This window comes from Myxine glutinosa, chromosome 8 (assembly GCF_964187855.1).
Source record: "Myxine glutinosa chromosome 8, kmMyxGlut1.1, whole genome shotgun sequence".
Lineage (NCBI taxonomy): Eukaryota > Metazoa > Chordata > Myxini > Myxiniformes > Myxinidae > Myxine > Myxine glutinosa.
In genome coordinates this window covers 146,207,377-146,279,465 of record NC_136268.1, presented here as the reverse complement: position 1 = coordinate 146,279,465, position 72,089 = coordinate 146,207,377, and the positions used below count along the sequence as shown (strand labels likewise).

General features: G+C 47.1%; 1 long non-coding RNA gene across 1 annotated transcript; it reads right to left on the bottom strand.

Moving 5' to 3' along the window:
* Positions 1 to 30,711: 30,711 nt before the first annotated feature.
* On the bottom strand, positions 30,712 to 67,341 carry LOC144893172 (uncharacterized). Its single transcript, XR_013624234.1, has 2 exons — positions 67,209 to 67,341; positions 30,712 to 31,868 (listed from the first exon to the last, which is right to left on the bottom strand). It is a non-coding gene; the product is annotated as an uncharacterized LOC144893172 (long non-coding RNA).
* Between the last annotated feature and the right edge of the window lie 4,748 nt (positions 67,342 to 72,089).

Here is a 72,089-nt window from a genome sequence, read left to right as displayed (position 1 = left end):
GTTATGAAAGATTGTTCTTTTGAGTGTTTCACTTCATTTTACATCCTCGTTAAGATTTACAGATAGACATGGTGACAGACAGTGGACACCATGCACATTTTCGAAACAAACAACCAATCATATGGCTGGCTGTCTGGTGAGCTAGAAGGAGTAAAACTTCACTCTTGTGGCCTCTGTGGAAGCTCTAGGCTCAATGGGACAATAAAACGAATGCATTTGCCAAGCTAACATCATGTTTTAGCCATTGCTTCCTGACCTTTACACAAGCCTGTGATAACGCTTGTGCTCTTTGGAAGGAGTTGGGAGGATCTGGCGTTCGCTCTCACCAGTTCACACTGGGCAAGCATGGAGAAGATGCCGAACACCCCTCGACGTTATTTGAGGGAGGCCTTTGCCCTACAGTGGACTTGATTAGCCTGGTTTAGTTAGGTTTTCCAGTTGATCTACATTGCAGACCATCTTTATTAAAACTTGTCTGCCATGGTAGATTGAACAGCTATGTGCAGGTTGGACAGCTATGTGACTTGCCATTCTTACAGCACTACATTATACAGCAGTAAGTTGGCCAGCACTAATAGTTTTATGAAAATTGCGTAGATTGACAGCATTGTAAGATGTCGGAATATCTCATAGGTAGCCTACTTGCCAAAGGAACTTTCTAGTTTGGGTTTGATTGCCAACCCGACTATAAACGGACTCCATGGTGTTTTGTAGGCGGGGTGTTGCATCATCGAGTGTTACCTTCCTTTGGCTGGAGGTTAAGGGCCATATCTGCCAGCAGTTGCTGCTGACGGATGTTAAATGATCTTGCGGTGTCTTTTACAAAACAAGTTAACGTGGTCTGACACCATGGCCAAATTTCACTCCCTGGCCAAATTCCAAATTCCAAATTGCTACCCTGACTGTTACCCTTGTAGAGGCAAAGGCAACCCGGTGCATTGCTTTCTATGAGATAGTTTTGGCAGCCCATACTCTGGAATAGGCATGGTATTAAGAAAAGAATAGCGATGCAAAATGCAGTCAAAAAGGAGGACACTGCAACATTTAACGGCAGATAGAAGAAAAAGACAAAGTAAGCGAAGGTTGCTATGTTTTGCTCCTGTTACTTATAAATTGTTAAATTCAGTCCATGCAACTTTGTTTGTAACTATATGTGAAAGAAATTTGCAATAACCAGGTTCAGAAGGACCACTACCATATGGCATACCCAGTGCATTGCTTTTCATGAGATGGTAACGTGAAGGTAATAGATATGGGGCTATCGAATAATAGACAGGGCAGTGCCAGGCAGCTATCGGTAAAGCAAACAGGGTTTGATGTTGTATTCATAGGGGGATAGATTATCAATCCAAATAGGTGACGCAGGGCTACGAGATTGATTCTGTGCCTAGCTAGACTCAGCTATGAGGAGTGGCTGAAGGAGACATAGTTTTATACATTAGAAAGGAGGCGGTTACGATGGAATATGACGGAGAGGTTTAAGATGATGAAGGGAATAGACAAAATAATTATAGTGTGGCGGACACGAAAGCCCACTGGCGTGGTGACATCATTCCGCGCACCAAGTGGGCGGCGGCCACGCCCGAGAGAGAGGCGTGACCTCAAGATATACACGGGGCGCGCAGCCCGGAGCAGCTCAGTGCTGCAGTTTGAGTACTTTCAATAAAGACTCTTTTATGAACCGCGTTGTCCGCTTGCTCCTTGCGTAAGCATTAGCGCGCGCAGCATCGCACTTCATATGGTGACCTCGACGTTGGATCTGCCGTAGCGATCCTTCCGAACACGACGCCATTGCAATGGCAAACAACAACGCAATGTCGATTAAACTTCCCGAATTTTGGGAGGCCCAGGCCGAAGTCTGGTTCGTCCAAGCCGAAGCCCAATTTCAGCTTCGGCGCCTCACCGGCGACAACACGCGCTACTGCCACGTCGTCGCCTCCCTCGGGCCCGGCACGGCCGCTCGAGTTGTGTCCGTCCTTCGCCACCCACCAGACGGCCACAAGTACGAGGCACTCAAGGGGCTACTCCTAGCCACGTTCGGCCTCACGGACGACGCACGGGCCGACCACCTCCTGGATCTCCCCGAGCTCGGCGACACGTGCCCGTCGGTCCGAATGGACCATATGCTGTCACTGTTGGGCGACGAAGCCCCCGGTTCTCTATTCCAGGCACTTTTCCATCGCCAACTTCCAGCGCAGGTTCGCCTCGCGTTGGCCGGGACCGTGCTAACGGAACCCCGAGCATTGGCAGCCGAAGCGGACAGGTACTTCGCGGCTTCGGATACGCGGGCGAGAGTCGGTGCGGCCGTCACGGACCTCGAGGCTGATGCTGCTGATGATGCTGATCCACAGCATCAGCTTACACAGCATACGCACTACGCAGCATGCTGATACGCACCTCGTGACCACCGCCACGCCCCGCCCACCGCCGCGGCGAAAACCGCCACCGCGGGGAAAACCGCCAACTCCACCGGCCTGACGGAGCCAGCCGCACTCCTCCAGCTCCACCACCTGGTGCTGGTTCCACGCCAAGTTCGGCCACAAGGCTCGGCAGTGTCATCTGCCATGCTCCTTCAACAGGTCGGGAAACGCCCGGGCCGGCGCTCAAGAGTGGCGATGAGCGCCGGCCGTTCGAGCAGCCTGCTGTTCATAACGGACACCTTATCCGGGCGCCGTTACCTGTGCGACACGGGAGCGCAGGTGAGTGTCATTCCCGCCGGTACGTCAGACAAGAACGCCGCGGGTGGGGGCCCCGCGCTGCTTGCCGCGAACGGGACGCCCATCCGTACGTACGGAAAATGCTGCCTCTCTGCGGTTCGGAGGGCAGGTTTTCCGATGGACGTTCGTCACCGCCGACGTGCCCATGGCACTGCTTGGCGCGGACTTCCTGTGCGCTAATGGGCTCCTGGTCGACGTAAAGCGCAGACGTCTTGTCCAGGCCGAGACGTTCAGCTCGCTCGCTTGTGCGCTGCCCAGCTCGTCGAGCAGCTCAACGAGCGGCTCGCCGAGCGGCTTGCCAAGCGGCTTGCCGAACGGTTCGGTTCCGGCCACGTTGATCTGTACGCTTCCGGCAGCGGACGAATTCACCCGCCTCCTTGCCGGCTTCCCGGCCCTCACGCGGCCCACCTTCTCGGCGGGGGCCGTCAAGCACGGGGTGGCCCACCACATCCCCACCGTCGGGCCACCGGTCTATGCCCGGGCACGCCACCTCAAGCCGACGAAGCTGGCGGTGGCAAAAGCGGGGTTCGCTACCCTGGAGCGACTCGGCATCGTTCGGCGCTCGGAGAGTGCTTGGGCGTCGCCGCTGCACATCGTGCCGAAGCCCCGCGGGGGATGGCGACCGTGCGGGGACTATCGCCGTCTCAATGACGCCACCACTCCCGACCGCTACCCCGTCCCCCACATTCAGGACTTTTCCGCCCGTTTGGCGGGCATGTCCTTCTTCTCGAAGGTGGACCTCATACGCGGCTACCATCAGGTCCCCGTTAGGCCGGAGGACGTCCCGAAGACGGCGGTCATCACGCCATTTGGACTCTTCGAGTTCCTGCGGATGCCCTTCGGTCTGAAGAATGTGGCTCAGGCGTTCCAGCGACTGATGGACAGCGTCCTGCGCGACTTGGATTTTGTCTACATCTACCTGGACGATATCCTCGTCGCCAGCGCGTCCCGCGAAGAGTACCTACGCCACCTCCGCACGCTCTTCGAACGCCTGGGCCAGCATGGCCTGATTGTGAACCCCACAAAGTGCCGGTTCAGCGTCGCCGTAATCGATTTTCTGGGGCACCGTGTCACCAGGCACGGAGCCGTCCCCCTGCCGGCCAAGGTGGAGGCGGTGAAGGGGTTTCCGCGCCCCTGCACGATCAGAGGGCTGCAGGAGTTCCTGGGCATGGTGAACTTTTACCATCGGTTCCTGCCCCGTATCGCCCAGCTCCTGCGCCCCTGCACGAAGCTCTCCGAGGTAAGCCGGGCAAAGGCGACGTTACCTGGACCGAGCAGATGGACACGGCGTTCACGGGCGTGAAGCTCACCTTGGCTAATGCCACCATGCTCGCGCACCCGGCGCCCGATGCACCGATCGCCCTCACCACCGACGCCTCGGACTACGCGGTGGGCGCGGTGCACGAGCAATGGGTGCGTGGAGCTTGGCAACCGCTGGCGTTCTTTAGCCGGCAGCTTCGCCCGCCCGAACGCCGTTACAGTACTTTCGACCGCGAGTTGCTCGGGCTTCACTTGGCGGTCAGGCACTTCCGCCATCTGCTCGAGGGCCGTGCGTTCACGGCCTTCGTCGACCACAAGCCGCTGATCTTCGCGATGGGCAAGGTCACCGAGCCGTGGTCGGCCCGGCAGCAGCGTCACCTCTCGGCTGTGTCCGAGTACACGACGGACATCCGGCACATCGCGGGGAAGGACAACCCGGTGGCGGATTGCCTTTCCCGGGCCGTCGCCCACGCAGTCCACCTCGGCATCGACTATGCCCGGATGGCAGCGGACCAGGCCGCTGACCCCGACGTCCAGGCCTTGCGGACCGCCGTCACGGGCCTCCGCGTCACCGAGGTGCCGTTCGACGGCACGGGCGCGGCCCTCTTGTGCGACGTCTCCCTCGGGCGGCCTCGCCCCATCGTGCCCGTGGGCTGGCAGCGCCAGGTGTTTGACGCCATCCACGGCCTGTCCCACCCAGGCGCGACGGCCTCCCAAAGGTTGATCGCCGACAAGTTCGTCTGGCATGGCCTCCGGAAGGCCGTCCGCGGCTGGGCCAGGACGTGCCTCGCGTGCCAGCGCGCCAAGGTGCACCGGCACACCCAGGCCCCGTTGGCCCCGTTCACGGTGCCGGAACGCCGGTTTGACCAGGTCCACGTGGACCTGGTGGGACCTCTGCCTCCCTCGCGGGGTTTCACCCACGTCCTCACCATGGTGGACCGCACCACCCGGTGGCCGGAGGCCGTGTGCCCTTGGCGTCGACGACGGCGGTGGACGTCGCGCAGGCTTTCATCGCCACCTGGGTCGCCCGGTTCGGCGCCCCCTCAGACAGCTCGTCCGACCGCGGCCCCCAGTTCACCTCGGAGCTCTGGGGGGCGGTCGCGCAGGGGCTCGGGGTCCGGCTGCACCGAACCACGGCCTACCACCCACAGGCTAACGGCCTGTGTGAGCGATTTCACCGCTCATTGAAGGCCGTGCTCCGGGCCACCCTCCGCGACGGCGGCTGGGTCGACAGGCTCCCCTGGGTCCTGCTGGGCCTCCGGACGGCGCCCAAGGAGGACCTGCGCGCATCCGCGGCGGAGTTGGTCTTCGGGCAACCACTGCGGGTGCCGGGCGAGTTCCTCCCCGACTCCACGGCACAATGGTCCGCGGCACAGCAGCGCTCCGCTCTGCAAGAGACCGCCCAGAGGTTCGCCCCGGTGCCAACGGCATGCCACGGGCACCCACCGACGCACGTCGCCCCGGAGCTTCGCACGGCGGAGTACGTCTTCATCCGCCACGATGCCCACCGGACACCACTGCGGCCCCCGTACGACGGGCCTTTCTGTGTGCTGGAGACCGGGGCGAAGCACTTCACCCTGGACATCGGCGGTACTCCTGACCGCGTTTCTGTAGACCGCCTCAAGCCGGCCCACCTCGACGTGGACCATCCACCGCCAGTAGCCCGACCCCCGCGTCGGGGCCACCCCCCTGTGGGCGGACCCCCGGCACCGCCCAGCCCCGCCGCCACCCGGTCCTGCACCCATCCCAGGGGCAGCCAGAGGCATCCCACCTGGCATCCCTGCACCCCGGACGCCGCCGATCGCCAGGGGGCGGTTCGGCCGGGTCATCCGTTTGCCCCGCAAACTGGCCCTCCAGGTGCGCGGGAATTCTGGGGGGGCGCGTGTGGCGGACACGAAAGCCCACTGGCGTGGTGACATCATTCTGCGCACCAAGTGGGCGGCGGCCACGCCCGAGAGAGAGGCGTGGCCTCAAGATATACACGGGGTGCGCAGCCCGGAGCAGCTCAGTGCTGCAGTTTGAGTACTTTCAATAAAGACTCTTTTATGAACCGCGTTGTCCACTTGCTCCTTGCGTAAGCATTAGCACGTGCAGCATCGCGCTTCAATAGAATAATTACTCAGCACAGTAGGCAGTTACAGCACTAGGGGCCATAGCCTGAGAGTAAAGAAGAGGGGAGTTAAGACAGGCGTCTTTCACTCAGAAAGTAGTTAATGCATGGAATGGCCTCCCTGGAAAGGTAGTGGCAGCAGAAACAGTAGATAAGTTTAAATTGAATTAGATAGGTACCTAGAGGGCTAGAGGCATTGGAGATAGAGGGTAGAGGGATATATATTGGCAGGACGTTTATGTAGTTCGAGTATAGATCCGTGATTGGGTGCATTGGTGCGGAGTGCCATGTCTGTGGGGGTCTCGTCAAGGGGTGCTTTGTGGTTGATGTTGCGTGTTTCTCACCCAAGAATAGTATCCTCCCCCCTCCTCCTTCACACCCTCCCACCCACACCACAAAAAAAAAAAAAAAAAAAAAATACAATTAAAATAAATATATTGTCGCGGATCCCGGGTTCGTCGATGTACTAAGGGGGGTTTATGCCCTGCTCCCCCTCAAACTCCGGGTCCACTGAGGCTGCCGTCCACAACTACTAAACTCGTGATTGACAGATTGCTAAGCAATTCCGATCGCCAATCTCCCAGCCACGCGCCGAAGAGTTTGCTGGTCAAATATTCCCAAATACCTTCAAGACACGTGACCGGAGAAACCGGGGATCGAACCCTCGCTTTCACACACCTTATTCAATTGCATGCCGAGCAGATTTGCACGGTGTGGAAAGCGGCGTTACCTTACGTGATTTATGGACCTGAATCAAGCCAAATTCGGTCTCGGATGATGCTAGGCCAATGGAGAAAAGATGTATCCGAACAGGTTGGAAAGTAATCAGATGTACAGCCTTTTATTTTGAAGGCACAGAGAATAGACAAAAGATACAGCTTATCAAGTCTTACCTACTATAAACCCGAATGGCCACCTTCACTCTCACACTCACACAGGGGAAGACACGCTGGTTATTGGCGTACCGATGTATGTGCTGGGATTGCCTCAAAGTGGCCGCGGCTGTGCGCCGTGCGCCGTTCGATGTGCAGTCTGGATGTGGTAATGTCCGACGAACTTCAGCACCAGTTGGACAAGCTTGCAGGTCAGCCGGATCAGAGCTAGAGATCGGCTAAGAAGCAATGGGGGTCGACGAAACACCAAGGCCAAACACGTGTCGTGGGAGAAACGAAACTCAAGAGAAGAGGTGTATCCTCGACGAAGGACAAAAGCAAGAGAATCTTGTCGGCGAGGCGAAAGGCAAGTGAGGTCGTGTCGAGGACGCAGCCAAAAAGCAAGAGGAGTGTCCTCAGCGCTGCAAAATCCAAGAGGCCCTCGTGGTCGATGGGCGGGGGTATTTACCTGACCCCAAAAACTCCCCGAATGTTCCACAGCCTCCCATTCGCTGAGGTTGGTCACGTGCTGGCCTTCAATCCTTCCTCCTCCTTGGAAGGTTTTAGTCCTCCTTCCCCCTTTCATTCAGGGCTCTGTCTTTGGCCAAGCCTTCCTGCACATCTAAATGGCGTCCTTTAACATCACAAAGGTTTGACATCCTGACTACTCAACGCATATTTGGTCTTTATTACTACACAATGGAAAACGACTAATCTTTACATTCAATAAGAAATAACTAACTACTGCAGGCTACATGTTGTCATGCAATTAACTATAGGGGGTTTGCCTTTATGGCAAAACCGCAACAATATTTTCCCATTTTTATTTTATCACCATTGGGATATATATTCCTGAGCATGCCACAATATATCATCCCCACTCATCCCCTCAATGGAATTAGGTCAAATGAGAGATATCCTGTATTAGGTTTGGACACACAGAATCTGGAGGAGACAGATGGAAAGCAGAGGTGCAAGCCCACAGGCAAGTCCAGCACTGCTGGATTTTGTGGAGCTAATATAACACGAGCGAGTTCATAGAACACCTTACCCCAGACACAGTGTTAAGTGTATAATTCAATTTAAATAAAATAATTAGTTCAACGGTCGTATTTAAAAAAAAAACTGGAACTATAGCACTGTTCATGCAGTCTTATACACCACATTATATAACATGTCCATGTCCTGCAAACCTGGAGGTTGTTGGACGCGATAAGAAGACGATTTGTGTTCGACAGTGTTCACATATATCATTGAATTGAAATAAAGTAAAGATTGTAAAGGTCGTATAAAAAAAATTAATTTCGGAAGTTTACCACCGTTGACAGTTGCTATTACACCATCTTATTTAACACATTACATTGCTTCTTCATGCCCTTTGTCCCTGTCCTTTATGCCGTCCTTAAGACAGTAATTTTCCTGCTTGGAATGATTTTCAATTTTATTTGACTGCCCGACAGATACAGAGTAAAAACTTATCACACTCCTCCATGTGCATGTGCGATCGGGATGAATTCAGAAACAAAGTACTGCTGAACTGCAGGTTTGTTTACCGATTCACGTTCCGATTTGTGTTCAAAATATAACATTCAATTTAAATCAAGCTATTCATCGATCATAAACTGACGTTTATGGAAGGTCGGATGGGTGGACGGGCAGAGGAACGGACAAACAGAAGTGAACAAAATGCGCTTTTTCGAAAAAGTGGCTGGCTGGACAAAATGGCTGGATAAAATCACAGACTGGTTAAACAAGTGGAACATGTCCTTCAATCCTGACAAATCTCACACTCTTACTATGTCTCTCCGAAAAAACCGACTGGAAAACCCTCCCATCTACTTTGTCAACAATCCTCTCCAAGAAGATCTGTCACTCAAGCTTTTGGGTCTCACTATCTGCCATGATCTTTCTTGGGAAAACCACATTTCCAAGCTGGCCTCCAAAGCCAGTCGCTGACTGCACATCCTCCGTCTGCCAAGTCCTTCCTTGGCACACGTGAGGTCCTCACCACATACAAGGCATCATCTGCAGCTCAATGGAATGCTGCTCTCCCCTCTGGGCCGGTGCTCCTGCCTCACACCGAGCTCGGCTTCACGCTGTTGAAACCAAAGCTTTCAGAATCATTGGAATCTCCCACGATGAAGCCGATTGTGAGGGCCTTTCACTCACTCACCTGTCTGTGCTCTGTCCCCCAAATACTCCTACAGGTCGCACAAGATCTGCTAGCAACCCTCTTCTGGTGAAATTGCCAAAATCAAGACTCTCTGCTCACCTTCACTCTTTCATTCCTCTTTTCTCCCGTCTCTGGAACAAACTCCCTCAATCTATTCAATCCCACTCCTCCCTCCAGGTCTTTAAAACAGCTGTTCACCACCACCTCTTATCTTCCCCCATCCAAAACCTTGATCTTTTCTACCCCTGTTAATTCACCACAGATCCACCTTTCTGAAATACCGATTTCTTTCCTGGAAGTCCTTGCAGTGTCCATGTGTTTTTTTTTTACCTCTCCCACCCCCAACCCCCCTTCCCATGCCTCCTCCCCCCAAGCCCTCTCCCTCCCACAGATCTCCCTGCTCTCAAATGTTGTACTCGTGTGCTTCCCCCTCTCTCCCCATCTTGTCTCCCGCTCCCTTTATTTAGTCTTATGTGTCTGTTTTTTTTTGTCATTAATGTTCGCTCTTACATGAGCCTCGATCTTGTATACAAAAAGAAAAAAAAAGAAAAAACTAAAAAGAACAAAAACAAAAAAAATTCCATCGACTTTCCAATATCAAAAAGTACCCAATCACATTTCAAAATGTATGGAAATTATTTAAGGTGTGACACGGAATCCAGGTATGTATCTTCACTTGGCTGGCTACGTATTCTCTTAATCCAATTGATAATTATTTACCGACCTTGAAATTCTTCGCAAATCTACGTGACTGTTGGACTCTCTTTTTGGATCATGACCATCACACTGGGACGATATCTGCGGAAATTGTGTAAAATATTAAATAACTGCGTGGAATAACATCCTTCACAATGATCTGAGTAAGGCAGTGATAATTACTGGGTATAGATTTTGTAATTAAGTCACCAGGCAGGAATTAGGGTATAAAAGGAATGATACATCAGTGGACAATAAAAGTCATGAAAGAAAAAATAGAAATGAAACCCAAACACTATATGTTCCACTGTACTTAACATCACGTTGTAAACATTCAAAACAATAAAGCTTGCAGTACACACCAATATTTGTTTCAAGAAAAGCTTTTCACCATACAGTGATATAGCTGGGACTTATAAATATACCAATCAGCACACGTTTTTTTCCACCGACCAAAGAAAACAAATTGTTCGTCCGAACAAAGGGAGGTCGAGACCGTTTATTCCTGGGACCTGAAACACCCTGCAACCCAAGCCTGCAGAAAACTGACTTTTTGGAATCCCAGCTACATTTTACATCCAATCATCATGGAAGTTTGTATGAAGCTAGTTTTTACCATTGCCCACATTTTTTATTTCATTTCGTCAACTTGGTTGTGGGATGGCTTTGGAGATCATAAAATACAACTTGATGAGTCTATCCTTGGTGTTGGGATAAGATGTGCATAGAGCAACATTGCACAAGTGCAACTACATATTGACACTTGCCACAAGAGATGGTACGAGCCCAAATTTTCTGAGCCCGAACCGAAAAAAAAATACCGGTGAAAAGCAAGAATCGCGAATCAATTGCCCGCAATTTTAAACTAATTCCAGGGAAACTATTTACTGTGAAGAAACACGAGGTTGGGCTCAAAATGTTTGAAAGTTTTTCGCAGATCAAGCTCCAGAAAATTAGGCCTGCAACATCTTTAGTCCCTATCATATGCGGTGTGTCAGCGGTGTGGCACAATGACTGCCGGTGTGACACAATAGACGACATAGATGATAATGAGCATGAAAATATTATCCTGAACTTTGTGTTGACCGGAACTTTCAGTCGTGCCCTTTTTCATCTCATTCACACAAGGGCCTCGGCCAACATTCCACAACACGGTGTAAGATTTTTTTTTTTTTTTTTTTTTCCTAGTATACAAGGTCGAGGCTCGTGTAAGAGCTAACATTGATCACAAAAAAGACAAACTGACACATAAAACATATGATAAAGGGAACGAGAGAACAAGATGGAGAGCAGGGACATCGGGAGATCTGTGGGAGGGAGAGGGCTTGGAGGGAGGAGGCATGGGAAAGGGGGGGGGGGGGTGGAAGCGGTAAAAAAAAACACGTTGACTGCTAAGACTTCCAGGAAATAAGTTGGTATTTAAAAAAAGTGGATCTAGGGTGAATTAACGGGGGTAGAAAAGATCAACGTTTTGGATGGGGGAAGATAAGAGATGGTGGTGCACGCCACTTCATCGTACTGTTATTATTACTACGACAACTACATCTTTACAGTACCAATTATTCCCACCTTCTTGTGGGATTGGTCAGGAAACCATTTTGGTCCAAGTCTTTTCACAAACCGAATGGCCAAGTATGACTGGAGGTAATTTGCCCAGGATGTGTAATTTGTTCAGAGTACCGGCAACAACTCACCTACTCTTCGTGAAAGACATTGTGGGATATTTAATGTTCACCTATGACGAGCGAGTGTAATCCAAAGTAAGGTTTATTTTAAAAGTGAAACACAAAACGTGGCTCGGAACGACACGACATGGTAATGGCACACACCAATGCAACATGGGAAGAAAGGAAGGGCTATTCTTATTTCTCCCCTTTTCACTCAGCTTCTTCTTCTTTTTTTTGTATACAAGATCGAGGCTCGTGTAAGAGCTTTACCAATTATACATCCTCGGAGAGAACATCCACAAAAGTCGCTCCATCTACAAATTGCTCATACTTGCGAGACGTTTCTACATCCAGAAGTAATTGAAAATCTTTACCCTGACACTGTAATCAACAATAATGACATCTTCCACTGCACAAGTCGTTTGTTACTGTCTTTCGGTGGAACCAAATACTGTGGCCTAAAACACCTGAGCTTGGATTTCCATTCCATGTAGCGTTTCTATCTCTTCTGAGACCTTCACAATTCCACCTGGGCAAATTTAAGTGTCCGGCATCTGGCATCTGGCATCTGGTTAAGCAGATCCTCGGCCTCGTGTCAGGTGTGCTTATATCTTTATTTATTAGACATCCTCCAGATGTAAATGAACACGACTTTTACTCTGTGTGCGTTGCACATCACGTGCAGCGAATTTTACCTCCCTGCACCTTGTATTTATTGTTATTTTAAAAAAACGCTTCTGTACACCGCCCTTGAGGCCTGGTATGCAAGCCACCGTCTACATTTCCAAAAGAAGAGACATAATTACTCTTTTATGGAAAATGTTTTTTGAGTTTGTTTTATCCTAAAAAATAGACCGTAGTGAACACACATTCGTGTTAAATGATTGGCCTTTAAAACCAACACTTATGAAGGGGGACAGACATCTGTACAAACACACAATCTGACATTGTGTTTTATTTGGTAGATGCTTGTTTGTACACAACTTGGGCTGACAGCCTTCTCCTGATTTTCCTTTTGAAAATGTATTCTTCTACTTTGGTATGCAGCACATGGATGCAGGTAGGATTACTTGCTGGGGCCTTGACTGTGCCACTGATGCAGTGCCCACTATTGGTTAGAGGAGGAATTTGAATTTGTTCAGGGTGCTGTCGATAGGTTATCTACTTTTCGCAGGACACTGTGGGATTTTTTACATCCACCAACGAAAGCCAGCAGTTAGGACACCAAGTTTAATATCGACCCGAGGAAGTGTGCACACAATGATGCCTCACCCTGTATGCAAAATACCAGGGGGGCACAGTTTTGAGCTGGGTCAATATTCATATCAAGGCCAGACTGATCAGAGGCGAGTGTGCATACCTGTTATCCTGCCAGCACTTTCGAAAATTATTTATTGATTTATGAATTTCCTTGTTTGTTTTGCTTCCTTATGAATTCAATACTGTATATATTTTGTGGTAGTCGATATAGTTCCCGGAGGGAGAAGCCATGGTGTCGCGCTTTTTGAAGAATATTCCTTCCATTATCTGATTTATTTAATTATTTAATTACTAGGTGTACCAGAAAGTTATGTCATTTTACAAAGCTGTGACACAGATGAAAAAACGACATAACTTTCCAGTACATGTAATATTTAATTTTTCAAATTCAATCATTTAATTTTTCCCCAGTTTTCACTTAGTGTTCAATTTTAAATGATTTATTTATTTGCTTTTTGAAATGTTTTTTTCATTATTTTCAAATTTCAATTGTTTAATTTTCAATATTTCTAATTTTCAATATTCAATTATTTATATACTAGCAGAAGTACCCGGCATTGCCGGGCGGGGGAGGGGAGTGGAGGGGGAAGGGGAGGGGAGGGGAATGGGGGGGAGGGGAGGAGAGGGGGGTAGGGGTGAAGAGGGGGGGGAGGGGAGAAGAGGGGGGAAGGGGAGGAGAGGGGGGATGGGGGGGAGGGATGGGGAGGGGGAGGGGGAGTGGGAGGGGGAGAGGGGGAGGGGGAGGGTGGGAGTGGGAGAGGGGGAGGAGCGAGGGTGGGAGGGGGGAGGGGGAGGGGGGGATATATAGATCCAAATTTATATATATATAGATTTTACATTTTTCCATTATTTAATTTTTTATTATTTCATTTCTCCCTTACTTAATTTCAATAGTATAATGATCCCTTTGAAAAAAAAAAGTTTGTTTTCATTATGAGGCAGAATTTCAAGTGCTACCATTGGCAAATATTAGAGGTTGGCTATACCGGGAACCATCATCGATCTCCAATCACAGCCCTATAATTGTAGCAATACATTTGTATGTACTGATTTCTAAACACATCATGCATTTATTACCCTCGTCGGAGGGTATGGCTTATGGGTCCGTTTGTTATTACTTGCAAAATCGAAGATTTTTCAAGCATAATGGTCGGTCGACTTTGTTATGCTGTCTGTTTTTTACTTGAACAATCTTCGATTGGTAGGTCTGGTGCATTATTCTGTCTGTCTGTTTGTTTGTCTGTCAATTGCCTTCAGTTCACAATTCTAAACCGATCGTCACGAAACTTTACCAAGTTGGTAGAGGTAGTCACAACTGAGAAGCCAATTGATTTTGAGGTCAAAGGTCATCTTGAGGTTGAATTTCTAAAATCGTCATTGTACATCCGATGGACTTGTAAATTAAACAGCAATTGCATAGTGCCTCAGTGAATAATTGGAAACCAACTATTTTTGAAGTCAAAAGGTCAAAGGTCAACTCAAGGTCAAACTTCTAATATCATCAATTTTCATCCTATTAACTTAAAAATTAAACAGCACCATTGAATACATGGTGTATCACTTAACCGCTCTAGCAGGGAAAATGGCCTTAAAATGCCTGTTGTTGTGTTGTTTTGTATCACTGAACTGGGCAAACAAATATTTTTAAGGTCCAAAGGTCAACTCAAGGGTAAACTTCTAAAATAATCAATTTTCATTGGAAAAAAAAAAACATTTTCATCCAAATGACCCGAGATAAAATTAAGATCGTCAATTTTAATGTTAAAGAAATGGACAATTTGATATCTCCATGGCTTTTATGGGGCTGAGGTGGATTTTACCAAGTATCGTCTCTGTACAACGTCTTTCTTATTTGTTTGTGTGTCTGCATGTCCACATATAATGTGATAACACAGGCCACAAATAACACTTGGTGGTCGACAGTATTACACGTTATCTTCTTTAAATGAAGTACCTCTATAAAAACTCTGCATAATTAGAATGACAGTACGTCTAGAAAGTATGTACAATATTAGAATGCGAGTACTGTTATGTGTTCCTCCCCAAACCCCAGTTAAGGTGCACCTCAGTCTCGAGAGGGAACGCGGCAGAAAGATTTGTTATTTTGAGTGTTCTAATAAACCATGGTAAAACCACACCAATGCGATTGTAGAACAAAACAAGTAATTGTATTAGGAACTCTCACAAACACAATACTAACACTATGGAAGAAAGTACAATGAATCTTTCACTTGCATCAAATGAACAATACATATGATGGTACCATCATTCCCCAATGCTCTCAAAGCAATGAACTCACGACACGCCAAACGTGAGTGGAATGTAACATTCCCCAAAGTGCGTGCACGGATCCCCATGCTGGTTGAAGCCGTGCAGAACGACGAGAACAGGCAGGTATCAGCACGGCGGCGGACGAGGAGTTACAAGGTGAGAGGTCGATATGGGAATTGAGCCGATAAGGGAACCAACGGCAATCAACATGATGAGGTCGATATGGAAATCCCAATGACAAAACAAGATGCACCAAGCGGACAGTCTCTTCGAAGACAAAATGGCGTATCAGCCTGTAATGGAGATGCTTGATTTTTCTCCAACAATAACTCACGCTTGGTAATAAAACTTGAGACCAGGTTTAATTGCAATCGCAATATAGGACGATGTCGCGGGCAATCCCTTTCACGGGAAGCCTCGACTCATTCGCGACCAATATCAAGAAAGTCAGCTCACAGCCTCGATGCAATTCACGGCTGTATATATCTCTCATGGCCGTCTCTTCCTCCTCTCCCAAGCTCCTCCTCTCTTCTTCCTGCTTCTTTGCCGCGTTTTTTCTTTTTCCTCCAGAAACATTTATTTTTACATTTTACTAAAGTCATCAAAATTTCACACGAAAATCTTAATAACAATATTACCTGAAACTAAAAATTCTACAAGGATATAATAACAACAAAGGCGGAAGTGACGGATCCGTAACAGTACGCATATAAAGTATGTATAATTATAATGTGAGTACATCTATAAAGTATGTATAATTATAATGTGAGTACGTCTATAAAGTATGTGCAATTGGAATGTGAGTACATCTATAAAGTATGTATAATTATAATGTATAATGTAATGGATATAATGGATCCTAGGCTCAAATCTCATACACTGTGGCAATTTGTCGATTGTCTACCTATTTCCATGAGATTTATACAAAACTAAATGGATGTGTCCTGATGTCATGGTGTTGTCTGTGATATATGCACAGGCTCCTTCACGAGCCAAACATCACTGTTAAGAACAATAAGATAAAACAATTACAGAATCTTTATCTCCAGCTATCATCTTCATGAAATTGCAGACACCACATCATACGTGGATATTACATGAGAACCTGCAACTAAAACCTGATTGAACTTGCAATTTACTAACGATGAAGCAATGATGTATGCAAGAATGAAATAATAAATGAAGAAGAAGCAAATTCCCACAAAATGTTGTATATAGTACTAGCAGGAGTGCCCAGCATTGCCATTGATGTTCTCATCCTGTTGGCATTTTGAAGAAATCATTTTTTTTGATATTTTTTTGTAGGTGCCTACACCACTACCTACACCCAAAATGGAAAATTTACATTTAATATTATATTACACACATACACACTAATCAGGGATAATTAAATATTGCCTTTCATATAGATAAATCACTGGTAATTCCCTGTTTGTCGTTAAAGGCGGCAAAAAGGGTTGGCGTCAGGAAGGGCATCCGGCCGTAAAACATTGCTTCAAAAAGGGGACCGAAAAACAACAACAACCACGGTTCCCGAAAAAGGCCAACCCCCGCTTTGCGGGGAAAAATGGCCTCTAAAGGTGGTTTTTTTAAAATATAGATACAAAGGCTCAGACACTAAAAGTGATTTAAAAAAAAACAAAAAAAAAACGAACTTTTGTTTTTTCAAAATTTTTAATTTTGTTTTTGCCTAACTCCACGTTTGTAACTCCACGGCACTCACTGATGAACCTCTGAAAGTTTGATGAAGATCTGTTCAGCCATCTCTGAGAAAAATGGTGACACAGACAGACAAATAGTATCGTACACTGTACATTGTAAGATGACACATGGGTTGGCAGCCGGCACGATAGCCTTTAAGTGTCATCCTGGTTTTCCATGCGGGGCAATGCATGAATATGTGCACCATCGAGAATGGCCTGCTTGGCATTTGAAATGGTGGATGAGTGGGATTGGCCAGGGCAGGTCATTGGCCCAAGTCTTTCACAACCATGCTGGTCAGGCATGATGTTTGACTGAAGATGGCAGGAAATTGTAATTTGTTCCAGATGGCTCACTTTTCACTAAGACCACAGTGAGATATTTAATCCACCAAATAATGCTGGCAGAAGGCATGCCCTGTTTAATGTCCATCGGACAGACTGTACACATTGATGCCTCCCCATTCATGCGAAAAAAAAACGGAGAGATTTTGTAACCAGGTCCAGATTCAAACTCAGACGAGATATCTGAAAGCACTACCTGTGCATCACCTGCCATCATGTCAGAACAGAAAAGGGCCACGATGACAAAGACCACATGCAAGGATCCAAAGAGCGTGACCGTTTACGAGTTCTCCACAAACACATGTGCAGTGGCTGAATAGTGAACAAGGGTGGGAAGGAATTAGCCGAAGACTAGATCAAACTACCCTGCCTTCACAATACAAGGCAAATCCATCTCGTAAATTCATGATGACACAAGTACAATGGCTCTGGTGCAAAGTAATACATCATAGCATACGAAAAAAAACGTGTTTTAATATCTCCACACATGCAACTGTAAACAAATGTAGCAGGTTTAAGTGAGCAAGCTGAAAGGATCATTTTAATCTGATTTGTTTCCTAATGCAATTCGACCGTTTAATTTGCATGCTTCCAACAATGTGAAGCAGGTATTTGCTAATTCACCTGGATCAAGCCAACAAATATATATTTGACAGATTTCCTTTATTCAACATTTCATTCTCCATAAAGCTCTGAAAAAGATTGGTCCACCTCCCCCCTAATGTTAACTTGAAACATCACTGTTGTAATCAATGACAAAGTTACAATTCATAACTTTTGAAATGACGTATTATATACCAAGTCGTTTCACGCATGTGCTGGGTATTTTTTCTGACTCTTTTCTGCTAGTCTGGGCATTTTTAACCTACCATTTGCTAACGCTAAATCTGAAAGTGAAAGTATTTTAAACATAATTTTCAGCATTAAAACAATATTGTTATGAATTTTGGGGTAGAGTGATATAAAGATCAGGTAGATTATGAGTACGTTTCATGCATCGACTGTCGTGAAGAAGAAGGACCATTTCGATTTCCATAAGTAGAGGACCTGTTTATCCCGGATGTCGGATTAAGCTCGTATATTTGTGGTAATACAAGGATGGCCTTGTGTTAACTAGAATGGGGATTATGTTAATTCCCCGGTTTGTGAGACCTTGTGACTTATCCTTTGTCCCTTATGACACTACACCAATAGACACCAGACAGACCCAATAGCACACACACTAATTAAATTCCCCCCACAATAAAACTCACCGGAAGTGCAGGCAGGAAGCGCCCACGCATTGCACAAACATGGCGATAAAACATTGTTCAGGCCGGCTGAGGCCATGCCCACCTCGCGACGTCTTGGTTGAGGGGTTTGATGGGGAGATCACACCAATGGTTGGAAGGGCCAATCGGCATGCAGCTGAAGCCCAGAGGCAAGAAGGAGCCAGCTGATTGGCCATGGGGGAGATTATAAAAAGGGAGTGCGTCCAACATTTGCTCTCTCCCCGATCTCTCTGGCTCTGGCCCTTGCCCTTCACGCCGACATCTTCCTCTTCTTGTTGGGATGGGACTTTGGTGGAGAGACGAAGCGATCAGAGACGCCACCGGTGGACGTGCAGAGTTTTGCAGGCGGAAACGACTCACGACTTGCCGCTGCGGCGTGACGAGGCCTGGTTCCCGCCAACGCGTGCGTTAAGCGCGCACGCCGGCCAGACCCATTCGCAGACCCTGGCGAGACCCTCACAAGCTGATCAGAGCGAAGTGCAAGAATTCCACATTTATTTTCATTCCAATTATTATCCCCATGTCTGTGTATAAGTCTGGTGTGGGAGCGCTCCATTTTAGGACATTTATTTGAGCGTCGCGTTTTCATTGTTCTTGGGTTCCGTTAAATAAACCTGTTATTTTTGTACATTATAAATCCGGTTTTCGTTTGTTACTTTTCGCCGGTTTGAAGACTGCTCGGGGATCGCGTCAGGTAAAAGCTTCCAGATTCTTCTTCTTCTCTCTTCCTCTCACGCATAGATAATAAATCCACTATTGAACAACGCCTCGAAGTAACGCTCGATTGCTATCCGTGATTTCCCGGCTTGAGGCCTCTTTTGTTAGGCCCGTGGTTTCTTACTCTCTCTCACAGTTTTATTTCAACTCTAATTCGACATCTCATTTCATTTTTCAGTCGCTAAGATGGTTTTAGACTCAGTTGCAAAAAACGGGGAGAAAATTTGATGAAAGTTAACGCACAGGCAGGAAATGGCCAAGATCGGCACGGCATATCATACACCACCCAAATAACACAGATGGGAAATATTCAATGAAAGTTACCATTTATAGAACAAAATGCATTTTAAATGAGAAGGCCTGAAACATAAAGGCCATTCATTGAGACTCCCTCAAAGTTTAATCTCGACTCCAATTTACCATCAGTCGCTATGATCGTTCAAGTTTCAGTTTCAGCTGAAGTTGAGAAAATCGGTGAAATGTATTCCAACAGCCATTTTGAATGTGTCTGGTCAGACGAGATGTGGGCACGGGGAAGGAGAAGGAGAGGAGAGACGTTCCCAGGACTAAGTAATTTATATTATTACTTAGTAAAAGTACAGCGACTGAATACTGAAGTTCAGAATCGAACCAAAGTCTAATTATATATTTACATATTCCTGGGGTGTATGAACATAGAGTTTGTTTAAAGAGAGTCAACTCTTTTCCAAACATGGAATTAAACAATACAGAACTTCAAAAATCTTATTATAATAGAGCAAACGTATATGGTTATCTCGTTATGTATATCTCTGGTGCAATGTGACTTTATGTTGAAATGTGATGAAAACGTCTTCTTCTTCTTCAAATAAAATTAACACCCTCTTAATTACTTTAAGACTGCTGAGACCCTCAGACCTTTGACAACCCTTTAATTCCCCAAAGACCCTTCAGACCACCAAGACCCCTGAAGACCCAAAATACCCAAAGACCCCAAATACCCCAAAGACCCAAAATACCCTTCAAGGCCCTGAGACTCAAAAAGACCCTGAATACCCAAAAACCCAAAAGACCCTGAAGACCCAAAACACCCTGAAGACCCAAAACACCCCGGATACCCAAAACACCCCGAAGACCCAAAACACCCCGAAGACCCAAAACACCCCGAAGACCCAAAACACCCCGAAGACCCAAAACACCCCGAAGACCCAAAACACCCCGAAGACACAAAACACCCCGAAGACACAAAACACCCCGAAGACCCCAAACACCCCAGACACCCCGAAGACTCAAAACACCCTGAAGACCCAAAAGACCACAAAGACCCAAAAATACCCTGAAGACCCCAAAGACCCGTAAAGACCCTTTCGACCCAAAAGACCCTTAAATACCCCGGAGAAGCCAAATACCCCCAAAGACTCTAAAGACCCAGAGGAAACAAAATACCCTTAAGACCCAATTGGCCCCGAATATCCAAAACACCCCGAATATCCAAAACACCCCGAATATCCAAAACACCCCGAAGACCCAAAATGCCCCAAAGACCCCAAACACCCCTGTTATGTACTCCCCCCTAAACCCCGGCAACGGTGTACCTCCGAGCCTAGAAAGGAGTCACGGCAGAAAGTTGTGCTATTATGTGTGTCCCAATGACCAATGGTAGAACCACACCAAGCAATTGATACAAAACAAATTATTGTATTCAAACCTCACACAATAATAACACTTAACACAAGTACAAGGAAACTCTCACTTGCACATCATAAACCATACAATTCCTATAACGGTACCACCAATATTTCCTTAATCATTAACTCACAGTACTCTAACGTGAGTGAACTGTAACATTCCCGAAAGTCACGGTGTCACGACACAAGGCCAAAGTCGATCCCTGCTCTGGTGATCACACAAAAAGGTCGTACTGAGACCTCAACACAGGTCGGTCGACAGTCAAAGCTGCAGAAGAGCCGCTTGGTGAGAGGTCGGGCCGAAGTCGGTCCGGTAATGGTTCACCCAAAAGGTGAGTGGAAACTCACACCTTCCGTTCACCCGACATGAACAATCGGCGGTTCCCACGCTGAGGTCGCTCCGGAAAAACCCACGACACACACGTGGAACCGGGCGAAGGGCTGGTGCGAGGTGAAATGGCGGACCGGCCGATAAATGGAAGCGTCAGCTTGCTCTCCAACGATGATTCACTCTCGGAACCAAAACCCGTCACGCAGGTTGAATTGCAACTGCAATAACGACACTGTCACAAGGATCCCTTCTCCGATCTCTCTCGATCCTATCGCCTGCCTCCTCTTCCTCTTCTCCCGGTTTCTTCCTCGCCCATTTCGTTTTTCTTCTGAAACACGATTTTTACCTTTGAAGATAGTTATCTCAATTTCACACCGAAACCGTAACAATAATAGTACCTGAAACTAAAAATGCTTCAAGTAGATGAAAACAACAAAGATGGAAGTGACGAATCCGTAACACCCCGAAGACCCAAAACACCATGAAGACCCAAAACACCTCGAAGACCCAAAACACCCCGAAGACCCAAAACACACTGAAGACCCAACACACCACAAAGACCCAAAAACACCCCAAAGACCCAAAACACCCCAAAGACCCAAAACATCCCAAAGACCCAAAACATCCCAAAGACCCAAAACACCCCGAATACCCAAAACACCCAGAAGACCCCAAAGACCCAAACACCCCAAAGACCCAAAATACCCTTAAAGGTCCAGAGGATCCAAAAGACCCAAATGGCACTGAAGACCTAGAAGACCCAAAATACCCCAAAAGACCTCAAAGACCCTTAAAGACCCAGAGGAACCAAAATACCCTTATGACTGAAAATACACCGAAGACTCAAAAGACCTGAAGACCCAAATACCCCGAAGACCCAAAATACCCAAAAAGACCCCGAAGACCAAAAAAGACCCCAAACACCCCGAAGACCCAAAATACCCAAAAGACCCCATAGACCCACAAGACCCTGACGACCCAAAATATCCAAAACACCCTGAAGACCCCAAAGACCCTTAAAGACCATTTAGACCCAAAATACCCTTAAATACCCCGAATAACCAAAATACCTCAAAGAATCTTAAAGACCCAGAGGAAACAAAATACCCTTAATACACAAAAGCCCCTGAAGACACCGAAGACCCAAAAGACCCAAAAGACCCCAAAGACCCAAAATACCTTTAAAGGCCCAGAGGATCCAAAAGACCCTGAGATGCAAATGGCCCTGAAGACCCAAAACACCACGAAGACACAAAAGACCAAAAAGACACCAAAATGGTGAAAGATGCCTATCCCTCTGAAACGACGAGTGGTGAGGCGCACGGAGCGCGTCGAGTCATGCTAGTGTACATAATAATGCAAACTAATGATACAACAACAAACAAAAACAGGAATTTCAAGGCCATTTTCCCTGCTAGAGCGGGGTTAGCCTTGCGAACCCCATGACAATCTTCTCCATTTTGCCCTATTTTCTCCATCTCCCCTTGTTAACCCCCAATGCCCGCATTTCATCTTCCAACACCTTTAGCCAAGTCTTTCTCGGTCTTCCCCGTCCTCTACTTCCTTCTACATTCATTTCCATCACTCTTCTCACCCAGTCACTTTCATCCTTCCTCAACACGTGACGAAACCATCTCAACCTGTTCCTCTTCACATCATCAATCACAGGCTCTATTCCCATCATCTTTCGCAATTCATCATTTGTCTTCCTCTCTGTCAACGATACTCCACACATACACCGATCCATTCGCATGTCCACACTTTCCAGCCTTCGTTGCTGCTCTATGTTCATTCCCCATGTCTCGCACCCATAAATCATAACACTTCTCACACATGCAGCATACAGTGCATTCAGAAAGTATTCCGATCCCTTCACTTTTTGTACACTGCTCCTCTCCTATGCCATCTCCAGGCATTGCAAAACGTCATTGCCGGGCACCGAAGGGGGCTCGGCAGTGACGCACGCTGAAAGGGAGTACTCAGTTTTCACTCGGGTTGTTGTACACCGCACCTTTCCTATGCCATCTCCAGGCATTGCAAATCGTCATTGCTGGGCACTGAAGGGGGCTCGGCAGTGACGCACGCTGAAAGGGAGTACTCAGTTTTCACTCTGGTTGTTTGTTTGTTTTCTTTCTTTCTTGTTTGTTTGTTTGTTTGTCCGGGCGATATCTCAGCCATCCTTTGAGCTAGGAAGCTTAAATTTCGGCACAATAGTCAGCAAGTCCTTTGTCAAAAATTTTTTTTTTGTTTTTTGATTAATCAATTAATTGAGGAGTTATTTAATTATTAGCGATTAATTAAGTACTTATTTAATTAATCAAATTTCCTTTATCTTCTGACCATTAACTCAGGCACCTTTTGAGTTAGGAAGCTGATATTTGGACATGCCAATGACCAGGTGATTTGGCGGCAAATGCTATTTTTGATTTATTAATTAATCAATTAATCGATTAATTATTTAATTATTCGATTGATGTTTTTTTTTTTTTTTTTAAGTTACAGATTCTGATGAAATGGTGGTGATTTATGTTTTATCTGGCCGAATTGATTAATAATTTAATTTTTTTATGATTATTATTATTATTTTTTCATTATTAATCATTTATTTATCTTCTTTCTCATTTCGCCAATATCTCAGGCACCTTTTTTTTCTTTATTTTTTTTTGTATACTGAATCGAGGCTCGTGAAAGAGCTGACAACCACGAGGGAAAGACAGCACAGGGGGACCGCGAGGGAAAGACAGCACAGGGGGACCACGAGGGAAAGACAGCACAGGGGGACCGCGAGGGAAAGACAGCACAGGGGGACCGCGAGGGAAAGACAGCACAGGGGGACCGCGAGGGAAAGACAGCACAGGGGGACCGCGAGGGAAAGACAGCACAGGGGGACCGCGAGGGAAAGACAGCACAGGGGGACCGCGAGGGAAAGACAGCACAGGGGGACCGCGAGGGAAAGACAGCACAGGGGGACCGCGAGGGAAAGACAGCACAGGGGGACCGCGAGGGAAAGACAGCACAGGGGGACCGCGAGGGAAAGACAGCACAGGGGGACCGCGAGGGAAAGACAGCACAGGGGGACCGCGAGGGAAAGACAGCACAGGGGGACCGCGAGGGAAAGACAGCACAGGGGGACCGCGAGGGAAAGACAGCACAGGGGGACCGCGAGGGAAAGACAGCACAGGGGGACCGCGAGGGAAAGACAGCACAGGGGGACCGCGAGGGAAAGACAGCACAGGGGGACCGCGAGGGAAAGACAGCACAGGGGGACCGCGAGGGAAAGACAGCACAGGGGGACCGTGAGGGAAAACAGCACAGGGGGACCGCGAGGGAAAGACAGCACAGGGGGACCGTGAGGGAAAGACAGCACAGGGGGACCGCGAGGGAAAGACAGCACAGGGGGACCGCGAGGGAAAGACAGCACAGGGGGACCGCGAGGGAAAGACAGCACAGGGGGACCGCGAGGGAAAGACAGCACAGGGGGACCGCGAGGGAAAGACAGCACAGGGGGACCGCGAGGGAAAGACAGCACATGGGGACCGCGAGGGAAAGACAGCACAGGGGGACCGCGAGGGAAAGACAGCACAGGGGGACCGCGAGGGAAAGACAGCACAGGGGGACCGCGAGTGAAAGACAGCACAGGGGGACCGCGAGGGAAAGACAGCAAAGGGGGACCGCGAGGGAAAGACAGCACAGGGGGACCACGATGGAAAGACAGCACAGGGGGACCATGAGGGAAAGACAGCACAGGGGGACCGCGAGGGAAAGACAGCACAGGGGGACCGTGAGGGAAAGACAGCACAGGGGGACCATGAGGGAAAGACAGCACAGGGGGACCGCGAGGGAAAGACAGCACAGGGGGACCGCGAGGGAAAGAGAGCACAGGGGGACCACAAGGGAAAGACAGCACAGGGGGACCACGAGGGAAAGACAGCACAGGGGGACCATGAGGGAAAGACAGCACAGGGGGACCGCGAGGGAAAGACAGCACAGGGGGACCACGAGGGAAAGACAGCACACGGGGACCGCGAGGGAAAGACAGTACAGGGGGACCACGAGGGAAAGACAGTACAGGGGGACCGTGAGGGAAAGACAGCACAGGGGGACCGCGAGGGAAAGACAGCACAGGGGGACCACGAGGGAAAGACAGCACAGGGGGACCGCGAGGGAGACAGCACAGGGGGACCATGAGGGAAAGACAGCACAGGGGCTCAGAAGCTAATATTTTGAGCTCAGAAGCTAATATTTGGACATGAGTGACCAAGTGATGTGGCTATCAACGATATTTTTGATTTATTGATTCATCAATTAATCGATTAATTATTTAATTATTCGATTAATTCCCAAAAAAAATAAAAAAAATTCAGTTACAGATTCTGATGAAATGGTGGTGGTTTATGTGTTCTGTGACCGAATTGATTGATAATTTAATTTTTTAATGATTATTATTTATTTATTTTCATTATTAATCATTTATTTATTTTCTTTCTCATTTGGCCAATATCTCAGGCACCTTTTGAGCTGGGAAGCTAATATTTGGACATGACAGTGACCAAGTGATGGGGCTATCAAGGATATTTTTGATGTATTGATTAATCATTTAATCGATTCATTATTTATTGATTAATCGATTAATTATTTATTGATTAATCAATTAATTATTTAATTTTTTATTAATGACATATTTGAAAAAAATTCTAAAAGATACATCTTCGGATGAAGCACTAGTGGTTTTGTTATGGTATTAGCCAATTGATTAAGAAAATATTTTGTGATAATCTTTTATTGATTTTAATTATACAATTAATCAATCAATTAGTGTACACCTCTCCCTCCCAATGCAGCCTCTATGAGCTGCACTGCGGTATTGCTGGGTGCCGGAGGCGCCCCGGCAATGCCGCGCTGTAGGATATTTAATTATTTGGCATGGGGGCGGTGTACTTTGAATGTAGGTGTACTTTGAATGTATCTGTACTTGTTTCACATTTTGTTATGTTGCAACCTTATGCTGAAATCGTTTAAATTCATTTTTTTCCCTCATCAATCTACACTCAATAGCCCATAATGACAAAGAGAAAACAGGATTTCAGAAAGTTTTGCAAATTTATTAAAATAAAAAAACTGAAATATCACATTGACATAAGTATTCATACCCTTTGCTATGACACTTGAAATTTAGCTCATGTGCCTCCCAATTCTCTTGATCATCTTTGAGATGTTTCTACACCTTGATTGGAGTCCACCTGTGATAAATTCGATTGATTGGACATGATTTGGAAAGGCACACACCTGTCTATATAAGGTCTCACACCTGACAATGAATATCAGAGCAAAAACCAAGCCATGAGGTCGAAGGAACTGCCTGCAGAGCTCAGAGACAGGATTTTGTCAAGGCACAGATGTGGGGAAGCCTACAAAAAAAATTCTGCTGCATTAAAGGTTCCCAAGAGCACAGTGGCCTCCATAATTCTTAAATGGAAGAAGTTTGGAACAACCAGGACTCTCTGCCATAAAGCCCAGATCGGTGGAGTGTTGCAGTGATGGTTGTCCTTCTGGAAGTTTCTCCCATCTCCACACAGGATCTCTGGAGCTCAGCCAGAGTGACCATCGGGTTCTTGGTCACCTCTGTTACCAAGGCCCTTCTCCCCCGATTGCTCAGTTTGGCTGGGCGGCCAGCTCTCGGAAGAGGACCCACTGATAGGAGCATGCACGGGGATCTTCGGATGACGTAAGAGCCTTTGGAATAAAAGAATTGACTCCTGACATTTTGTCCTCTTGCATGGGTACAGTCATTACAAGCAGACGCGGTTTATGTGCTCTTGCATGAGGGACATTGAAAAGAAAGTCGCATATTACCCTCTTGCATGGGGACATTGGTGCCGTGTGGTCACAGATACTCTCGGTTCTCTTGGATCCTGACTTTGGTGACAAGCGGCAGCGCGTGCATCTCTCTCGGCATCTGGATTTCATCGCGGGCGGTCATGTCCCGGCATTTTGTCTCGTGGTCCCTGGCTTTCATCGGTTCGAGCAACCTCTTTGTCCTTTCCTTGGCTCGTCGGTGCCAACTGGGCGTCACCTGGGTGCTGTGTGGAGCAGACGGCGATGAACGGGCGTGGCCTGCTCGCTTCGCGCTCGGCGGCTAGAAGAGTGAACTGCGCGTCAACGACTGTCTCCGCGAACGGACTTCCCACGTAGGGACGCAGGACCTTCAACAACCCCGGATGGTCATGGACGCCAGGCAGAGAGCAGGAAAACACACCTCACAAACACTACGCATTATTTTTCACCCTTATTTTCCCCCTTGTGTTGTATACGAGTCTGTGGGGAGAGTCCCTCGATTAGGAATTTTAGTTTACCTTGCATTCTTTTGTTACCGGCATTTCTTTCAATAAAGCCGGTATTTGTACATTTTAATTCCGTGTCGGGTTGCATTGATTAACAGGGTCAAAGATGTCCAGTGGGGTCTGTGAAGGTAAGAGCTAGCGCGTATAAAGAAGGTCCGCCATCATCTACTCAGCGCCTCGGAGTGAAAAGCTTGCTCGGCTATCTGTCCCCAGAGTTGTTCACCCCGGGAACGCGACAATACATTTTTACTACAGAAGGGTGGATTACATCATTTTGAAAGTTGTGTATTGGTTTTCAGTTGTGGCTTAGGGCTGATGCTCTTGATTACACATCTGCTAAAGTGTTATCGTGAAAGCAGATAAATATCAGGTACTGAGAAAGCATAATATGTATTGCATGTACCACCTACACTCATTTTTCAGTGAAATCTCCCTTGACCATTATTTACTGTGCCCTGAAAAGCACCACTGGGCCATAATCGTGCCAATTGTGTGATGTCATATTAATCATGCCAATTGTGTGATGTCATATTCTCTAATTCTAATACGATGACTTGTGATGTTTCGTTTCTGTGATCATCAATTTCTCCACCTCACCTCCCTCTTGTCGCACCCAGTGTGTCTAAAGCCAGGTACCAACTCGTCCATTCTTAGCCCATCAATACCCAATTCTTAGCCCAAGTGTGCCTCAGGTTACCCACCTGGCTCCACACTTGTCCTGTAGTGTGGGCAGCACACGTGCCGACAGGCAACACACAGACTCCTTCCGCATCATGTGTGCAGTAGTGCTGGGAGGTATACATGCAGAGATGATGGGGTAGAGGAGTACATATCTTGCCAGCATCTCATATAGTTATGTATGTGAGAACTGACAAATAGAAACGAAAGACGTATGACATCTTAGGAAGCATCATACGGTGGTTTTTAAAAGAAAGAGCAACTCTATTTTCTACCTGCAAAATACACAAGCGGTACCATTGATACCTTACAGGTCAACAAGGTCTTCTGATCTACCTATGGTAACCATACACTTTGGGTCGTGCGTAGTCTGTCCTCAAGCAAGGAGTCAAAGATGCATCAAAACGGGATGCCGGCAAAGCTCTCCATCCTACGCACTCTCCGTAGGTCAGATTATACAAATGTGACAAAAGACGAAAGCAATGGAAAATAATTGAGCAAAAGAACGTAGCGACGACGGTGAAGGCAGCCACGGAGGGTTGTGATTGACAGTAATAAGATTTCCGCTAAAAAGAAATCGCACTTAAAGGTAGAAATCTGCATTTGTTCCAGGACACCTGTGACAAAAGGAGATGCAGGAGAGGCGCCGAACGCTTGGTGTGGTTTCATAATGATGTTGTCTCTTGGCAACCATCTTCAGCAATGTGACATTAGCACTCGAGCTAAGCTCACGGCGCTGTGTCCCCACACGTACAATGTGCAGCAAAGAACTCTCTCTGGTTACACAAAGCTAGGCCAGAATCTCGAAAACTCACACATCTCGAGTCGGCCAAGGGCACCTCGGATTTCCAGAAACGGTGACATTGCAGAAGCCCACAAAATGGTCATCCTGTTTGGCATTCCCATTTAAGCACATTACTCGTGCCGCTGTGATCTCATGGGCCCAGATTCCGCGTCATGTGTCGATTTGTACACTGCTTACACTAATGTCCTTGTAATTCGAAGAATAGCACATCGACGTCTCCTTGTGTTATTTTCATGCATGCTATTAATGTTTGTTGCCACTTCCTTCATTAGAATCACCTTCTCATCAAGGACCTACCACCTCAAGCTTCCCTAGGTCCATCACAATGCTGTATTCCCCCTTCTTCAGCCCTTATTGTCAATCTAATGAATCTGCTATAATCTCTTTTTCTTGAATTGTGAACCAAAACATCTGCAGATCATCATTTTGCTGAAATTTCTTGGAAAATGCCAATGTGAGTGGAGTCTTCTCAAGTTTGTATGACCGAGTAATGAAACGCAGGATGTTTGATTCCTGCCAGAAAGACCAGACACTGCACAGCCAAACCCCAGCTGTTTGGCATGGCCGCAGCCAGGGCGTTTCACAGCTTTCCTGGTCTGATGCCGATTTAGCACTCAAAATGGGCACCGTCGTCCTTTTAATTCTGCAGTGCGGCGAGGTGGTGCGCTCCGCTGCTGTATTTATGCTCCATATTGGAAACGTTCGCTCTGATGTCGGTGGAAACGGTCGGTCCATGTCATCTCGTGGCATGAATAATTGATAACCTAAATTACCGCATGCCGTACACCCCCCTTTTTTCCAATCCCAACAGCCCATCGCACGGATGGAGGAGGAAAAAGAAAAAAAAGAAGGAAGAAAGCCGCCGTAAAATTAATTTGCTGTGTTGTTAGGGTGACGGCGAATCGATTAATGTTGATGTACGATTTCACGTGGCTCCGAGCACAGCAAGCAGGAGCCTCGTGCGTTATACTGTCGTGCCTGCTCACCCCGCTCAATGCACCGGGCCACTCGCCATGCCGGGAATAATAACAATAATTCTTATCTAATCCCCTTTGGAGGTTTATTTAGGTGGGCCTCGTGGGCCTGTCGGACCAATGCGGGATGACATACCGTTGCGATGTGCTAAACTGTTTGCTCGATCAAGAAGGAAATTAGGATTCTAGCTGGCACAGATGAATAATGGCGTAGCATTGTGGAAAAAAAAATGGTCATGAAGATATTCTTCAGTGCGCACACATGACCATCTCACTTTTCCTTCCGAAATACACCACACATAGACCTCCTGTTGGGAGTTTATAACCCCAAGCAAGGCGTTTATGGAACTAGTAATACAAGTACCTGCTCCCACAGGGAGTGAAATATGGTTTCAAAACCCCCTCTTCTTCTTCTATACAAGCTTCTTCTTCTTCTTCCATAAGTGACAGACAGATGGACAGACGCATAACTTTTTAGTAATAGAAACACCAGTTATCTCCAGGAGTAAAGAAAGGTGTCGATACTTGCTCTCTCCAGTAGTCAAGGAACTATTCTCCATGTTCAGGCGAAAATCGCCTGTCCTCTCCCCATTTTTGCCCAGCAGTGGGGGGTGGAAGAGAGATTACTTTTCACCCATGACATGACACAGGGTACCTCGAGCAGGTATGCAAAACTTGGTTTGAGATTGGCCTAGCCGTTTTCGATTCCATAACGATCAGACGTACACACACGCACCTTGTTTTAAGTACGATGATGTAGTTGTATATCGTTTGTTTGTATTTCTGAACATCCTCTGTAAGTACCTCTTGGCTTGCTGTTAGGGTTAGCTTGCAGGAACAGCACGGACTCGTAACATGATGGGATATCGTTTATTACAGGACATCATCTACAGACGCTTTTCATTTTTATTTGTAACAAGTGGACATTCAATAGGAGGAAAGCAATTGGCAACAACTGCGAACGGAGCCAGGTATACATTTGTTGGCATGTTGGGGCTCAGATTGGGTGAGTGTATCAGCAAGGAAAAGACAATACAATTATATAAGGGATAGGGTGTTGGTCTGATATTCAATTGATGGAATTGTACTTCTTCCACAGACACTAATGGTTGCAATGATTGTTTTGAGCCAGTCATGGTGGTTTGCCTAAATATTAAAATAAACAAAAGAAAGAACGAAAAAAAAATTGGGAGATTTTGACTATCCGTATAAAAAGTAAAAATAAAATAAATGGTATTTATTACCTACCTAGGTACACTACTATCTTGATCAAGGTTGGATAACACATTGGCACATATGCCAAGCGGTATGTATATGAGCTTCCGAGTATGGAAGCGGTGAATACAGGAAGGCCGCGTGCATGTGCATTAGCAGACACATAGCGTTTGGAGCACTATTAGGCCGGTGTAAGCAAGCTCTTGAGTGTGTAAGTCACAGGGTGTGCGCTTGTGTGAGCAGATGGCCATTTTCTAGGTGCCAGGAGCTGCGGGCCTACGCAGGCCCGTCATCCTGAGTGATTTATGGCGTGAGACTCGCGGCAGACGCTGTCACACGCGGCAGGATTTAAGGTCCTTTTTCTGCCATTACCTCTCCATATTGAGCTGTTTGCTAAACTGACATCTGGTCAATACGACGCTCCATTTGGCTGCCCGGGAATTTGAATGTCAATACGAGTGTCAGGGCGCTATTGGAGGTGTATTTTTTACCTGCTGACAAGCGCCTCTGTGTGCGAACACAGGCAGCAATTTGAGGCGACAGGCGCCGTTTCTTCTCATGCCTGCCTTCCACTTAATTGCCGGGAAGAAGGGCGCTTCTGATCGGCTGCCAGCGGGCGATCGATAGAGCCCGATGCCGGCCGCTAGCAGACGTTCTGGATGGAGATGTTCATTCAGATGAAGGGGGCCCGGAGTGCGCGAAGCTGCGCGGCTCGACTGGAAAAAAGGCCTTCGGAAAATTGCCGCGAGGCCACTCCGTACGATGACAAATGGTTGCTGATGGCCACACGTCACGTTCCTGAAAAGCAGCCAAAAATACTTCAACTTAATACTACTTTCCGAGCCGAGACAGCAAGATGAGGCAGTTTTCCTAACGTTATTAAGCATCATTTGAAAGTTCCAGTGTGGCTTTCCCGTTGAGCACAAGACCCCGCCGAGTGATGTTTGAATCTTTTGGCGTCTCTGCGCTCACTCCCCATGCTTGCACCATTTTCAACTTCTGCCGGTAATTGGCAAAGGCAGCTTTCCAGCAATACCGGTGTGATCCGACCTCGACTGCCTATGTGTAACAGGAAAGGAGCAAAGTCGGGGCCACGATAATGCAACCCCCACCAAAACCCGCTCTACTCCTAGAATGTTGGATGGACCGTATTGAGAGTTGAAGTCGAGTTGGTGTTATGCAGATGCCATCTTTAAAATGCATGCGGCAATTCATTGTAAAATAATTGTAAAATCAAGCCTTTGCACTTCCACTCTATATATATATATATATATCACAATGAAACAAACAAAAAAATCTTCATAGTGTCTTTTTATCAAACAAACCAAGGCATAATTGAAGTCGTGTGCGAGAAGAATGAAAACGAGATTGCAGGCATGCACGTCTTTTCATGGTACTTATAGAGAAGCTTGTACATACATCACATGCAGGACAAAGACATTATTAGGCATCAGTGTACTTTTGCATGAATTACTAGAACATCAGTAGACAATGGACAGACATCTGGTATATGGGAAGTGAATCTGGGTACCGTACATTACGAGCCAGGAATTCAGTTGGGAACACTAACGGGCCACTCAGTGATCCCAGCACAACCAAAGCAACTGATTTAGCATTTGAGGTACCGAGGGGTTCCCAGACTGGCCTAAATTTGGCAAAGGTACAACACCATCTGGGTAGTTCTGGGGTTTTGACCGCCACCCCTCTCCACTCCTCAAAATATTGCACTTCAAATAAGAGCACCTGGTGCTAAAACTGTGCAAATGATCTTTGCTAATCAACTGAATTAACACAAATGTAGCTAGAAAGCATCTCAAAATGCAAAGCATGGCTGCGTCCGCTTTGTACTCAAACTAAACTTCATACAGCAGCTAAATATAAATATATATATATATATATATATATATATATGTATATATATATACACATATATATATAAAGTTATTAATTCATGTTCTCCATTTGATGACAAAGCTCAAATGGTAAAAAGCTATGGCTTACACACACATACAACACACAAAGAAATAAACACATAAAAACACAAACATTTTTTTTTAATAAACAAAAAAAAAACACGTCTCCAGCTGCGTAATGGACGGGCAATCTGCATTGTGTATTACGACACAAGATATGGTCTTAAAATGTAAACAATTATTTATCAGAAGATCCTCGTAGTTGGGAGAAAAGGGAAAGAAGGTCAGGAAGAGGTAGGAGTAAGAGGAGGAACAATTATTATTTGCATATGTACTGTAATAGATAGATGTGATCAAATTCATCCATGTAAACGTACATGTATGAAACAATCAGACAAAACAGTACGATAACTACTCCATTAACTCATCATTATATTATATTTATTTTTGATCCAAGGGAAGGGGGATTTGTAAGCTCCATCCTGCTCAAGTTCACCCCCCTCACAACCCCCCAACCCCTTCCCCCCTTCATGTACATCTGCCTCTGTTTTTATCTGGATTCATTTAACCAATCTCTTTATTATGGATGCAAAAACTTGACACCTTTCCCCACTGATTTATGGCACATTGATGCCTCATTACCTTCCCTTCCCCTTACCGATATCTACTCCCTACCTCCATTTCCTTCTCTCCCTACCCCTTCTCTTTCTTATCCATCCCTCAGCCTTCCTTTTGTCAATTTCACACTCCTCTCACCCTGGGCATACATAATAAACAGACGCTCTCCTGTCATGGGCGTAGTATTGCCAATCATTTCAACTCCACCTTTCTGGAAAAATAAAGAGAAAAAGAAAAACTTCGGGCACATGACCTTTTCTTATCCATTCCTGCTCTTTTAAAAAGAAAATTACTTTTCTGGTTAATCCCATCAATTTACATCTTTTAATCTGTTTTAGGTTGGGCTAGCGGCTAGGGGCTAGCGGCTGGTGTTGGGCTAGCGGCTAGGGTGCCGGCTTAGGATTCCAAGGATCCTGGGTTCGAATCCCGGTCGATCGCTGAATTAACGCCAGGGGGGTTGACTCAGCCTGTCGTTCCTTCCGAGGTCGGCTAATTGAGTACCAGTTCACTGGTAATTCCCTGTTTGTCGTTAAAGGCGGCAAAAAGGGTTGGCGTCAGGAAGGGCATCCGGCCGTAAAACATTGCTTCAAAAAGGGGACCAAAAAACCAACAACAACCACGGTTCCCGAAAAAGGCCAACCCCTGCTTTGCGGGGAAAAATGGCCTCTAAAGGTGGTTTTTATTTTTTAAAATCTGTTTTAGGTGCACTGCTTCTTGATGCAGCGTCAATGCATTTGCCTGGCAAGAGAACTCAAAACAAGCAGTGATCACAAAGATCCAAAGGAGGTCATAGATTACTAAGGTTAGACACCCCTTCTGCAACTGAGAAAGATGTCACCAGAAGTACAATCCTTAAATCTTAGATTCTTCTTCTTCGACTAATGGGAAATAATCCATCAAAAATCATGTGCTGGCTTTCAAATACCAATATTTGCGTTTTTAAAAATCCACCATTTCAGGACAGCTGCCAATTTTGAAATTGTGAACATCAACCAATCCGCAACAAAAGTTACAAAACCGATTGTTTAACCACAGACCAATGATTACCAGGGCTTGAAATGAATAATCATGAAGAACCTTAAAAAAGCCCTCAAGGTTTGTTTACCGATCGTCAACTTGAATTATCCTTCATTTAGCATCTGGCGTGGTGAACAAAGTTTGATTCTTCTGTTGAGTGAGCAAGAGATTGATGATGATGATGATGATTAGTACAATATTCTTTATAGAGGGTTAGTGCTGCCCAAGCATTTTCTTGGCAAGGGTTATATTGGGTGGTTTGCTATTGCCTTCCCAGGAGCCAGTCAGGGCACAAATTTGTATTTTGTTCATGGTGAGAGAGGTGTGCATACCTCTCGCTTCGGCTATCCTGCCAGCCTTAAAAAATAGATATACAACCTCAACAATAAGGTCAAAGAGAAATTCTTCAGATACAGTAAAATAGTACATTAGGTCATTTGTTTGATGCACTGACTAGTTGTCAGCGTTTCAATTTGAAGAATCAAAGGACTCGCTTCACCCTCAGCTGACATACTTCCTCCAATCCTCCACGGTGAAACCCCTGACAATGCAATTCCCCCACATTGTCCCTGGCTGCTGGTACGTCATAAACAGTAATATGGGTTTGAAGTCCATAAATTGTGTACTTCAACTACCCGTCAAGTTACTTGTCAAACTCTTCCTTTCACCGAGTGCATTGCTCCTGTATGGCACCTGAGTGGACAGGCAGCCCATGGGAGAATAGTTGATTGCCAACTTGGATTTGGTTTAATTATAAGGTGCTACCTACACATGCAAGTGGGTGAAGGTCACATGATTGTATACTACCCCTTCCTATTCTATCTCTAGGTGCTGCACGAGAAGGCCTTCGGCACCCGGCATTGACGCACACTGAAAGGGTGTATTCAGTTTTCATTGTGTTTGGTACTTGTGAAAATCGAAGATTTTTCAATATATTGGAAGGTCTTGTGTGTTATTACTTGGCAAAAAATGTTGTTGTTTTTTGCAAGTATGTTGCTCACTCCAGTTTGTGTGTTTGTTTGTGCGTGTGTGTTTGTGTGTGTGCGTGTGTGTTTGTTTGTGTGTTTGTCTGTCCGCTCACTTATACTTGCCAACAGGACACAATTTTAAACGGATCTTCACGAAACTTTACCAAATGATAGAGTTCGTGGTCCGACAAAATCCTATATATTTTGAGGTCAAAAGGTCAACATAGGCCAAAGGTCAACCACTTTTTTCAAATTTGTAAAACCCTCAATTTTCATCCGATTGACTTGAAATTTGAAAAGTATTTACATATCGGCAAACTGAATTCAACCACAAATTACTTTTGAGATCAGCGTATGCCAAAAGGTCAACATAGGCCAATGGTGAACAACCATTTCAAATTTCTAAAATCCTGAATTTTCATGAAATTTGAATGGGATTTACATATCGGCGGACTGAATTCAACCACCAACTATTTTTGAGATCAACATCGGTCATAAGGTCAAGATAGGCTAAAGGTCAACCACTTTTTTCAAATTCCTAAAATCCTCAATTTTAATCCGATTGGCTTGAAATTTGAAAATGAATTTTATAACAACTTACTGAAAGCAACCACCAACTATTTTTGAGGTCAACATAGGCCAAAAGGTCAGCATAGGCATAATTTCTAAAATTGACACTTTTCATCCGATTAACTTAAACTTTGAAGACGATTTGCATATCAGGTCACTGAATTCAACCACTAATTATTTTTGAGGTCAAAAGGATGCTCCACTGAGTGCCATGTTACTTTGTTCTGTTTTGCCGAGTGTCACTCGATGAGTGATTTTTCATTCTGCCTGTTTGTCTGTTCCTGTTAGTCTATCTATCAATCACCTATAGGTTACATTTTTAAACCGATAATCACAAAAACTTCACCAAAAAGTAGAGTTGGTCATAAGGAAGAAACCTATTGATTTTGAGGTCAAAAGGTCAACAACTTTGTCAACTAACAAAAAAAAAAACCAAAAAAAAAAAACCGGTGGTATTTATAAAATCCACAATTTTCATTAAATTGACTTGAAACTGGAAAAGGATTTGCATATTGCCATATTTGGTCTTTGAATTCAACCAATAAGTATTTTTAAGGTAATATTTGTTTCAGGGATTTCGCAAGTATTGTGCTATGCACGACGTCTTTCTTGTTTTCTTGTTTGTTTTGTTGTCCGGGCTAAATCTCAGTTATCCTTTGAACTGGGAGGCTGAAATGTGGGCACAACAGTTTACACTTTCTTTGGCAAAAAAATTAATATCATTTTTTTGATTAATCAATTAATTGATTAATTACTTATTTATTAACGATTTATGAACTACTTTTTTTCCTTCTCACCTGGGCAATATCTCAGGCACCTTTTGAGCTGGGAAGCTGATATTTGGACAAGACAGTGACCGAGTGATTTGGCTGTAAAGGGTATTTGTGATTTATTACCCTGCGCAGCGAAATTCAGGGTTCGGCATTCGGTTGCGTCCGTACGTGTGGTGTGCATACGTGTCTGCATTTTTAAAATTCATTTTCTCGGCAACCATTGGTCCGATTGACACAACATTTTACCATAGGAGCGCCTCCGCCTGTATAATTTTTTAAATCATAATTATGACATCATAGGTCACGTGGTAGGGACCCCATCTTGGAAAAACTTAACACCTCTATATCTCTGAAACCGCTCAATGGAAAAAATTTAAACATGGCTCATTGCCAAGTACTCCCCATGGGGAATAAGATATGTTAATGATGATGTCATTGGTGCCTTCATTATTACATCATAATTTGACAAGTATAACACTTCATCCGATCAGTATGAATTTTTTTTTCTGCACCTGTTGGTCTAATGAACACTAAATGTTCACCATAAGAGTGTCTCCTGCTGTAGAATATTTTAATGATAACTATGATGTCATAGGTCACTTATCTAAGCTTATTCCACACAGAAATCCTAAAATGGCCCACACAATATTATTGGCACCTTTTAGAAGTTGTTAGAAATAATTAGATTCCAAGCAGGTGATTTTCCTTTACTTTGGAATTGAACTCACCTGTGGTAAGTTGCAGGTGCCTGCAATATAAAAATCACGAATTTTCAACCAGTTTGAATGGAGAAAAGGAGTCATTCTGCTGTTTTGTGTCACTTTGTCTACTGCAATGAGCATGGAGAAAAGAAAGAAAACCAAAGAATTGTAGGAGGAGGTCAGACACAAGATTGTAGCCAAGCATGGACAATCTCAAGGCTACAAGTTCATCTCCAGAGACCTTGATGTTCCTGTGTCCACCATACGCAATGGTATCAGGAAGTTTAAGGCCCCTGGCACTGTAGCCAACCTCCCTGGACGTGGCTGCAAGAGAAAACTTGATCGAAGATTGCAGTGATAGATTGTTTGAATAGTGGAGAAAGCACCTCGATCAACTGCAAAACAGAATCAAGGTGACCTTCACACACAAGGTACGCAGTTTCAACTCGCACCATCCGTCGCCAACTCGATGAAAGGGGGTTCTATGCTAGGAGACCCAGGAGGACCCCACTGCTGAGAGAGAAACATCAGAAAGCCCGACTGGAGTTTGCCAAAACATACCTGAACAAGCCAAAATCCTTCTGGGAGAATGTCATGTGTACAGATGAGACCAAATTAGAGCTTTTGGTAAAGCACATCATCTCTATGTTTACAGAAAATAAAATGAAGCCTTCAAAGAAAAGAACACCTTCCCTGCAGTCAAACATGGAGGAGGTTCAGTGATGTTTTGAGGTTGCTGTGCTGCCTCTGGCACTGGGTGCCTTGAATATGTGCATGGCAGCATGAAATCAGATTACCAAAGCATTTTGGAGCGCAATGTTCAACCCGGTGTCAGAAAGCGACGTCTCCGTCGAAGGTCATGGGTCTTGTAGCAGGACAATGGCCCCAAACACACTTCAAAAACCACCCAGGAATGGTTCAAGACAAAACGCTGGACTGTTCTGAAGTGGCCAGCAATGAGTCCAGATCTAAATCCCATTGAACACATGTGGGGAGATCTGAAAACAGCAGTTGGGAGAAGGCACCCTTCAAATCTGGGAGAACTGGAGCAGTTTGCACAAGAAGATTGGGCCAACTGCGAGTAGAGACGTGTAGGAAGCTCATTCATGGCTATAGGAAGCGCTTGACTGCAGTTATTTTGTCCAAAGGCCGTGCTACCAAATATTAAGTCCAGGGCGTCAATAATTTTTTTCAATGCCATTTCTATTTATTTTTTGATTTAAAAGGATATATTAAGTTCTGAATAAAAAACAAAGGTTCTGTGATATCAACAGTGAAATAAAGAATTATGGAGACAAAATATTTTTGTCAATTTCAAATTTCAAATTGATAGTTATTTGAAAACAATGCAAGGGTGCCAATATTTTTGGCCACGACTGTATATCCTTTGACCAGGTTGTCTACACACACAGCATGAACACATGAATCTGGTCTTGCATCTTGAATCCAGAGATTTTTCTTGGATGCAACACAGTCTTGCAATTGATGAGCATTCTCAAACTATCCACAGACTCTACAACTTTCTTCCTTTGGTCTAAAGCACAGTTCCAGCACCGACTGTGAGCCAGATATTGGCAGGTTATCTGAGAATTGGGGATATAAAAGTTAACCTGAGAATAAAGTCTCCTAACTTTCAATACTGATGCGTTGTTCTTCAAGATTTTTATTTTGGTACTGAAGGAGCTGGGGCTCCCACGTCGATCGGAAGAATGGACGCGACAAAAAGTTGGAATTCATCCGAGTTGCTTTAATCAAACCAAACACTCAGGCACTCTGAAAAGCCCGTTTATCGGGCAGCAATATATATACATATTATCCCGGAGCGTTTGCCCAGGAAAGGCGAGAGGGGGCGTGGCCCAGCGTCCTGGCTGCGGCCTGGCAAGTTGAGGGTGAGCCTGCCCGGGCATGCCCGGGCATGCCCGGGCGTCCCGACCGAGGCCTGGCAAGTTTAGCGCGGGCCTGCCCGGGCGTCCTGGACGAGCCCGGCATGGTGATCGCTCCACGTCCTTGATAGGTGCAAGGCGATTGTGAAAACCCAGCGGTAGCCGCTACACACGTCCCCCCAGAATCGACTTGCACCGGCAGGGTCAATTTGAGGGGGGTCCTGATGACCCGGCCGAAGCGACCCCTGGCGGGTCGTGGGAGGGGATCCGGTGTGGTGGTGGGCGGTCGAGTGGGGGGCACCGTGGACGGGGGGCGGCCTCGCCGCGGCGGAAGGGCCACCCGTGGTGGGTGGTCGACGTCCACGTGCGCCGGCTTGAGGCGGTCCACCGCAATCCGGTCCGACCTGCCGCCGATGTCGATGACGAACGACTTGTCGTCCCATCGCAGCACCCGGAAGGGCCCGTCGTACGGCGGCCGGAGTAGCCCCCGATGTGCGTCGTGACGCACAAAAACATACTCCGCTGTGCGAAGTGCTGGGGGGACGTATGACTGGGGGTCACCGTGGTGGGATGTTGGCACGGGGGCAAACCGTCGGGCGGCCTCCTGGCGGTCCGAGCGCTGGTGAGCTGCGGACCAGGGACTGGTAGCGTCGGGCACGAATTCGCCCGGGACGCGTAGCGCCTGGCCATAGACAAGCTCGGCGGTGGATGCCTGGAGGTCCTCCTTGGGGGCCGTGCGGAGGCCCAAAAGGACCCACGGCAGCCGGTCGGCCCAACCGCCGTCTTGAAGGCCGGCCATGAGCGCGGCCTTCATGGAGCGGTGGAATCGCTCGCACAACCCGTTTGCTTGGGGGTGGTAGGCCGTAGTACGGTGGAGCTTGACCCACAGGTTGCGGGCGACCGCGCCCCACAGCTCGGAGGTGAACTGTGGTCCGCGGTCTGACGAGATGTCCGCCGGTGCGCCGAAGCGGGCGACCCAGGTGGCGATGAAAGCCTGCGCCACGTCGGCGGTGGTGGTGGAGACGAGGGGAACGGCCTCCGGCCACCTGGTGGTCCTGTCCACCATGGTGAGCAGGTGTGTGAACCCCCGTGACGGGGGGAGGGGGCCCACCAGATCCACGTTGACGTGGTAGAAACGTCGTTCGGGCACGGTGAAAGGTGCCAGCGGGGCCTGGGTGTGTCGGTGGACCTTGGCCCGTTGGCAGGCCGTGCAGGTGCTGGTCCAATCGCGGACGTCCCGACGAAGGCCGTGCCAGACGAATCGCGCCGACACCAGCTTCTGGGAAGCTTTCCGGCCCGGGTGGGAAAGGCCGTGGAGGGAGGCGAAGATGCGGCGTTGCCAGGTGACGGGCACGATGGGGCGAGGCTGGCCTTGGGAGACGTCGCAGAGCAGGACAGTGTCCGCGAAGGGGATGTCGGCCAGGCGGAGGCCCGTGTCCGCCGCCCGGGGGCTTGCACCGTGGTGTCGGTGGTTTGGTCCGCCGCCATAAGCGCAAAGTCCACGCCCAGGTGGACCGCGTTCGCGCTGGCCCGGGAAAGACAGTCGGCCACGGCGTTGTTTTTGCCGGCGACGTGCCGGATGTCCGTGGTAAACTCCGACACGGCGGAGAGGTGGCGCTGTTGGCGGGCCGACCACGGCTCCGTGACCTTGGCCATGGCGTAAACCAACGGCTTGTGGTCGACGAACGCCGTGAAAGGTCGGCCCTCCAGGAGGTGGTGGAAATGGCGGACGGCCAGGTGTAGACCGAGGAGCTCCCGGTCCAACGTGCTGTATTTGAGCTCGTTCAGCCGGAGCTGCCGGCTGAAAAAAGCGAGTGGCTGCCAAACCCCGTTCACCCATTGCTCATGTACGGCGCCCACCGCGTAGTCGGAGGCATCCGTGGTGAGGGCGATGGGAGCGTTGAGCACCGGGTGAGCGAGCAGTGTTGCGTCGGCGAGGGCCCGCTTTGAGCTTTGGAAGGCCGCATCCATTGCTGCGGACCAGGCGATGTCGTGCTTGGCCGGCTTGCCCCGGAGGGCTTCGTAGAGGGGCCGCATGAGTTGAGCAGCGCGGGGCACGAAGCGGTGATAAAAATTCACCATTCCCAGGAATTCCTGCAGGGCCTTTATGGTGCGGGGACGCGGGAACGTGGTGATGGCCTCGACCTTAGTTGGCAGCGGCACGGCCCCGTTCTTGGTGATGTGGTGGCCCAAAAAATCAACGGCCGTCGTGCCGAAGTGGCATTTGGCCGGGTTGACGATGAGGCCGTGCTCGCTGAGGCGCCCGAACAGTGTTCGGAGGTGGAGGAGGTGCTCGGCCCGGGACGTGCTGGCGACGAGGATGTCGTCCAGGTAAACGAAAAGGAACGGCAGGTCACGCAGCACGCCGTCCATCAAGCGCTGGAACGCCTGAGCCGCGTTCTTGAGACCAAACGGCATCCGCAAGAATTCGAATAAGCCGAACGGCGTGATGACTGCCGTTTTAGGGACGTCGGCCGCCCTGACAGGTACCTGGTGATATCCCCGTATGAGATCAATTTTCGAAAAAATGACCCGTCCCGCCAGACGGGCGGAGAAGTCTTGGATATGCGGGATCGGGTACCTGTCGGGGGTGGTAGCGTCATTGAGACGGCGGTAGTCGCCACACGGGTGCCATCCACCCCCCGGCTTTGTCACGATGTGCAGTGGCGAGGCCCACACGCTATCGGAGCGCCGCACGATGCCGAGGTGCTCCAACGCATCGAATTCGGCCTTCGCCACGGCGAGCTTGGCCGGGTCGAGGCGGCGGGCCCTGGCGTAGACCGGCGGGCCCGTGGTTGGTATGTGGTGCTCGATCCCATGCCGTACTGCGACGGCCGAAAACGTCGGCCGCGTGAGAGCCGGGAACTCCGTGAGCAGGCGAGCAAACTCGTTCGCCACCGGGACGGCGCATGCCAGCTCGGTCGGGGCGGAGCTGCTCAATGTGCATACCAGGGAGCTGAAGGTTTCGGCGTTGATTAAACGACGCCGTTGGACGTCCACCAGCAGTCCGTGTGCGCAGAGGAAGTCGGCGCCTAGCAGAGCCATGGGCACGTTTGCGGTTACAAACGTCCAAGCAAAGCTTTGGCCGCCGAAGCAGAGGGTGACGTTGCGCGGGCCGAAGGTGCGGATGGTCGATCCGTTGGCCGCAACCAAGGAGGGGCCGCAAACCGCGGATTGCCTGTCCTGGTCAGAGGTGGGTATGACGCTCAGTTGGGCACCGGTGTCGCACAGGAAGCGCCGTCCGGACGCTTTATCCGTGATGAACAGTAAGTTTCCCGTGTGGCCGGCGCTCATGGCTGGTAATGAACGCCGGCCCGGCCGTTTCCCGGCCTGCCGAAGGTGCACGGGGGTCGGCATGTCCGGGCCTTCTGTCCGAACCTGGCATGATAGTAACACCACGCTTGGTCAGGTGGAGGCCCCGGTCGTCGTGCTGGAGGTGGTTGGCTCGGTGTAGCGGCCGCCAATTGCGTCGGCAGTTCGGTCGTCGACCGTGCCGGGTGCTCGGGCGCCATGGGTGTTGCGTCGGACGGCGGTGGGTCCCATGTCGCCGCTGCGATGCGCTGTCCTGCGGCGGAGATCTTGTCGGCTTCTCTGGCAAGGGCCCGGGGATCTGTGATCGCCGTGCTTGCCAGGGCGAGGCGTACCGGGTTAGGCAGCTGACGGAGGAACAGCTCCTGGAACAGGAATGCCGGAGAGTGCTCGCCGAGCAGTGAAAGCATGTAGTCCATTCGCTCGGAAGGGCGCGTGTCGCCGAGCTCGGGCAGGTCGAGCAGGCGCCGTGCGCGCTCCGCCGATGGGAGGGCGAAAGCGTCGAGGAGAAGCTTCTTAATCGCGCCGTATTTGTCAGCGGCTGGCGGGCTCTCGAGGAGGCTCAGGGCGCGGGCCGCGGTGGCCGAACCGAGCGCTGCTACCACATGGTGGAAGCGGGTGTCGTCGGCCGTGATGCCTCGCAGGGCGAACAGGGAATCCGCCTGTGCGAACCAAACCGCCGCGTGAGCCTCCCAGAAGGTAGGCAGTTTAAGGGCGACTGCCGTGTCCATGTCGGTAGGTCACCAATGAAGGAGCTGGGGCTCCCACGTCGATCGGAAGAATGGACGCGACAAAAAGCTGGAATTCATCCGAGTTGCTTTAATCAAACCAAACACTCAGGCACTCTGAAAAGCCCGTTTATCGGGCAGCAATATATATACATATTATCCCGGAGCGTTTGCCCAGGAAAGGCGAGAGGGGGCGTGGCCCAGCGTCCTGGCTGCGGCCTGGCAAGTTGAGGGCGAGCCTACCTGGGCATGCCCGGGCATGCCCGGGCGTCCCGACCGAGGCCTGGCAAGTTGAGCGAGGGCCTGCCCGGGCGTCCTGGACGAGCCCGGCATGGTGATCGCTCCGCGTCCTTGATAGGTGCAAGGCGATTGTGAAAACCCAGCGGTAGCCGCTACAGTACCTGGTATACAAAGTTGCCGGTCATGGAAGAGCTAAAACACAAAGCATAGTGTAAAGTGTGGAGACACACCAACAGCAGAGTGAAGGGACACAATAGAGGAACACTTGGAGGAAGAATGGGCAAGAAGACGAATAACAGCAATGTAAGAGAGGGGGGAGGAAACGTTTGGAGAACAAACTGCATATACACTCAAACACAGGAAGAATAGAGATGAAAGAAGAGGAAGAGAAAGCCAGGGATGAAGCAGTAATTGAACCAGAAAAAAATATATATATCGGTCCTGGTGGAGACCGATTCCGGGTGGAGAGAAAAAGGAGGAAACACAATAACCTGGAAAGGAAAGGGTAGGTTGTGGGAGGGTTAATAGTGCTAGATAATCATGAGTATGGATGGGGGGGTGAACAGCCATCTTGAAGCCCTGGAGGGAATAATGAGAATGAACGTCCGAGTAAGTTTGTTCCAAAGGCGAGAGAAAATAGAAACAGACGAGTGGAGTTGAACAGTGAGCCTGGATTTGGGAGAATTTAGCAAGAGGTGGATCGCTATATGTTGAGATTTTTTTCCCACCGTTTTGCACTTCTGTGGCTTCCTCTGATGGATTTATTAGGACAGCGACCTCTCTCAGTTGTACTGTCATGACTAAAGTTATGTTCACTGGAAAAGATCTCAATTGCAGAAATGTTTCAGTATCTTAATCAACATTTTATCAGCTTAGCCACTTCCTTGACATCCCTCCCTATATAAAATGATAATCTTAAATGAGGCAAAAATCCATTTTGGAGTTGAAGGATGAAAAAATAGGCCGATTGCTCTCACCCTTAGGATATAGAAGCGGTACTAGTCAAGCGGATTGAATCAAGTCTTTCGGTGGCCATAGGTCAGCTCGACGATAAATGAGCACCCACCTCCCTCCTCCTCACCATTGCTCAGTTCACCATCTCTCCTTGTGAAACTGTCACATTTGGGAAAGGACAATGTTTTCCACACAACGGCTGTTCCTATCGAATAGTCTTGCATTTGTTTTCAAACGGAGTTGGAATATGCAACCCTGTCACCTCGTACCAGTGCTCATTGAAGTGTCTGGTATAGAAATGTGATCACATTCGGTCGGCTTGCTCCAAATTCGTGCAAGCCGAACCAATTTTGGCCAAGCACTGGCAACGTTTTGGGTTATTTGGCCACTTGTGCAGAACAGCCCCCATCTTTGTTTGTATTACTGCAACCACCAAAGGAAGACGCATCGACGTGGCATAATGCTGAGAAACGCATGAATATTTGAAAATAATTCAACGATCGATCCGTACCTTGCGCACTGGGAAGAGCAATAATGGTGGATCGTCCTCACGGTGAGACGTCACGGGTCAGAGGACACGGAAACAAAGGACAGGGGAGAGAAAAATAAAACGGTTTTCACTTGATAGATTTCATATTTTTTGAATTAGGAATTTGAGAAAAACTTAAATTCAAATTTCTGTGATATCAATTGATAGTTTAAAGAGAGCATGGGTATGTGTTTAGAATCACCTTTAAATGTTGACATATAATGACATCTGTCATGGCTCATTTAAAAAATGCTTTTGCAATAATATTCTCTTATATTAAAAAATGTTCTATTATTTATAAATCGAGTGATTCTGATAGGCAGCCATTCTAAAAATAAAAAAGGACATTTTCACTGCCCTCCAGAGCTTAAAAAAGGTGGAAAGGGAATGTCAGTAGTAGTGGACACGCATTGGAGAGCGATGTCGGTGGTCACGTTTTTGGGAATCACATTCCAATGAGTTTTTAATTGTTTTTGGAATTGTTTTCAGCACAACCATACACCACATGTGCAACGTGGCTTTAATTTTTTTATTTTTTTTACAAATTGCACAGCAGGTCATTTTACTTCTCCGTTGGCCTCAAACGTTCCATATTCCATATCTTCCACTCGCCATAACTGCTAGTTTGATGGAGTGAGATTGGCAGTGGAATAGCACTTTGACCTTTGATTTCCAATAGTTTTTAAAGCTCTGGTAGACCCTTCTGTACTATTTCACTGAAGCCAGATTCTTCTTCATCCCATATTTTATTGCACTTGTTTTAAAGTGGATATGTGACTGCCGTAATGGAAGTTGAATCTAAAGTGAACTCATTCACTGTTGGGGGATCAAATGCAACGTTGGCTAATTTCACATGTATCCTTGCCAACAGCATGTGCCTGCCACACTCCTTAATCTGGTCCACATAAGCAGATCATAAGCTTAATGTGGTCCACACAAGCAGATCTTTTTTTTTTTTTTTTTTTTTTTTTTTTGCAGATCTGAAGCAGATCTGGAGAAGCAACTAGGATAATTTCAATTAGAAGAAGCATAAACACTTCCAGCTATGGAGGATTTTATGCTTCTTCGAATATAAATTCAAGTATCTTAATTATCATATTCAATGGAGTGGGTAGTTCGTTTGGAGTGTAAAAATTTGAATATATATATACTGTATATATATATATAGATATATATAATATATATATATATATAGATATATATATATATATATAGATATATATATATATATAGATATATATATATATATATAGATATATATATATATATATAGATATATATATATATATATAGATATATATATACTGTATATATATAGATATATATATATATAGATATATATATATATATATATATATATATATATATATATATATATATATATATATATATATATATATATATATATATATAGTGATATATATTGTTACGGTCCGCGGATTAGATGTTATTTTTTACCGAGCGGAGGTATAACCGCGGCCGAACAGTTGTTCCCCGACTAAACCCGATTCACCCAAACGTTGGCCGTATCGCGCCACAGATACTCAATCTGGAAAACTCTAAAGCGACCGAATGCAAAGAGGAAGAAGAAGACGTACAGAAGAGTAACGGGGTTTATTATGTACACGTAAGCAAAAAGGAGCAGTCACGATTATGTACAGGGACATGAGACGCAGGTGACACAGTGCAAATTATTAACTTATCTAACAGGCTTACTTAATACCCAGGACAGAACAAACGAAGACACAGACTCACGCGGGGAATGATGATAGGAATTGGCTGGAACGATGAAGCACGTTCTGCAGCCGCCGTTCCTTCGCGGCCCTGCTTCGAACTGCCGTTCAGGCCCCTAAGCGGCTGGCGAGCGTTGCTGCTGCTGCTGCTGTAGACGCTGCCGCTGGCACGCAAGGTGACGAATAGCAGGCTTTTGCGCTTCCCTGGATGACCTCTGCTTTTGGACCTCACAACTCAGCTCTGCTCTGACGACCCAGCTCTTTCCTTTGCACCTCACCACGCAGCTCAGCTCAGCCTTGGACCTTTTTGCAACTCTCTTGGACTCATCTGCTTGTCTCTCTCTTCGCCACCACCCGGTGGGGGCTGATGCAACGGGTTTTATAACCCCCGCCCTTCACCCTTTGCGAACCTCCCCCAAGCATTCTCTCTCCGCCCTCTCAAGCCAAACCCCTTGTTCATGGTTGGTCGAGTGGGGCCGACTTACTCCTCCCCTCTATGACGAGGTGGAGACCCGCCTTTCTTCCCCAACCCTGCCTCGTGGTCAATGGCGGCTTTGGAGGGGATGTAATTGCCAAATTGAGGCTTGGCCATTACGAAAGGGGAAATGGAGGTTTTTGGGAATGGGAATGAAGGGAATCTATCTCTTTTACTCGGTGCAATGGAGTGTCATGTTAATGGAGGACAAGGCCTTACCCTAAAACACATAATAAGATATAAGCTACTGAACAAGGGTTTTATCGGGTCCTGCAATGTGGTGTTTCATGGAATAACTACCGAGACGCCCTTTTTATCTTTACACAACTCCGGAGGCAGGAGGCGCAGAATAAACAATAATAATAATAAAGCACACAATAAAAAAAATACAGTCCTCATATCCGCAACAATATATATAGTGATATATATATATATAGTGATATATATATATAGTGATATATATATATATATAGTGATATATATATATATAGTGATATATATATATATAGTGATATATATATATATAGTGATTATATATATATACTAGCAGAAGTACCCGGCATTGCCGGGCGGGGGACGGGAGGGGGAAGGGGAGGGGAGGGGAACGGGGGGAGAGCGAGCCCCTTGGTAAAGCGAGGGATTTTTTTTTTTCATAGCGTCATAGCGTCATAGCGTTCATAGCGTTTCATAGCGTCATAGCGTTCATAGCGTTTCATAGCGTCATAGCGTTCATAGCGTTTCATAGTGTCATAGCGATTTTTTTTTTCATAGCGTCATAGCGTTCATAGTGTCATAGCGTTCATATCGTTCATAGCGTCCATAGCGTCATAGCGTTCATAGCGATTTTTTTTTTCATACCGTCATATCGTTCATAGCGGTCATAGCTTCATAGCGTCATAGCGTCATATCGTTCATAGCGTTCGGAGCGTTTCATAGCGTCACAGCGATTTTTTTTTTCATAGCGACATATCGTTCATAGCGGTCATAGCTTCATAGCGTCATAGCGTCGTAGCGTCATATCGTTCATAGCGTTCATAGCGTCATCGCGTTCATAGCGTTTCATAGCGTCAAAGCAATTTTTTTTTTTCATAGCGTCATATCGTTCATACCGTTCATAGCTTCATAGCGTTTCATAGCGTCATAGCGTCATAGGAGGAGGTGGTGGTCGATTCCAAGGGATCTGGGTGATATTTAGTGTTGTAGGAGGGGGTGGTGGTCGATTCCAAGGGATCTGGGTGATATTTAGTATTGCAGGAGGAGGTGGTGGTCGATTCCAAGGGATCTGAGTGATATATAGTATTGTAGGAGGAGGTGGTGGTCGATTCCAAGGGATCTGAGTGATATATAGTATTGTAGGAGGGGGTGGTGGTCGATTCCAAGGGATCTGGGTGATATTTAGTATTGCAGGAGGAGGTGGTGGTCGATTCCAAGGGATCTGAGTGATATATAGTATTGTAGGAGGAGGTGGTGGTCGATTCCAAGGGATCTGGGTGATATTTAGTATTGTAGGAGGGGGTGGTGGTCGATTCCAAGGGATCTGGGTGATATTTAGTTTTGCAGGAGGAGGTGGTGGTCGATTCCAAGGGATCTGAGTGATATATAGTATTGTAGGAGGAGGTGGTGGTCGATTCCAAGGGATCTGAGTGATATATAGTATTGTAGGAGGAGGTGGTGGTCGATTCCAAGGGATCTGGGTGATATTTAGTATTGCAGGAGGAGGTGGTGGTCGATTCCAAGGGATCTGGGTGATATTTAGTATTGTAGGAGGGGGTGGTGGTCGATTCCAAGGGATCTGGGTGATATTTAGTATTGTAGGAGGGGGTGGTGGTCGATTCCAAGGGATCTGGGTGATATTTAGTATTGTAGGAGGTGGTGGTGGTCGATTGTGAGGGATCTGAGTGATATTTAGTATTGTAGGAGGTGGTGGTGGTCGATTGTGAGGGATCTGAGTGATATTTAGTATTGCAGGAGGAGGTAGTGGTGGTCGATTGTGAGGGATCTGAGTGATATATATATATAGTCGCGCGGCAAGGAACATCACGTGATCGCTCTGAGCGATCGATTGCAACTCTGCGTCCTGTCGTGGGCGTGGCCAACGTGGCCTCATGCTCCCAGGTGATTGGCTAACTCGAGCTCGAGGGAGCCATAATGCGCGACGTTATGGCAAAATATATGAATCTAAAGATGAAAGGGAAAAAAACCTATGTGGTGTGAATGGCAATGTTCGTCGCTTAAATGTGAAAAAAGGCAATTGCTTTTCGGTCTGAAATACGTGCGAACACGTAACTGAGTTAATGGCGGCAGGGAACATCACGTGATCGCTCTGAGCGAATCAGCGCGCTGCTATGCGACCGGTCAGATTCTGGTCATAATATTTCGCGCTGAGATAAAAATATGGTAAAAGCATATTATGAAATAAATTTTTAGGTCAGCCATGTTCGTCCCAGGCTCAATGGCCATGTCTGTGCCAAATATCAAGTACGTGAGCCTCTCCGTTTAGGAGTCTATCGGCAACATTACATACACACACACACACGCACACACAAACTGTGTTTTATATATATAGATAGTGATATATATATATATAGTGATATATATATATATAGTGATATATATATATACTAGCAGAAGTACCCTGCATTGTCGGGCGGGGGAGGGGAGGGGGAAGGGGAGGGGAGGGGAACGGGGGGAGAGCGAGCCCTTGGTAAAGCGAGCGATTTATTTTTTTCATAGCGTCATAGCGTTCATAGCGTTCATAGCGTTTCATAGCGTTTCATAGCGTTCATAGCGTCATAGCGTTCATAGCGTTTCATAGCGTCATAGTGATTATTTTTTTTCATAGCGTCATATCGTTCATAGCGGTCATAGCTTCATGGCGTCATAGCGTCATATCGTTCATAGCGTTTCATAGCGTCATAGCGATTTTTTTTTTCATAGCATCATATCGTTCATAGCGGTCATAGCTTCATAGCGTCATAGCGTCATATCGTTCATAGCGTCATCGCGTTCATAGCGTTTCATAGCGTCATAGCGATTTTTTTTCTCATAGCGTCATATCGTTCATAGCGGTCATAGCTTCATAGCGTCATATCGTTCATAGCGTCATCGCGTTCATAGCGTTTCATAGCGTCATAGCGATTATTTTTTTTCATAGCGTCATATCGTTCATACCGTTCATAGCTTCATAGCGTTTCATAGCGTCATAGCGTCATAGGAGGAGGTGGTGGTCGATTCCAAGGGATCTGGGTGATATTTAGTATTGCAGGAGGAGGTGGTGGTCGATTCCAAGGGATCTGAGTGATATATAGTATTGTAGGAGGAGGTGGTGGTCGATTCCAATGGATCTGAGTGATATATAGTATTGTAGGAGGGGGTGGTGGTCGATTCCAAGGGATCTGGGTGATATTTAGTATTGCAGGAGGAGGTGGTGGTCGATTCCAAGGGATCTGAGTGATATATAGTATTGTAGGAGGAGGTGGTGGTCGATTCCAAGGGATCTGGGTGATATTTAGTATTGTAGGAGGGGGTGGTGGTCGATTCCAAGGGATCTGGGTGATATTTAGTATTGCAGGAGGAGGTGGTGGTCGATTCCAATGGATCTGAGTGATATATAGTATTGTAGGAGGAGGTGGTGGTCGATTCCAAGGGATCTGAGTGATATATAGTATTGTAGGAGGAGGTGGTGGTCGATTCCAAGGGATCTGGGTGATATTTAGTATTGCAGGAGGAGGTGGTGGTCGATTCCAAGGGGTCTGGGTGATATTTAGTATTGTAGGAGGGGGTGGTGGTCGATTCCAAGGGATCTGGGTGATATTTAGTATTGTAGGAGGGGGTGGTGGTCGATTCCAAGGGATCTGGGTGATATTTAGTGTTGTAGGAGGGGGTGGTGGTCGATTGTGAGGGATCTGAGTGATATTTAGTATTGTAGGAGGGGGTGGTGGTCGATTGTGAGGGATCTGAGTGATATTTAGTATTGTAGGAGGTGGTGGTGGTCGATTGTGAGGGATCTGAGTGATATTTAGTATTGCAGGAGGAGGTGGTGGTCGATTCCAAGGGATCTGGGTGATATTTAGTATTGTAGGAGGTGGTGGTCGATTCCAAGGGATCTGGGTGATATTTAGTATTGTAGGAGGGGGTGGTGGTCGATTGTGAGGGATCTGAGTGATATTTAGTATTGCAGGAGGAGGTGGTGGTGGTCGATTGTGAGGGATCTGAATGATATATATAGATAGTCGCGCGGCAAGGAACATCACGTGATCGCTCTGAGCGATCGATTGCAACTCTGCGTCCTGTCGTGGGTGTGGCCTACGTGGCCTCATGCTCCCAGGTGATTGGCTAACTCGAGCTCGAGAGAGCCATAATGCGCTACGTTATGGCAAAAAATATGAATCTAAAGATGAAAGGGAAAAAAACCTATGTGGTGTGAATGGCAATGTTCGTCGCTTAAATGTGAAAAAAGGCAATTGCTTTTCGCTCTGAAATACGTGCGAACACGTAACTGAGTTAATGGCGGCAGGGAACATCACGTGATCGCTCTGAGCGAATCAGCGCGCTGCTCTGCGACCGGTCAGATTCCGGTCATAATATTTCGCGCTGAGATAAAAATATGGTAAAAGCATATTATGAAATAAATTTTTAGGTCAGCCATGTTCGTCCCAGGCTCAATGGCCATGTCTGTGCCAAATATCAAGTACGTGAGCCTCTCCGTTTAGGAGTCTATCGGTAACATTACATACACACACACACACGCACACACAAACTGTGTTTTATATATATAGATAGTGATATATATATATATATACATATATATATATATATATATATATATATATATATATATATAGATAGATATATATATATATATATATATATATATATATATATAGTGATATATATATATATATAGTGATATATACATATATAGTGATATATACATATATAGTGATATATACATATATATAGTGATATATACATATATATAGTGATATATACATATATATAGTGATATATACATATATATAGTGATATATACATATATATAGTGATATATACATATATATAGTGATATATACATATATATAGTGATATATACATATATATAGTGATATATACATATATATAGTGATATATACATATATATAGTGATATATACATATATATAGTGATATATACATATATATAGTGATATATATATATAGTGATATATATATATATATAGTGATATATATATATATATATATATATATATATATATATATATATATTATATATATATATCGTGATATATAGTGATATATATATATATATATATATAGTGATATATATATATATATATAGTGATATATATATATATATATATATATATATATATATATATATATATATATATATATATATATATATATATATATATATATATATATAGTGATATATATATATATATATATATATATATATATATATATATATATATATATATATACTGTATATATATATATATATATATATATATATATATATATATATATATATATATATATATATATATATATGTATATATAATTATATATATATATATATATAATTATATAGATATGCTGCAAAAATGTATCACCTCCACTGAAAAACGATAATCACGTAGAATGTTTGTATACCACTGTGGAACATTCCAATTAATGTATTTCAGTTGAGGTATCGTGGGTAGGCCTCTACAAATACTACTTCCTTAGTAGCCACAATGAACCTAACCTTCACGTAGGGTTGGGTGTGAAGAAGATTTGATCCAACTCTTTGACAAACCAGATGGCCAGGCCTGACCTTCGACTGAAGATGGCTTGGGCAAGAATTTGTAATTTGTTCATGGTGCTGACGATAGTGAACTACACCGTGGGATCTTTAATTCTCACCACTAATGCTGCCCCCGCCCCATCCCCCCCAACCTTTACCTTGAACATTCAACTTCTCTCCATCTCTATAGAATACAGACGTTGACCCAACATTCTGACTGACCATTCAAACCTTTGCGAACGTCAGGCTGTGCAAGCCGGGATAACATTAACCAACTTATCATTATCTGTGCAATCTAGTTTGAACAAGCGTTACGTCTAGGTCCCCCATCGGTGAAGTGATGTGAGTTAACAAAGTAGAAGACGCAAGGCGGCCATCTTGGATTTTGACGTGGCGACCCAATTTTCAATAGCGTTCTCCCTTATGCGTAGATACACCCGCACACCAGATTAGAAGTTGGTACTTCGTTTATTTTTCAACATATTTTGCTCACAAGGTTCAGACATATATATGGTGGAGGCCATCTTGGATTTTTACGTGGCGACCCAATTTTCAATAGCGTTCTTCCTTATGCCTAGATACACCCACACACCAGATTAGAAGTTAGTACTTCGCTTATTTTTCAAGATATTCCGCTCACAAGATTCAGACATATATGGCGGTGGCCATCTTGGATTTTGACGTGGGTTGCACCCAGATACCAAATTAGAATTCGGTCCTTCGCTTACGCACGCACGCACGGACGCACGCACGCACACACGCCCACACGGACACACGGACACACGGATGGAGGGGAAAACCATCGTCCCCCTTTTGCTCCGCAGTGCGACGGAGGACAACAAAATCAGTTCAGCAGCATTTTTCACAAAAGTAAATAGCATCATTACATCACAAAATGACGCACAATACACAACTCTTATAAACAAACATTATATTTTGCCTTCACCCAGTTTGCGAAAGGTATGGTTGAAGGGTGCTATTCTCATATCAGGTGCTCTAAGTTCCAGTGTAGTAAGATAGCTCAGTTGGTAGTTTGTTGACCTCTCAATTGTCTGTTCCTGGGAATCAGTCCCAGAAGATGGATGTTGCATGGTGTCTCACACATTCCATAGTATCTTTCACAATAATCAGCCTTTTACCTGTACCATGGCAACACAAACAACCAATATTGGATAATGGTTAATAAACATTGGGGCAATACCCCTGGCACTCAACTGGTAGAACAAGCGTTACGCCTAGGTCCCCTGTCGGTGAAGTGATGCGAGTTGACAAAGTGAAAGACGCAAGGCGGCCATCTTGGATTTTGACGTGGCGACCCAATTTTCAATAGCATTCTCCCTTATGCGTAGATACACCCACACACCAGATTAGAAGTTGGTACTTCGCTTATTTTTCAAGATATTTCGCTCACAAGGTTCAGACATATATATGGTGGCGGTCATCTTGGGTTTTGACGTGGCGACCCAATTTTCAATAGCGTTCTTCCTTGTGCCTAGATACACACACACACCAGATTAGAAGTTGGTACTTCACTTATTTTTCAAGATATTTCGCTCACAAGGTTCAGACATATATATGGTGGCGACCATCTTGGATTTTGACGTGGTGACGCAATTTTCAATAGGGTTCTTCCTTATGCCTAGATACACCCACACACCAGATTAGAAGTTGGTACTTCGCTTATTTTTCAAGATATTCATCTCACAAGGTTCAGACGTACATGGCGGCGGCTATCTTGGATTTTGCGGTGGCGACCCAATTTTCAATAGCGTTCTTCCTTATGGTGAGATACACCCACACACCAAATTAGAAGTTGGTACTTCGCTTATTTTTCAAGATATTCATCTCACAAGGTTCAGACATATATGGCGGCGGCCATCTTGGATTTTGACGTAGCGACCCAATTTTCAATAGCGTTCTTCCTTATGCCTAGATACACCCACACACCACATTAGAAGTTGGTACTCGCTTATTTTTCAAGATATATTCAGCTCACAAGGTTCAGACATACATGGCATCAGACATACATGGCGGCGGCCATCTTGGATTTTGACGTGGGTTGCACCCATACACCAAATTCGAATGCGGTCCTTAGCTTACGCACGCACGCACGGACGGACACACGGACGGAGGGGAAAACCATCGTCCCCCTTTCGCTCCGCGGTGCGACGGGGGACAATAAACAGTATACTGCACTGACTAAAGGTATTTTAAACCAATTTCAATGGTTGCTAGAAGACAGGGAAGCATGTAGAATCATACTAACATAATCATAAGACTTTAAACAAACAAACAAAAACATACCTATTTTTGGGCGCAACTCCCCCTCCCCAAACCTCATCAGACCCAAATTTTTCTAATGCCTTGAACAAACATTGGTACATCATGGGTGTTGAAGGTTGTGGTCAAGTTTCATCGAAATTATGTGTGTAGTTTCAGAGAAGAAAGCAAATACCTATTTTGGAGGATCAAACCTGGACCCACTTTGACCTTCCCCCCCCCCAACCCCCCCCCCCCCCCCTCGTAGACGCCTTGAGAACCCGATCTTCATAATGCCGTGACGAACAAACTTTAGTCACAACACAACAAATATTATTTGTGCCAAATTTGGTCACAATCCCTTCAGCTGTTTCGGAGAAGAAGTTGCAAGTGTTTACGGACTGACAACGCACCATCGCATAAGCTCCCCTGAACTTCGTTCCAGGTGAGCTAAAAAGCAAGGTGCACAAATATTTATTTTGGCATAAAAAAATTGAGGCTCATGGAAAACAGTGAGACAACTGAACAGAACAGAAATCTGTGTAAAGGAGGGACACAACAGAGGGACACTTGTAGGACGAATAGATGAGAGTAAGAATGAGAGTAAGAGTAAGGAGAGGAGGAAACAGGGGGTGAACAAACTGGATACAAACTCAAGCACAGCAATAAAAGGAAGGGAGAACGGGGGATGAAACAGAAATGGAACAAAAAAAATAATGAAAAGAAGAGCGAGGGAGATGGAGAGGGAGGGGGAGGGAGCAAATAATAAACTGGAAAGTCAAGTATGTGATTGCTGAGGATTAATGAGGGTCTTGAAGCTCAGCAGCCCAAAGGGGAGAGCAGTACTCCATCAATCTGCATATGAAGGTCTTGTAAGTTGATAAAACTTCAGATTTGTCAAAGAAAGACTTGGCACAATGGAGGATGTCGGAGAGGGCAAGTTGCATTCCGTGCCAGTCAGCACGAGTGAGCCACTGGACTCTGCAGCCCTGGGCAGATTCTCTGACAACAAATAGAGACATGGACTCTCAAAATAACATAATTAGATGAACTAATTAGAGCAGTGGAGGAACAGGAGACATTAAAAGAAAAGTTGGTCATTACCAGGTCCAGAAGGAAGGATTTAACATTGCCAGTAATCCAAGTCGGAAAGCTCACAGATTGCATCAGGCTGATGCAGTTGCAGAAGTCTGTTGCTGGTCAAATCCCAGCTAATTGGCACAGTGACAATTGAAATGTGCCATATGCGAGGAAGAGAGACTTTGGATGGGTGGTTACAAGTTGGTCTATGTTGGCAGAGATGCACATATAGTGGTCACTGTCAGGAGAATGGTTGCACAAACAGACAAAACAAGCGGTGGTTGCAGAGGGAAAACGCAGCCAAAGACACTCCTGGGAGCTTTGGGTGGTGATAGCAGTGCACGGACAGTGAGAAATGTGGAGTTCTTGATGTAAACTGCAACTCCGCCAATGAGACAGCAGAAACATTGATACCTGTCGAAATGGAGGAGACAACAGTCTGTGTGATACAAAAAAATCAGGAACAAACTGAGGAAGGATTCTGTGAAGCAGATAACATCCGGTTTAGCAGCAGTGATTCGGATTGACTGGTCTATCAGAATGAAAATAATGAATGTGTTTTTATTATTTGTTTCTTGGTGGTTTTAAGAAGGAAAAAAGTGAGGGAAGGGTTTTCAGGCAGGGTGAAAAGGTAGGCAAGGAGGCGAAGGCCACGAGGAAACACATTTGCTGAACACGGGGCCAAGAAAGAACGAAACGGACCATCAAATCATTGGGTAAGAGGATTTTTTGTTAGTTCTTTTTCCATTGAAGGTATAAGGCTGGACTTAACTTGAGGATGGGAATTGGGATGGTGAGAGACGATGGAAATAAAGAACGATGAATGGACGTTATGTCTGACCAGCCGAGGCAGGCAGGCGCACAACATCAAAATAACCATACAGTCAGCAATATACACGACAATGAGCACAAGGTACAAATAAATCGACACAAACGAAAGTGGACAACACCCCCAGCTAACACAACAACGTTGGGCCAACATCAGTCACATCGTTGGGCCAACATCAAAAAACACCGTTGGGCCGACATTGTTGTGTTAGCTGGGACTGCACGGCAACAGAGACAAATCAGGAAAGGTTTACTTCATTTTGGAATCATATCACTCGGAGAAGAGAAGAAAAGCTTCCACCACCGGAAAAGGGCGGAATGTCAACAATATTGGCTGGATGGGACAAATGGTTTATTCAAGTGTTAAATCTTCCTTGTGAATCCTCATTTTAAATCACAAACTATATGAAGTTAGTGACATTGGCAAAAAGGGCCGAAAACCTTTGGATCATGTTGTGTATTGCATGCAATCGTATCGCCACATCTGTTTCCTTCGAAGAACTTCGACACAGGAGGCCAGTAGGCAGACTGGTTGCCAACCTATGGCTGTTTATGCATGCTCTGTCCTTCGAAAATGGTGACCGTCAACGTCAAGCAAGGAAGCAGCTTGTGCCATTTTAAAAAGTTTTTGGTATTCCTTGGCCGGGGGTTTCAATTCGAACCACCGACCTCCCAGACTCAGTTCTAACCATTACACCACTGAGACTGGTCAATGGCGATCATAATATTGCCACGCATCACTCAACAGCAGTTTGCAACTTGCAACATCCCGAGGTAAAATGTCCCAACAACGCAAGTTCATTCTCTACACCTTCCAAATGGTTTAATCCCAACTTCACCCTGGAATCAAACATATCACTTGATGATAAGAAATAATTTCATATCAGCATCGAAGGATAAAAACCGAATGCCATGAAATAACTGGAAGGGCTCTCGGGAGAGCGCATTCCTCCACCAGGCTGAACCGTTTATGTTTTGTATTGTAGCGGCATCATGTTGCCTTTCATGTGGTAAAGCATTGCCCCATACACTAGCTCTGCAGTTGAGCTTCCAAAGTCATCTTCTGGAACAGCTCGCATACCAAGCAAGACCATAGGTTTGACGTCAGTCCAGTGCGTGGAGTTGTCATGCACTTTCAGAGAAGACTTGAGTTAGTGGTGGAAATTCTCAACCAGATCCTTCTCTGCTGGATGGTAAGCAGTGGTTCGTACATAGTCGGTATGCAGGAATCTAGTCAGCTCGCGAAATAGAGCCGATTCAAACTGGCTACTACGATCCGTAGTGATGGTTGATGGAACATCAAAATGTGCGATCCAGATGTGAACAAAAGCCCTGGCGATGGTAGGTGTGGTGATGTCAGCTAGTAGGGGTAGTACTGTAGCAGCATAATTTGGCTTTTCATGTGGTAATATGTTAATATGCTCGATCTCGGATTTTCCGTACCGGGTGCATCCAGAAGTGACGAGAAGGGTTTGGTTGGTCGTGCGGGTGAATAAAGTATTGACACGGATTCCAAAAACCTCAGACGTATTTCACTTGCATGCGAAAGTATCCCACCGATAGACAAGCTCTGGATCCGGACCTGAACCAAAATCTAATCAGCCAGGTTGTTCTTGTTGCCTAACCAACTCATTCACCTAGTTTTGTCACAAGTCGTCCACAACGTTTTGAAAAACTGTTATATATCATTTTTGGCCCGATCACTCAATGGGTGAAGGTTCACTTGAAAAAATAAAAATATCTCAGATCCGTATTCAGATCGTCAACAAAATCGAAATGATTCGTCCTTGTCACACACACAACCTGTCCACCAAGTTTCATCTGAATCTATAACTCTTTGAGATATCGTGCTATTTTTTGGTTTTTGCCCCATCACTCAATGGTGAAGATAGGGCTATATATGGTTTTTTGCCCTATCGCTCAATGGTGAAGAATCATTTGAAAAATACTCACATCCATATTTTTTTTTTTTTTTTTTCTTTTGTATACTGAATCGAGGCTCGTGAAAGAGCTAACATTTATTTCACAAACAAATCAACCAGACAAACAAAATATATGAAAAGAGGGAGCGGAAGACAAGATGGGGAGAGAAGGGGAAGCACACAAACACAACATTTGAGAGCAGGGAGATGTGTGGAAGGGAGAGGGCTTGGGGGGAGGAGGCGTGGGAAGGTGGGGGGGGGGGGGGGGGGGAGAAGTATAAAACACAAGGATTTCCAGGACAGAAGTTGGTATTTCAAAAAAGTGGATTTGGGGTGAAATTAGTGGGGGTAGAAAAGATCAAGGTTTTGAATGGGGGAAGATAAGAGATGGTGGTGAACAGCTGTTTTAAAGACCTGGAGGGTGGAGTGGGATTGAAGAGAGTGAGGGAGTTTGTTCCAGAGGCGGGAGAAAAGAGGAATGAAGGAGTGAAGGTGTGAGCAGAGAGTTTTGATTTTGGCAGTTTAACCATAAGAGGGTTGCAGGCAGATCTTGTGCGACCTGTAGGAATATTTGGGGGACAGAGCCCAGAGAGAGCTGGGGGGGGCAAGGCCAGAGAGGAGTCGGTAGAAGACGGAAAGACCACCAACCTGCCTGCGGTGAGTGAGTGAAAGGCCCTTGGAGTTAGCTTCATCGTCGGAAATTCCAATGATTCTGAACGCTTTGGTTTCAACAGCGTGAAGACGAGCTAGGTGTGAGGCAGGAGCACCAGCCCAGAGGGGAGAGCAGTATTCCATTGAGCTGCGGATGAAAGCCTTGTATGTGGTGAGGAGTTCAGGTGTGCCAAGGAAGGACTTCGCACGACTGAGGGTGCCCAGTCGTTGACTGGCTTTGGAGGCCAGGTTTGAAATGTGGTTTTCCCAGGAAAGATCATGGCAGATAGTGAGACCCAAAAGCTTGAGTGACAGAACTTCTTGGAGAGGATTATTCAGAAAGTGGATGGGAGGGTTGTCCAGTCGGTCTTTTCGGAGAGACATCGTAAGAGTGTGAGATTTGTCAGGATTGAAAGACATGTTCCACTTGTTTGACCAGTCTGTGATTTTGTCCAGGTCTGCAGAGAGTGAGGAGGCTGCAGACTGCCGATCTGAGGGATGAGGAATGGAGCGACAGAGAGTAGAGTCATCAGCAAAGAGATAGAGAGGATTTCCAAGAGAGTCAGAGAGATCATTGATGAAGACCAGAAAAAGCACAGGGCCCAGAACACTGCCTTGGGGAATTCTAGCCTGAACAGGAAGAGGAGATGAGAGAAACCCATTCAGGGCCGCACGTTGACTACGACTAGAGAGGAAGTCCGTCAGCCATGCGTGGAGATTTCCATGGATACCAAAGGAGGAGAGTTTGGTGAGCAGAGCGGGGTGCCAGACCGTATCAAAGGCATGTGATATGTCAAGGGAGACAGCTCTAATTTCCTGTTTGACATTGAGGACCTCCATCCATTGTTGAGAAAGCAGAAGCAGCATGTCCAGAGTAGAGTGACCAAGTCTGAAACCAAATTGATGATCAAAGATCAAGCCATTGGAGAAGAGGAAAGATTTCATATCTGAAGCAATGATGGATTCCATGACTTTGCTGATAATTGGGGGAAGGCTGATTGGTCTGTAGTTGCTAGGATCTGTTTTTGCACCTTTTTTGTGCAAAGCGGTGATGTTGGCTGATTTCCAAGCAGATGGCAGATGACCTTGAGCAAAAGAGAGGGTGAAGAGAACAGAGAGAGGGAGTGAAAGAGCGGAAGAACAGGATTTTAGGACCCGTGGGCTGATGCCGTCAGGTCCAGTTGCAGAATCAGAGTCGAGGGTTGACAGAAACTTTTCCACCTTGTCAGGAGGAAAGGACACAGAGTCCAGGAGCAGCTGGGTACGACTGGGTACGGTGGGTACAGATGCGGATCTTCGGCAAAATCTAAGGCTCTAAGCCGTTCATCCTTGTCACAACCCAACCTCTCCACCTAATTTCGTCCGAATCCGTCCACAACCTCTTGAGATAACCTGTTCACAGACAGACAGACATGGGTGACAACATAACCTCCATCCATCTTAGGTGGCAGAGATAATAAATATCAATGCGAGATACTACTTTTGCTATGGGTGATCAGGGGCAGCTAAATGTCAAGAGGAAAGGAATCAAATTAAATGGAAATAGAAGGATGAAAAGTGAGAAAAGTTAGGCCTATTGGAAGTGCTGAGAGAGCAAGATGATACAGAGAGAAATTGCACATCAGATTAGAAATGAACAGTTTCAACCACAGCAACTATAAAAGATGCAGTTTCGAATTATTAATACTAGCGACGGTACCTGCCCTATGGGCAAGGCTTCAATTGGGAGGCCCAAATGAAAAGGCAAAATATCAGAAATTGAAGGCTTTTGTTATTTTAAACAATTCATGTAAACATCCGTTGAATCATATCACATGCAAATCATCAAAATCTAAACAGTACATGGTGCCCATTTTGAAAAAAGATTGAATTCTTCAAAACGGAAGTGGCCGCTACACATCTTTCTCAGTCACACGTTTATGTGTGAAGAGTGTGCGCCGAATCTGTAACACGGAAGCGGCCACTACACCTGTTTCTCAGTCGCTTTGCACACGCTGCCATGTTACTTTGGAGCCGCACGTTTATATAGGAAGAGTTCATCAGGAGTCGATCTACTCTCTCCTGGTACGTAGAATAAACAGTATTTGTAGAATTTCAACAAAAGCCACATCACTGTTCATATAGGTAAATATTATTCCATCGTGTTTCAAAAAACTGGAAAATTGGAAGAATTGGAAAAACAATATAGCCTATTTTACTCCTAGGGGTCCCAGGAATACCCACCCAAAATATTGTTGCGATCGGTTCAGCCGTTTTTGCGGTACCTTCGAACGGACGGACGGACATTTGGTGAATTATAGTAAGATTTTCTCGGGCAGTCGTTGAAAAGCCGCAGCAGGTAGAGGAGGTGTTGGAAGCACTCAGGAGGTGTTGGAAGCATACTGAATGGCACACCGTGCTCAGGTAGAGGAGTCATAAAGGGAGGTGTTCTGGGCACACCAATAGCCGCAGTGGTGATGTGGTCCCGTAGAGACGGTGAATGATCTGCTGAAGGTGCCAGAGCAAGTACGTTGGCTCATTGGGTCCAATTGAAAGAGCCTCAAGATGTCGACAGCATATAAATGACGCACTCGAACTCAAGCACTCGTCACTGTGCCCATTGTACCCAGATGAACCAACTGCAAAAGATGTATGTGACTCCTCTGCTCTGTCTCAATTGAGCTGCTGTGACTCCCTCACGACTGTGACCCTCTCAATCTGCCTATCGATCAGATGGGTCGTCTTGAGCAACGGTGAGTTTGAAACAGCCGAAGGAGGAAGATATGCAAATCCAAGTCTCTCCAACCACCCTCAGGTTGGCAGTTAGTGCAGGTTGAGGAAAATTTCAGAATGAATTACGAAGGAACTAAAAAAAAAAAAGACACCTCCTGGCCATGGTTGCCCAAAATATAAAGTTTCTGTTCTAAATTCATGCAAGTATCATAACGAAAATGACTTCCATCATTTAATTAACTATATATAATTTTTGTAAAAATCCGAAGAATAAAATCACCATTATTGTAAGCTCTTCGCAGATATCTGTCATTCCTTGGCACACCTGAACTTATATACACCTACAAGGCTTTCACTCCCAGCTTGATGGAGTACTGCTCTCCCCTCTGGGCTGGCGCCCCTGGTACCCAGGACAGGGGCTCAAACCCAGGACAGGGGCTCAAACTCAGGGCAGGGGCTCAAACTCAGGACAGGGGCTCAAACTCAGGACAGGGGCTCAAACTCAGGACAGGGGCTCAAACTCAGGACAGGGGCTCAAACTCAGGACAGGGGCTCAAACTCAGGACAGGGGCTCAAACTCAGGACAGGGGCTCAAACTCAGGACAGGGGCTCAAACTCAGGACAGGGGCTCAAACTCAGGACAGGGGCTCAAACTCAGGGCAGGGGCTCAAACTCAGGGCAGGGGCTCAAACTCAGGGCAGGGGCTCAAACTCAGGGCAGGGGCTCAAACTCAGGGCAGGGGCTCAAACTCAGGGCAGGGGCTCAAACTCAGGGCAGGGGCTCAAACTCAGGGCAGGGGCTCAAACTCAGGGCAGGGGCTCAAACTCAGGGCAGGGGCTCAAACTCAGGGCAGGGGCTCAAACTCAGGGCAGGGGCTCAAACTCAGGGCAGGGGCTCAAACTCAGGGCAGGGGCTCAAACTCAGGGCAGGGGCTCAAACTCGGGGCAGGGGCTCAAACTCGGGGCAGGGGCTCAAACTCAGGGCAGGGGCTCAAACCCAGGGCAGGGGCTCAAACTCAGGGCAGGGGCTCAAACTCAGGGCAGGAGCTCAAACCCAGGGCAGGGGCTCAATCTCAGGGCAGGGGCTCAAACTCAAGGCAGGGGCTCAAACCCAGGGCAGGGGCTCAAACCCAGGGCAGGGGCTCAAACCCAGGGCAGGGGCTTAAACTCAGGGCAGGGGCTCGGACTCAGGACAGGGGCTCAAACTCAGGGCAGGGGCTCGTATCCAGGATCTGAAAGCAGCCACCTTAACCGTTAAGCCAACACAAGGCTTCGGGCTTGGCCTTCTACTCCACTATTGGTGTTCCCCCTCCCTCTCCGCTGTTCCTTTTGCATCCTGTTGTCCTTATCCGTTCAGTGTACGTGCTCTTCCATGAGCCTCGACGATGTATACAACACCAAAAAGATATGAAGTGTGTTTCTCCGATTGGCAAGACATGTTATGTTTGCATTGCTGAATGAAGGAAAGAAAATAACAATATTTCCAAGCTATTTTAAAATAAAAGATTTAATGGGAAAAAACAGTCAACGAGGTGCAGAGATTACTGGACTTCACCGAAAGGCAACAAAGGGGTTGCTGGAGAATGCAACACATTCAGCAACGGGTGTGACCAATGTTAACAGTGACGAGCAATACAGCGTTACCTTAACACTGTGGTCCTTCACACTATCATTCAAACTCCACTACAACGGTTTCTATGTCACACAACCCTCTCTGGGTTGTAGCAATCTCCTCCATCAGTCAGCCGTCCATAAGCAACACTGAAATTGGAGAACAACTTGTCGGGTTAGAATAACATTTCTGTTGTGGCGTCGTCCAGCATTTGTGTGCTTTCGTCCACCACATCTGTTTCCTGTATTTGAAAGACACCCCACTATTTTTCCTTACACGAAGCCCACAAAACACATGTTGGTCTTCATTCATCATGCCATTGCAATCACACTTACACCACTGGTCACGGTGCAGAACTGGGTAGCCAGAAAGAAGAACCCGTTGCTGAGTCAGAAACCTGCAGCAGATGTCATCTTACCATTCAGAACAACTTGGGTCATGCAATCAAGGTCGGGTTACTTAGGCCTGAGCAAAACATCGAGAATATTGATGGATGTTCAGAGGTGTGGCCAAAGAAAAATTAATCCGGGGTGCGACATGGCAACGACGGGCCAAATGGCCCCGTTTACTTGTTTCGAGGTCATATAGGATCGTGTGATGACTACTTCCACTCAGTGTAGTCCCACGAAGACTGTGGACCCTTTGTACATCGATTTCCATTGTGCAGACAGAATCTGGGTTGGAATACAAATCCGGCTGGACTGTCAGATTGGTGTTTCGCAGGCAGAGCGTTCTGTCGACCCTCAGGATGGGCGTTAAACCAACTGGAACTCAGGGGGAGGTGCGGCTGAAGTTTCTGGAGGTGCGGCTGGAGTTTCTGGAGGTGCGGCTGGAGTTTCTGGAGGTGCGGCTGGAGTTTCTGGAGGTGCGGCTGGAGTTTCTGGAGGTGCGGCTAGAGTTTCTGGAGGTGCGGCTGGAGTTTCTGGAGGTGCGGCTGGAGTTTCTGGAGGTGCGGCTGTACCGCTGATGCAATGGCCCAAACTACCAGTCAGATAGTACTCATTTTACCAACCTCAGAAGGTTGACAGGCTGAGTCAACCCACCTGGTGTTAATTCAACGGCTTGACTGGGGCTCGATCTCAGGACCCTAAGACTCAGGACAGGGGCTCGCTCGACCTCAGGACAGGGACTCGCTCGACCTCAGGACAGGGGCTCGCTCGACCTCAGGACAGGGGCTCGCTCGACCTCAGGACAGGGGCTCGCTCGACCTCAGGACAGGGGCTCGCTCGACCTCAGGACAGGGACTCGCTCGACCTCAGGACAGGGGCTCGCTCGACCTCAGGACAGGGGCTCGCTCGACCTCAGGACAGGGGCTCGCTCGACCTCAGGACAGGGGCTCGCTTGACCTCAGGACAGGGGCTCGCTCGACCTAAGGACAGGGGCTCGCTCGACCTCAGGACAGGGGCTCGCTCGACCACAGGACAGGGGCGGGCTCGGACTCAGGACAGGGGGCTCTGACTCAGGACAGGGGGCTCTGACTCAGGACAGGGGGCTCTGACTCAGGACAGGGGGCTCTGACTCAGGACAGGGGGCTCGGACTCAGGACAGGGAGCTCGGACTCAGGACAGGGGGCTCGGACTCAGGACAGGGGGCTCGGACTCAGGACAGGGGGCTCGGACTCAGGACAGGGGGCTCGGACTCAGGACAGGGGGCTCGGACTCAGGACAGGGGGCTCGGACTCAGGACAGGGGGCTCGGACTCAGGACAGGGGGCTCGGACTCAGGACAGGGGGCTCGGACTCAGGACAGGGGGCTCGGACTCAGGACAGGGGCTCGGACTCAGGACAGGGGCTCGGACTCAGGACAGGGGCTCGGACTCAGGACAGGGGCTCGGACTCAGGACAGGGGCTCGGACTCAGGACAGGGGCTCGGACTCAGGACAGGGGCTCGGACTCAGGACAGGGGCTCGGACTCAGGACAGGGGCTCGGACTCAGGACATGGGGCTTTTTCGGGGGCTCGGACGGGCGTTAAACCAGCTGCCCCGTCAGCTGGCATTATACATGGCAGACATTACAGATCCCACGGTGTCTTTCGCGAAGAGTAGGCGAGTTATCACCGGCTCTCTAAACAAATTACAAATTCCTGCCTAAATCGCCGTCAGCCAGTCCTAGTCACACGGCTCGTGAAAGACTCGAGCTAAAAAGTCAACAAAAAAGGCATAGCCAGTCCAACCCCACAAGGTGGGATTAATCGGGTCGCAGTTCGGGGTCACAGTTCAAACGGTGCACGTGTGTCCGACGCGGGTAAAGCGAAGGGGGCGGTTCGCGCGATAATAGCACAATAAACAAATAAATAACAACACGAAGCGTTTGTGTATCTGGTTGCGCGGAAAGGCGCGGAGCAGCGTGTTTGCCTCGTAAGTCGCCGGCGTAGGGGACGGAGCTCGACTCGTGATTTGCGAGCTGCCCACTTGCCCGGCGCGCTGCGTGCCAGGCCCAGATAAGGCCCCGGATCTCGGGGCTGACTCAGCAGCCGCGGCCCGAGGATCCACGGCGTGAATGCGCTGGGTCAGCAGGAGGATGATGAGGAATTAGCTTGTCAAGTATTTTGTCAAGATAATGGACTCGGGGCCAAAACCCGCCCTTTTCAGCAGCGTTGCAGACAGGTTATTACACATTTGCCTACAGCGGCAGGGTCCGCGAAAAATGGTTCCGACACAAAACATTACCATAAATAATTAGTAACAGGGTCAGTCAAATGCAAACACTAGAAGGGACATAAATCAAACAGGCCTTTTTGCCTCTACTTAGCAGCTGAAATTACAAGTGCCGGTCCTATTAATGGCTCTGGCATTTGGATGCCGACACGGTGATAAATCAGCCCTGAAAGCTTTCTTCGGCAGCCGGGAAAGCTGGCTGCCCGTGATCAAATACCTACCGAGTGCGAGGACCGCAGGGGTTGTTGCCGCGACGGAGCGTCGCGATCAGAACCGAGCGACGAGATTCGCGCGCGAAACACTCGCGGGTCCACGTCCAGTCACCGTGAGCGACCTTCAACCCCCCCCCCCCCCCCCCCGGCACGCCCAAGCGGCGGCCACCATGCCCTCCCTCAACAGATAACATTTGTCCTGTGGTCCTGCAGGCTGCAGTCGATACAACACTTTATTCCTCAGCTTTAAATATTTAATCTCCTTTGCGCAAGTATTGCAGAGTTTGGGATTACTGATTTATAAGACAATGTCCTTTCAAACTCCGCCATTAGTTTCTTTAAGCTAAATATGCTATTAATTGTGAAGTTTGTAATTTAATTATGTCAAGCGATTTTTTTTTTTAATTATTAAGTGCAGATGTTGACCAAATGAAGATACCGACGCTAACTTTACTGTCACGGCTGTCATAAAGTGCACGACGAGTTTAACGCGCTTCTGGCGACCGTTTCTGACTCGATTTAATCGTACGATGGTCCAAAACGAATGTTTTACATTCGTGCAGCATAGGCTTTGGCTTTAGGTGTGACCATGCTTTGTGACCTCGTTTCAGCTCGGTTCCCCTCGCGCATCGCCACGAAGCAGACCTGTTGGGAGTGCTGCGTTGCATTTCTGCGCCGTATTTGCATGGTAAATAACCCGACTTGAGATTACTTAACATTTGCAGAAGTTGCTTTATTACACCAACATAATAACCGGAACCAGGACGTGTCAGCAGCCTAAGAAGGACATTTTTTTTGCGCGGGCTTTTCTTTCCACAACACGCGGTGCTCGGATGAAATTTTCATGTAGATTGCGGCGGGAATCTAAAATTGCAGTCATTTCCTAATCGTTTCTCGGCATACATAGGGCATCTCTCAAACCGAGCATTTAAAACGGCGCCGCTCGCGGTAACCGCAAAAAATCTCGCGCCCTAAATCACGGTTTACGCTTTGCAGGTGTCATTTGTCTTGTTAATCATTTCATCCGACCGAAGTGCCCGTGACTGACTGCTCGACACGCGACTTAACAAGCCTTTAGCGTCCGTTGCGCCGCCAGTTCTCGCTGTAATTTTTGCTCCGAAAAGCGATTCCGTCAGCAGCAGCACACGCGCACTCGCTCCCGCAGAGAGGGACATGGAGAGAGAAAGACCTGATGACGTATGATTGAATGACCATTCAGATCCAGGTGGCCAGGTGGCCAGGTGGCCATGTAGCTGAGACCTGACCACCGTCGAGGTTTCAACCCTTCCGCTCCAGCATCTCTCCGAACTACTGGTCCACAACCTCATTTGTATCCAAAGGTCATCCAATCAAGCAGTGGGGGAGGGAAAAGGTCATCCAATCAGACAGTGGGAGAGAGAAAAGGTCATCCAATCAGACAGTGGGGGAGGGAATAGGTCATCCAATCACAATCAGGCAGTGAGGTGGAGGGAATAGGTCATCCAATCGCAATCAGGCAGTGGGGTGGAGGGAAAAGGTCATCCAATCGCAATCAGGCAGTGAGGTGGAGGGAATAGGTCATCCAATCACAATCAGGCAGTGGGGTGGAGGGAAAAGGTCATCCAATCAGACAGTGGGAGAGAGAAAAGGTCATCCAATCAGACAGTGGGGTAGGGAAGAGGTCATCCAATCAGACAGTGGGAGAGAGAAAAGGTCATCCAATCAGACAGTGGGGGAGGGAATAGGTCATCCAATCACAATCAGGCAGTGAGGTGGAGGGAATAGGTCATCCAATCGCAATCAGGCACTGAGGTGGAGGGAATAGGTCATCCAATCGCAATCAGGCAGTGGGGTGTAGGGAAAAGGTCATCCAATCGCAATCAGGCAGTGAGGTGGAGGGAATAGGTCATCCAATCACAATCAGGCAGTGGGGTGGAGGGGAAAGGTCATCCAATCGCAATCAGGCAGTGGGGGTGGAGGGAATCTGTCATCCAATCACAATTAGGCAGTGGGGAGGGAATAGGTCATCCAATCAGGCAGTGGGGTGGAGGGAAAAGGTCATCCAATCACAATCAGGCAGTGGGGTGGAGGGAAAAGGTCATCCAATCACAATCAGGCAGTGGGGTGGAGGGAATAGGTCATCCAATCACAATCAGGCAGTGGGGTGGAGGGAAAAGGTCATCCAATCACAATCAGGCAGTGGGGTGGAGGGACAAGGTCATCCAATCACAAGGAGGCAGTGGGGTGGAGGGACAAGGTCATCCAATCACAATCAGGCAGTGGGGTGGAGGGAAATGTCATCCAATCACAATCAGGCAGTGGGTTAGAGGGAGGGAAAGCAGGAGATAAAAATGGAAAGAATGGCCTGGATTTACCACTAACAAAAGAAATACCCTTCAGGTAGACAGGTTGCAGCTGCTTCCCTCTCTCTGGACCTTGAAAAAAAAAAAGAAGAAAAAAAAAATCACCATCTGGTCAAACACTTGAAATATGTCTTTTAATCCTGAGAAATCTCCATCTCTCCATCAGCAAATCCTCCCATCTCTCCATCTCTCCATCGGCAAATCCTCCCATCTCTCCATCTCTCCATCGGCAAATCTTCCCATCTCTCCATCTCTCCATCGGCAAATCCTCCCATCTCTCCATCTCTCCGTCAGCAAATCCTCCCATCTCTCCATCTCTCCGTCAGCAAATCCTCCCATCTCTCCATCTCTCCATCGGCAAATCCTCCCATCTCTCCGTCAGCAAATCCTCCCATCTCTCCATCTCTCCATCGGCAAATCCTCCCATCTCTCCATCTCTCCATCTCTCCATCTCTCCATCTCTCCGTCAGCAAATCCTCCCATCTCTCCATCTCTCCATCGGCAAATCCTCCCATCTCTCCATCTCTCCATCGGCAAATCCTCCCATCTCTCCATCTCTCCATCGGCAAATCCTCCCATCTCTCCATCTCTCCATCGGCAAATCCTCCCATCTCTCCATCTCTCCATCGGCAAATCCTCCCATCTCTCCATCTCTCCATCTCTCCATCTCTCCATCTCTCCGTCAGCAAATCCTCCCATCTCTCCATCTCTCCATCGGCAAATCCTCCCATCTCTCCATCTCTCCATCGGCAAATCCTCCCATCTCTCCATCTCTCCATCGGCAAATCCTCCCATCTCTCCATCTCTCCATCGGCAAATCCTCCCATCTCTCCATCTCTCCGTCAGCAAATCCTCCCATCTACTTTCTCAACAACCATCTGGAAAATGTTCAGTCATTCAAACTTTTGGTCTCACTCTCAGCCATGATTTTTCCTGGGAAAGCCACATTTGAAAGTTGCCCTCCAAAGACAGACGCCGCTGGGCATCCTCCATCATTAGAAAGTCCTTCCTTGGCACCCCTGAGCTTCTATCCACCGAGAAGCTTTTAACTGCAGCTTGATGTCATGCTGCTATATCCTCTGATTTGGTGGCCCACTACATTTCACACCTTGCTCATCTTGTCGCCATGGAAACGAAGGTCTTCCAGATCATTTGAACCTACTGCGGTGAAGCTGAGTCTATGAACCTTTCACTTTGCCATCCCCAACAGGTCCATGGTCTCTCTGTCTTTTTCCAACTCCTTTATGGTCTTGCATCCTCTGCCCCTCTCTGTGCTTTGTCATCCTCCCCTTCCCCAGGTGTCTGCAAGGCACAGGCGGTCCACCAACAACTCCATTGCAGTGAAACTTTCAAAATCCAGAATCACTGCTCACCTCCACTCATTCGTTCCTCTTTTGTACCCACCTGTGACCTCTTCAATCTCGTTATTCCTACCAGGTCTTCCAGACAGCTGTTCACCACCATCTCAGATTACCCTCCATCCAAAACCATGATCTTTTCTACACCCGCTAACCTCCCCGCCGCTGCCCCTTCCACACTCACACACAAAAATTTCCCTTCTGTATCCATCTTGTCCACCCCTTTCGTTCTCCCCTACCTGTCATCGTTACCCACATCCCGTGTTTGTCCGTCTCCGTCTAATCGGCCAAATTGTTGGTATTTCCTCCTTTTCTTTGTTCTGCTCCTTTTGTTCCGTTGCGTCCTTATCCGTTCTGTGCTCTAAGTCCTCCACAAGCCTTGACTCTGCATCCAATAAAATAGGCAGAGACAGGGCGAAGCAGAACCAAAAGACGAAGAGACTTCGAAAATAAGAAGAGACAGACAGATCAAGTGACAGATCTAAAATTTAAAAAATCCCTTCAGCTTATTGAGAGCCTGATTCAATGACCATTGAGATCATCAGATGGGCACCCTCCATCATCGACGTTCCAGCCTTCAATCCAATAACCCCTGAACTGTGGGTCCTCAACCTCAGGTGCGTCCGAAGGTCATCCCTATCGGATAGAGTGGCATCGCGACGAGCGAAGAGACAGCAGAGAGAGAGGGAGAAAACCCCATTACAAGCAGCTTTATGCATCACGCCTAATTATGCCATCAGTTGTAGGAAAGCGCCGCCGTTTGTCATGCTTGTTAAAGGCCGACGTGAATTATAGGAATCTCTCGAACCGCCTGTAGTTAGCACTACAGCAGCTGGGATTCTGCTGACAAACACGCGCCCCTTTCTCCCAGGGTGCGGCTTTAGTCTTCCAAGCTTCCCTTCCCGTTCCTTCCTTCCATCTTTGATGATTAATGATGCTCCGAGTGCCAAGGCATATTACGCACGCCTGGTACCGAAGACCATTTCACAATTCCGCGTCGGTGTGTTGAAAGAAAAAGATGTTGCTTCAAATATGGCTGTTCTCCACCATTCCCAGGTCATTGAGAGCCCGATCCGATGACACTGTGGTCACACAACCAACTCAGGTTGGTGCTGGACACATGGTCTTTTCTACACTCATTAACCACTTACCTCTTCCTTTCCATGTATTGTGTTCTCCTGTCCTCTCCC